This window comes from Lampetra planeri, chromosome 64, assembly GCF_965212315.1.
Source record: "Lampetra planeri chromosome 64, kcLamPlan1.2.h2, whole genome shotgun sequence".
NCBI classification, from domain to species: Eukaryota; Metazoa; Chordata; class Hyperoartia; order Petromyzontiformes; family Petromyzontidae; genus Lampetra; species Lampetra planeri.
This window is the reverse complement of record NC_136170.1, coordinates 2,678,597-2,732,303: the sequence shown is the minus strand read 5'-3', so window position 1 is coordinate 2,732,303 and position 53,707 is coordinate 2,678,597. Positions and strand designations below refer to the sequence as shown.

At 48.5% G+C, this 53,707-nt stretch overlaps 3 protein-coding genes across 3 annotated transcripts in view; 2 read left to right on the top strand and 1 right to left on the bottom strand.

Moving 5' to 3' along the window:
* Positions 1 to 2,416: 2,416 nt before the first annotated feature.
* Positions 2,417 to 14,004, top strand: MCAT (malonyl-CoA-acyl carrier protein transacylase). Its single transcript, XM_078619677.1, has 7 exons — positions 2,417 to 2,846; positions 4,960 to 5,252; positions 6,471 to 6,719; positions 7,410 to 7,497; positions 9,290 to 9,531; positions 11,591 to 11,775; positions 12,473 to 14,004. Exons 2-7 carry the CDS (start codon positions 4,977 to 4,979, stop codon positions 12,792 to 12,794), a joined length of 1,362 nt encoding a protein of 453 aa, XP_078475803.1. The 5' UTR covers positions 2,417 to 2,846; positions 4,960 to 4,976; the 3' UTR covers positions 12,795 to 14,004.
* Positions 14,005 to 20,528: 6,524 nt separating this feature from the next.
* BAK1 (BCL2 antagonist/killer 1) lies at positions 20,529 to 35,670 on the bottom strand. Its single transcript, XM_078619668.1, has 6 exons — positions 35,428 to 35,670; positions 30,957 to 31,093; positions 30,178 to 30,322; positions 27,832 to 27,975; positions 22,716 to 22,899; positions 20,529 to 20,800 (listed from the first exon to the last, which is right to left on the bottom strand). The coding sequence occupies exons 2-6, from the start codon at positions 31,057 to 31,059 to the stop codon at positions 20,696 to 20,698; spliced, it is 681 nt and encodes a 226-aa protein (XP_078475794.1). The 5' UTR covers positions 31,060 to 31,093; positions 35,428 to 35,670; the 3' UTR covers positions 20,529 to 20,695.
* Positions 35,671 to 40,666: 4,996 nt separating this feature from the next.
* Positions 40,667 to 53,707, top strand: part of LOC144737044 (uncharacterized) — a 17,061-nt gene continuing 4,020 nt past the window's right edge. The window contains exons 1-5 of the mRNA XM_078619694.1: positions 40,667 to 40,772; positions 44,641 to 44,746; positions 46,520 to 46,602; positions 49,108 to 49,157; positions 51,418 to 51,769. Of these exons, the coding sequence (XP_078475820.1) occupies positions 40,757 to 40,772; positions 44,641 to 44,746; positions 46,520 to 46,602; positions 49,108 to 49,157; positions 51,418 to 51,769 (607 nt within the window). The 5' untranslated portion in view covers positions 40,667 to 40,756. The remainder of the gene's footprint in view (positions 40,773 to 44,640; positions 44,747 to 46,519; positions 46,603 to 49,107; positions 49,158 to 51,417; positions 51,770 to 53,707) is intronic.

Sequence of the window (53,707 nt, the reverse complement as noted above, 5' to 3'; positions counted from 1 at the left end):
CCCGTACCCGGCCGCACCAGGGTCGCAAACGGCTACCCGTACCCGTACCCTACCCGTACCCGGCTGGGTACGGGTAGGGTACGGGTATCGGGTACCTGATTGCGACCTCTGGGATGAAGCCATGTTGCAGGCGCGGGTGGGTTGATTCTAGGAACTTGAATTGTGAGAAGAGACAAGACGTTGGGAAATGAGTGACAAACGGTGACTCACCAGTGACTCACGGCCTACCCGTACCCGTACCCGGCCGCACCAGGGTCGCAAACGGCTACCCGTACCCGGCCGGGTACGGGTAGCCGGGTATCGGGTAGGGTACGGGTATCGGGTACCCGGTTGCGACCTGGCACGTGGCAATGAGGCTCAAACCCGGTCTCTTTGGGCGGTCACCTGGTCTACACGACACTTTTCTTGAGAGGTCACAATCAGAATGTTTCGACTGGAAGAATCCGATGGGCTACGAAGCTCTTTAACTTGTTTTTTCCCCACGGATGTTCAGTCGGTGATATTGTGACAGGGTGGTGTAATTTCGATTGAAAGCTTTCGTGACTGCAGGGATTCATCTTCTTGGTTCTTTCGGTGAAGTCACGTAGAAGGGAAATAATAAAATAATAAAAATAAAACATAATAAAATTTCGATTTAAAGCTTTCGTGACTGCAGGGATTCATCTTCTTGGTTCTTTCCGTAAAGTCACGTAGAAGGGAAATAATAAAATAATAAAAATAAAACATAATAAAATTTCGATTTAAAGCTTTCGTGACTGCAGGGATTCATCTTCTTGGTTCTTTCGGTAAAGTCACGTAGAAGGGAAATAATAAAATAATAAAACATAATACAATTTCGATTTAAAGCTTTCGTGACTGCAGGGATTCATCTTCTTGGTTCTTTCGGTAAAGTCACGTAGAAGGGAAATAATAAAATAATAAAAATAAACATAATAAAATTTCGATTTAAAGCTTTCGTGACTGCAGGGATTCATCTTCTTGGTTCTTTCGGTAAAGTCACGTAGAAGGGAAATAATAAAATAATAAAAATAAAACATAATAAAATTTCGATTTAAAGCTTTCGTGACTGCAGGGATTCATCTTCTTGGTTCTTTCGGTGAAGTCACGTAGAATGGAAATAATAAAATAGGAAAAATAACCCATAAAAAATATAATAAAATAATATTATAATATAATATTTTACTATGTTTTATTTTCATTATTTTATTACTTCCATTCTACGTTACTTTACCGAATGAACCAAGAAGAAGGGCGGTGTAAATTTACGATGATTGATGTTGTGGTGGTTGTTGTGGCGGTGTCAGTTTCAATAAATTATGGAATAAAAAAATAAATGTTGTACGGCTCTTTGGCTATTTAATTTCACGTTCTTTTCAGTCGTCTGTCATTAGAGAGAGCGGTGCGGTTCTTCACCTTCGCTGCAGTCGTGTGTAGGGTGACACTGACAACACCACGGATGGGAGACCACGGCGGTATGGCTTGTGGACATTGCCAAGCTCAAGAGAAGAATAATAATTATCATTGCCTGGGCTAATTCATGATGCTGACTACCTCGCCTGGTATACAGGAGGTCGTGGGTTCGATCCCGACCCTGACGCCTGCTGCTGTATATTTGGAGTCTGTCATCATCATCACGGTGGCTAGGAGATGTTGACTATCTCGACTGGTATACAGGAGGTCGTGGGTTCGATCCCGACCCTGACACCTGCTGCTGCTGTATATGTGGAGTTTGCGTCTCTCATCATCATCATCATCAAGGTGGCTAGGAGATGTTAACTATCTCGCCTGGTGTACAGGAGGTCGTGGGTTCGATCCCGACCCTGACGCCTGCTGCTGTATATTTGGAGTTTGCGTCTCTCATCATCATCATCATCACGGTGGCTATGAGATGTTAACTACCTCGCTTGGTAAACCGTGTGGGTTGACACGGTATGCAAACCAGACAGTATATATGAGAGAGAGAAAAAAATAAACATAAGGGGCCGTCCATAAATGACGTCACGCGATTTTGGACGATTTTTGACCCCCCCCCCTCGTCACACGGCGTCACAAAAAGTCTGACCCCCCCCCCCTCAAATATGACGTCACAAAGCTTTGCCCCCCCCCCCTTCCCCCAAAAATCATATTTACATTTTGAAAATAAAACATGCTTCAAATCGCTTTAAACTATTGTCATTGTAGTGCGTGTTTAATGTGGCGCTGCGCTCTGATGTTGTGGGCGAAAACATTTATTAAAAAGTCTATTTAATTAAGTAGAACGTGTTGTCGATATTTATTTAAAGTTGCAGAATTTTGATGTGACGTCACATTTCTCAAACGCCCCGCCCCCCCTCGTCACACATCGTCACAAATGTCTGACCCGCCCCCCCCCCCCTAGGTGCGTGACGTCATTTATGGGCGTTCCCTAAGATTTTAAAAAAAAATCGCGTTTCTCTCGCCGTAGTCGCTACCCTTTGACCTTTCCACCTCTCCCAATGAACTCAACGTGAACGCACCACCAAACAACAACATAACAACAACACAACAACAACAACTGTTGTTGTTATTATTGCTAATAACTCGTAAACTCCGCGCGCGCGAACACACAAATACTACTAACAAACTCGTGAACAAACGATAGTGAGGTGAAAACAACAACCTACAATGAACTATCCTCCCGAGATTGAATAACTAATAACGACAATATTACATTAACATTTTAGTAAACACTTATTTGTGTTTTATATATTTATATAGAGAGAGAGAGGAAGGGTGGTGAAGTGAAGGAGTCGTGCCCGGCTCGCAAAGCCTGCCTCAGTAGGCCCACGGCCGCCCGAGGCGAGTTTCTTTAAAGACACAAAAAAAAGGTAATCGAAACAAACTTTTAACTCGTAAATATTCACCAACTCGCGGTTAATATGTTTTGTTTAAATGTCATTGAATGCGGGGGGTGGATGGGTTTATTTTCTTGAGGGGAATTTATTTCGTTGCGTCGGCTGCCTCAGTCCCGAAAATCCCCTCACGAATCTCGATTTTTTTTTGTTGTTAAGTCGCGAATTTTTCCCGCTTAAAATTCAACGTTTTCGTTTCGATAAAAAGTTATCGCCAAACCCCCTTCCCCTGTCAATTATCCCCCTTGCCTCCCCCTTTCTTATTCCTATATAACCCCTTACCACGGCAACTCTCGCATACTTCAGCATTTCCTTGCTATGGTTGTTCCAGCTGGTGTAGATTGCTTGTGTTGAGATCGAAACGTCGTGATTTGTTTTATTGTATTTCTACCTACGCGACTTTACCGAAAGAATCAAAGCGTAGAACCTGGCAGTGGTGATGGTGGTGGTGGCACCGTAGCCGGCTTCTCACCGCGTTCGGAAGGTTACGACTTTAAATCGTTGTTGTTGGTGCCCGGATTGAATCACTGGAGGTCTCTTACACGAGTCTACGGGTCTCTGTGCGAGTTTGTGGGTCTCTGTGATGGTCTCGTGAGTCTATGGGTCTCTGTGGTGGTCTCAGTGAGTCTGTGGGTCTCTGTGATGGTCTCAGTCTATGGGTCTCTATGTGAGTCTATGGGTCTCTGTGATGGTCTCAGTGAGTCTATGGGTCTCTATGTGAGTCTATTAGTCTCTATGTGAGTCTATGAGTCTCTGTGATGGTCTCAGTGAGTCATTGGATCTCAATGACTGGGTCTCTATATGACTATATTGGTTTCAATGTGGTGGTCTCAGTGAGTCTATGGGTCTCTGTGAGTCTATGTGTCTCTATGTGAGTCTATGGACCTCTATGGGTCTCTGTGATGGTCTCAGGGAGTCTGTGGGTCTCAGTGATGGTCTCAGTGAGTCTATGGGTCTCTGGTGGTCTCAGTGAGTCTGTGGGTCTCTGTGATGGTCTCAGTCTATGGGTCTCTATGTGAGTCTATGGGTCTCTGTGATGGTCTCAGTGAGTCTATGGGTCTCTATGTGAGTCTATTAGTCTCTATGTGAGTCTATGAGTCTCTGTGATGGTCTCAGTGAGTCATTGGATCTCAATGACTGGGTCTCTATATGAGTATATTGGTTTCAATGTGGTGGTCTCAGTGAGTCTATGGGTCTCTGTGAGTCTATGTGTCTCTATGTGAGTCTATGGACCTCTATGGGTCTCTGTGATGGTCTCAGGGAGTCTATGGGTCTCTGTGGTGGTCTCAGTGAGTATGGGTCTCTCTGTGATGGTCTCAATGAGTCTGTGGGTCTTTATATGAGTGTGGGTTTCTATGTAAGTCTGTGGGTCTCTGTGGTGGTCTCAGTGAGTCTGGAACTCAGTGAGTCTATTGTTCTCAGTGATGGTCTCAGTGAGTCTATGGGTCTCTGTGATGGTCTCAGTGAGTCATTGGATCTCAATGACTTTGGGTCTCGATATGAGTACTGTATATTGGTTTCAATGTGATGGTCTCAGTGAGTATAGGTCTATGTGATAGTCTCAGTGAGTCTATAGGTCTCTATGGAAGTCTGTCTGTCTTTGTGATGGGCTCAGTGAGTCTATGGGTCTCTATGTGATGGTCTCAGTGAGGCTATGGGTCTCAGTGAGTCTAAGGGTCTCTATGTGATGGTCTCAGTAAGTCTATGGGTCTCTATGTGATAGGCTCAGTGAGTCTATGGGTCTCTATGTGAGTATTTGGGGGCGCTACAGTGGCGAGATGTCAACTACCTCGCCTGGTATGCAGGGGGTCGTGGTTTAGATCCCGACCATGACGCCTGCTGCTGTATATTCGGAGTTTGCAGTGTCTCTTCCTCCCCGTGGTCACGTGGATTTTTCTCCGGGTCCTCCCGTATTTTCCCTCCACATTAATCAAAATCACGCGAGTATTTGACTGCTATACACTTCCACGCGACAAGCCACTACGTTGAGCTATCATTTGTGGCCGGGTCGCTTCAGGAAAAAATTAGCTACACAGCTCGGTAAGTAATTGTTATTCTACGCGATGGATTAATCTTGTGCAATCCGCAGATCCGCCGCAAATCACAATGACGACCGCTCGCCGGCTCCTGCTGATGTGCGGGAGAGTTCGCGCCATCGTGAGCAGATTGCCCTGGGGCATTGGACAAGGTCATATGGCACAGATGTCGTCATCGTCGTCGTCGTCGTCACCACCACCGTCATCGTTACCATCGTCATCGTTACCATCGTCACAGCCGCAGTCATATTCTAGTGGACTTGATGGATCACCCAGCGACGTTGACGTCAAAGCTTTGCTTCAGGAGGAGGACACGGCGGATGATGGCAGCGTCCGTGACGACAAGGTAACACGCGGGGTGCGGTCCATGGGCAATATGTTATGGTTTTGAAGAAAATATATATTTGTGTGTTTCGATTTAAAGCTTTCGTGACTGCAGGGATTCTTCTTTTTGGTTCTTTCGGTAAAGTCACGTAGAATGGAAGTAATCAAATAATAAAAATAAAACTTAATAATAAAATAATAAAAATAAACAATTTTTTATTATGTTTTCTTTTTATTATTTTATTATTTCCATTCGGCCACATTCATTCAGACTCTGTCCTCTCGACAGACCTGTTCATCACCTGAGGTCGGCTGCTTGCGTTGTGGCCGAAACGTCGTGAGAATGATTTTATTATGTTTTATTATTATTATTTTATTATTTCCATTCTACGTGACTTTACCGACAGAACCAAGAAGATATATATTTGTGCTTTGCAAAAAGCGTTTTATTGGAGTGATGAATTGCAGTTATTCTCCATAAGCACTTGCTCATCTTCTCACTGCCTCACCCCATTCTCTTCTCTGACCTCGTCACTTCTCTTGGCATTGCGACTTCCACCCTCTCTCATCCTCCCCCTCCTCTCCATTATCACGAGCGTCATCGCAATCTCCCTTTGCCTCCTCCACCTCCTCTCTCCTCGCATCACCTCCTCCTCCCTCCACCCCTCACCCTCCATACGTCCTCCTCCGTCCACCCTCCTTCACATCCACCACCATCACACTCGCTCCACCATCACCCTCCCTCCACTCTCCCACCTATCCAACTCCGTTCTAGATTTGAAGCTTTCGTGACTGCAACGATTCACACTGGGATGTTGGCTATCAACAACAAGGCAACTCCTATGACTAATTGGGCATGGGACGCAAGCGTAGGATTGATCACCCTGTCGCTGGCCGCCTTTGGGGAGGGTGTATAGTATGAAAGGCCGAAACACCCTAGGAACCAAAGGTTCACTACTGACGATGCGCTCCCCAAATTTCACTAGGCTCACTGTTCATGAACTCTTGGAAGTGCTTGCACAAAGGATAGCAACATCTCATCCTGTGTTCTTGGAATTCTATTTCGGTAAAGTCACCACGTAGGTAAAAAATTTAATTGAAATTAATAAAAACAATAAACTCACGACGTTTCTGAGGCAACGCGAGTCTCCGTCATCGGGGTGGGGACCGTCACAGCCAGATTTGCTGCATCAACTCCCGTCTCCTCTTCCACCTCCACCTCCGTGCGTCTCCGTGTCAGTGCGACAGCTCCGTGCTGCTCTTCCCGGGCCAGGGAAGCCAGTTCGTGGGCATGGCTGCGTCGCTGGTGGAGAGGCACGAGCGGGCGCGGGCGCTGTTCGACGCGGCGCGTCGCGTCCTGGGCTACGATCTGCTTGCGCTGTGCCTCGGCGGGCCGGCCGAGCAGCTCAACCGCACGCTGCACTGCCAGCCCGCCGTGTTCGTCACGTCGCTCGCCGCGCTCGAGACGCTGCACGAGGAGGAGCCGGAGGTGACCGTCCGTGCCGTCGTTGAGCGGGGGGCGCTGAAGGGGGCGCGGGAGAGGGGGGGAGAGAGGGACAGAGGGGTTAGGAGACGAGTCGGGGGAGTTGAGAGAGCGAGGAAAAGAGTAGAGAGCTACGTAGCTAGTGATAGGTTTTCACCCTTCTTCTTGGTTCTTTCGGTAAAGTCACGTAGAAGGGAAATAATAAAATAATAAAAATAAAACGTAATAAAATACAATTCTCACGACGTTTCGGCCACAACGCAAGCAGCCGTCCTCAGGTGAAGAACAGGTTTATCGGAAAGACAGCGTCTGAATGAACACCATCAAGCCTGGTGGTGTTCATTCAGACGCTGTCTTTCCACGACCTCCTGTATATCAGGCGAAGTAGTTAACAACTCCTAGCCACCGTGATGATGATGAGAAACGCAAACTCCAAATATACAGCAGCAGGCGTCAGGGTCGAGATCGAACCCACGACCTCCTGTATACCAGGCGAGGTAGTTAACATCTCCTAGCCACCGTGATGATGAAAGACGCAAACTCCAAATATACAGCAGCAGGCGTCAGGGTCGAGATCGAACCCACGACCTCCTGTACACCAGGCGAGGGTGTTAACAGCTCACCACCGCGACACCACGTGCACAACACTTGTTCCTAAAGGCCACATGGGGGATCTTTGTTGTCTGTGCTCTGCAGGCAATTGAGAACTGCAAGGCAGTTGCGGGCTTCAGTGTCGGAGAGTTCGCTGCGCTGGTCTTTGCCGGTGCCATGGACTTCAGCGAAGGTACGGGGTGTCAACGTTGAGCCGGAGTCAAGAATTACCCCAATGCTCTGCTTCTACGCTGGGAACGTTTGTCCAACGCTGTGAAATGAATGCTTCATGCACGCGGGGGCGGAAACCAAAGTAAACTCAAACCATATTAATAGGGTTTTTTCTCCTTTTTTCTGGCAACAAAACTGACACCTTTTGCAAGGAATCATGCTTACATTAACCACAATACTTGCAGTCAAATGCAAACAAAAAACAATACTCTGATAATGTATGCATTGTCTTTGAAACTGATTGGTCCACACCAGAGACAGCTTTCTTTGGAGGCTAGTCTCATACGGTGTTCGACCAGATGACGCCAAAAGGCGCACAGTTCAACGACAACGCACTACCAGAGTAATGAGAGCTCGGGGTGAGCAGCTACATTATGGGACCTCCTTTGCCAGTACCAACATATACCAATAGGGGTTTTCCCCTTTTGATTCCTTGCAAAAGGGGAAAAAACCCTATTAGTAAACTCAAACCATTTAGGTTTTTTTTTTACCGCGTAAAAGTCCACTGAGCAACCTGGCCACACACGGTAACGCAACGGGGAGTGGCTTATCGTGGGAGTTTATAGCAGCCAAATACTCTTTAAACGCATATTGACGAATCTTCAAATGTACGGGTGTCAGCATCGGGATGGAAGCCACGATCTCCTGAATACCAGGCGAGGGGGGTGACGTCTCGCCAGCACGCCGCGCGTGTTTTATACGCGCGGCGCAGGAACAACAGCGGCCGGAGAACACCATCTGAATCACGGAGCCTCACAGCGGATTTTGGTCTCGCAGTCAAACAAAGACGGTGGTCACCGCATCGCACGGCGTTTTCATGTACGCTTTTGCGGCCGTCTGGAACGTTCTTCCTTTCCGTTATTAGGAAGCCACTGGGCGCCGATGCACTTTTATTAAATCGTCGAGATTGACAAACTCATTTATTTACATCTTTGTCGTGTTTAGTTTGTTGTTCTTCCCCCCCCACCTCCCGATTAGTACGGTTGGCTACGTCAGAGGTCGCAATCGGGTACCCGATACCCGTACCCTACCCGATACCCGGCTACCCCTACCCAGCCGGGTACGGGTAGCCGTTTGCGACCCTGGTGCGGCCGGGTGCGGGTACGGGTAAGGAATCAAAGCCCGTTTGCGACCTCTGGGCTATGTACGATGCGAAAGAGGTTCAACATGCATACATCAATTAATTATCTTCTTGGTTCTTTCGGTAAAGTCACGTAGAAGGGAAGTAATATTTTATTACTTCCCTTCTACGTGATGACTTTATCGAAAGAACCAAGAAGATGAATCCCTGCAGTCACGAAAGCTTTAAATCGAAATTTAAACATAGGATTCAAGTGAAGTGAAACCTCTTCTTGGTTCTTTCGGTAAAGTCACGTAGAAGGGAAATAATAAAACTAAAACATAATAAAATAATTCTCAACCCTTTGGTGATAATTATTTTATTATGTTTTATTTTTATTATTTCCCTTCTACGTGACTTTACCGAAAGAACCAAGAAGATGAATCCCTGCGGTCACGAAACCTTTAAATCGAAATTTAATTATTTTATTATGCTTTATTTTTATTATTTCCCTTCTACGTGACTTTACCGAAAGAACCAAGAAGATGAATCCCTGCAGTCACGAAAGCTTTAAATCGAAATCAATTAATTAGTAAATGAATCCCCAGTGAACGTGCTCACGTCGGGCTAACGTCTGGTAAACGTCGTGTCGACGTCAGCCTAACGTTGCACTCTCCCCACCTCTCCCCCGTAGCCCTGTACTGCGTGCAGAAGCGTGCGGAGGCCATGGAGGCCGCGAGCTCGCAGGGTGGTGCCCCCCACAGCATGCTGTCGGTGTCGGCGCGCCACGCCTTCCGCCCGCCCGCCGTGTGCCAAGAGGCGCGCGAACACTGCCTCTCCGCCGCGGCCGGCTCGGCCGAGCGGGTCGCCGAACCCGTGTGCCTCGTCGCCTCCTACCTGTGCCCCGACGTGCGAGTCCTGGCCGGTCACGTGCAGGTCAGGGTTCGACTCCTGGCACGGGGGAGGTGGGAGCCGGGGGGTTGTGCTCAGCCCACGTGTCGTTCTCTCGCTCGCTCGCTCTGTCGCTCGCTCGCACGCTTGCTGTATGCGCGGTTACTGCTGCAGTCTTGTGAGACTGATATTCTTATTCTTGATACAGCGGTCGTGCTGTGACGGTTCCACCTGAAGACGGACGCTTGTGTTGCCTCCGAAACGTCGTGATTTTTATTTTATTTTTATTTGACTTTTAGTTTAAATTAAAAATTTTTACCTAAGTACTTGATACAGCAATCGTGCTGTGACGGTTCCACCTGAAGACGGAAGCTTGTGTTGCCTCCGAAACGTCGTGATTTTTAATTAATATTTTTTATTTTATTTTACTTTAATAAATTTTAATTTAAAAAAAAATTTTACCTACGTGACTTTTCCGAAAAAAAAACCTTAGAATATGAATCCTTGCAGTCACGAAAGCTTCAAATCTAGAATTGTGAGATTGATTCGCGCGCATGTGGTGACCTCGTATGCGTGATTGCAAGGTAGCGGCGGTGTAGCGGTTAACGCCACGCTGCGCTACGAACACGGCGACCTGATTTTGATTGCCGCTCTCACGGCCATCGCCGGTGACGATTATCTGAACCGGTCTTGGGCCTCCCCCAGGTAGCCTCGAATGAGTAGCTGGTGCGGTGCGTAAACATCGCAACTCGGGAGAGAAAAGCGGCTGGGCGTGGCGTTGGTCACCCACCGCCTCGTATACCGTGCCAGCCTTCATAGGCACCTACTCGCAAACAGCACTTGCCCCAACAATCTGTTAAGGCTATAGGGGGGATCTTCGTCTTTGTTTAGCCGTGGTGACGTCACCGCTACTTAGTGGCCAACCGCAGTTGTCGTTGTTGGGGTGATGATGTATTTGGCTGCTGTAAATTTGCAGGTGATGATGATACTTCGTTGAGCTTGTCGTTTGTGATTGCCAGGTCGCCTCTGAAAAATTGCGACAAAGCTCCGTGGGCTTTACCTGGTAAAATAAAAAATAGTTGTAGAGTTTTCAATTAGTTATCATAGTTCGTAGTGTGTGCTAATGGAGGGGGTTGGGTGTGCGCAGGCGTGTGTGTGATTGCATTGTAGTAGGGGGGCACAGGTGGTGCATCGGCCAGTCATCTCAGTCAGTCGACCCGTGGCACCTGCTGGGTCTGTCCCGTGACCTCCTGCCAGCGTGCGTTCGACACTTCACGTGGCCATAAAGTGCACCTAGCCTGGCACAAGCGTCGTGCCGATGTCACCGCCACTTAGTGGCGAACTGCGGTTGTTGCGCGTGCGTGTGTGTGCGTGTGTGTGCGTGTCTATGTGCGTGTGTACAAGTGTGTGTTCGTGTGTGTACAAGTGTGTGTACGTGTGTGTGTGTGTACAAGTGTTTGTACAAGTGTGTGTACAAGTGGGGAGCGGTGGTGCAGCGGTTAGCGCTACACTGCCCTATGAAACTGGCAAACCGGGTTCGATTCCCGCTCACGGCCAACACCAGTGACGATTATCTGAACCGGTCCCGGGCCTCCCCTAGGTCGACTCGGCCTGAAATGAGTACCTGGTGCGGTGTGTAAACATCGCCACCGGGAAGACAAAGGCGGTCGGGCGTGGTGCTGGCCACCCACCCCCTCGTGTGCCGTTCCGGCCTTCGTAGGTGCTCGCTAACAGCACTTGCCCCTACAGTCTGTTAAGGCTACACGGGGGGTCTTTGTGTGTGTGTGTGCGTGCGTGTGTGTGCGTGTGTGTGCGTGCGTGTGCGTGCGTGTGTGCGTGTGTGTGTGCGTGTGTGTGTGCGTGCGTGTGCGTTTGTGTGTGCGTGTGTACGTGTGTGTGCGTGTGTGCGTGTGTGTGTGTGCGTGTGTGCGTGTGTGTGTGTGTGCGTGCGTGTGCGTGTGTGCGTGTGTGCGTGCGTGTGTGTGTGTGTGCGTGTGTGTGTGCGTGCGTGTGCGTTTGTGTGTGCGTGTGTACGTGTGTGTGCGCGTGTGCGTGTGTGCGTGCGTGTGTGTGCGTGCGTGTGTGTGCACGCGCGATGCTGCAGGCGCTGGAGTTTGTGCAGCGGCACGCGCGGCGCCTGCACGTGGTGCGCACGCGCCGTCTCCCCGTGAGCGGCGCCTTCCACACGCCACTCATGGCGCCCGCCCAGGAGGCGCTGGCCCAGGCGCTGGGCCGCGTCACGGTGCGGAAGCCCAGCGTCCGCGTCTACTCCAACGTCACCGCACACCCGTGAGCCGCACGCACCGCACGCACCACACGCACCACACACACCACACACACCACACACACACACACACCGCACGCACCGCACGCACCACACGCACCACACGCACCGCACGCACCGCACGCACCGCACGCACCGCACGCACCACACGCACCACACGCACCACATGCACCACACACACTGCACACACCACACGCACCACACGCACCACACGCACCACACACACCGCACACACCGCACACACCGCACGCACCACACGCACCACACGCACCACACGCACCGCACACACCGCACACACCGCACGCACCGCACGCACCGCACGCACGCACCGCACGCACCGCACGCACCGCACGCACCACACGCACCGCACGCACCGCACGCACCACACGCACCACACGCACCGCACGCACCACACGCACCACACGCACCACACGCACCACACGCACCAGACGCACCACACGCACCACACGCACCACACACCACACGCACCACACGCACCGCACGCACCGCACACACCGCACGCACCGCACGCACCGCACGCACCACACGCACCACACGCACCGCACGCACCGCACCAGTGTTGTGTCGCGTGCACTTTGTGTGCCGTGCCGGCTTTCCCAGGCGCCACTCGCCAAACAGCGCTCGCCCCAGCAGTCCGCTGAGAGCTACACGGCGGTTGTGCACCTCGTGTCTTCGCTGCAGGTACAGCTCTGCTGGGCAGGTGCGCAACCTCCTCGTGCGTCAGCTGGTGGAGCCGGTCCTGTGGGAGCAGACGATGCACGCCGTGTTCGACCGGCACGACCGATTCGACGCGGGAGACGGGCGCAAGCGGGAGGGGAAGGATGACGAGCCGGAGCTTCGGCGAGGTTCCAAGGGCGGCGGCGGCGGCGGCCCTCCCCACCGCTTTCCGCGGGTGTACGAGGCCGGACCCGGGAAGCAGCTGGGATCGGCGCTGCGAGCCTGCAACGCCAAGGCGTGGTCGCGATACCGAGCCGTGGACGTGGGGCCGAGGAATGACGAGTGATCGTCGGCGGAGACGGGTGATGGCGCACGACGCGTGAGTTGCGATCCGACCGTCGCTTGTCCGCCCTGGGGAATCAACCTCTGCTCCAACCCCCACCCCGGTGCATTATGGACGTTGTTAAGGTCGCGCTCTTAATTTTGGAGCTTTCGTGACTGCAGGAGTTATTCTTTGGTTCTTTCACGTGACTTTACCGAAAGAACCAAAGAATAAGGTCGCAAATTTCGATTTAAAGCTTTCGTGACTGCGGGGATTCATCTTATTGGTTCTTTCGGTAAAGTCACGTAGAAGGGAAGTAATAAAATAATAAAAATAAAACATAATAAAATTATTCTCACGACGTTTCGGCCACAACGCAAGCAGCCGTCCTCAGGTGAAAACCAGGTCCGTCTCTGTCGCCTCGACGGACCTGGTTTTCACCTGAGGACGGCTGCTTGCGTTGTGGCCGAAACGTCGTGAGAATTATTTTATTGTTTTATTTTTATTATTGTATTACTTCCCTTCTACGTGACTTTACCGAAAGAACCAAGAGAATGAGGTCGCACTCGTTACACACAGAGCGCTGGCCACTAATGAACCGCCAATACCTCGCCGGTCTCGTCAAGGAACATAAACCATCATCACGCGAACTGCGGTTATCATCGCAGCGGCGGTGGCGGCGGCGGCGGCGGCTTTTGGCTGGCCACGGAACAAAGGCGGCGGTGGTGACCGCATCGTCGCGCGACGCTTTCAGATGTGCTTCTGCGGCCGTCTGGAACGCTCTTCCTTCCGATATTAGGAGCCACTGGAGCTGTGCACTTCAAACCGAGATCGATAATGTATATCTTTACAACTGCTTTTTGTGTTTAGTTTGGTGTCCTTCCCCCGCCCGCCCGCACCTCCGATTCGCACGGTTGGCTACGTACGAAAGAAGTTCAACATACATGCAAACATTTAATCGGGGATTAATTTATCGCGGAATAATTACATTTTCGAGACCTCCATCCCAACCACGTACCACAGCAACGCGCACGTGTACTCGCACAGTGCGTGTGATTATACGATATACCATGCCCCTGCACACGCGCAACTCACACAGCATTTTCCGCAACAGTTCAAGGCCATAAGGTTTTCAGATGTGCTCGCGCCGTAGACATGGGGGTGACTTGTACGAACTTCGCTACGAATTAAAAAGTTTTCAAAGTCCCGAGAATAAAATGTATATTTTATTTAAGATATTTTTGTCTGGATTTTATTTCACGAACCACGCGCCACAGTGATCGAGTGGCCCATTAGGGTCCCATTGCGGCCATGCTTTAGGGTTGCCACCTGTCCAGGTTTAACTGGGATAGTTTAGGAATTTGCATCTCGTTTGGGTGGCAGCAGTTATTGATTTGTAGCAAACTCGCATGTCCACTGTTCATTCTTGAGCCACGGTGAGCAAAGCGAGCCCTGGCTAGTCGGTACGTGCAGTGAACCTCCGATCAGTACGGTTGGGCGAAGGACGGTGTGACTGAATTTCAACGTACAAAGATCCCCCGTGTAGCCTTAACAGACTGTTGGGACAAGTCTTCTTGGTTCTTTCGGTAAAGTCATAATAAAATTGTATTTTATGATGTTTTCTTTTTATTATTTTATTATTTCCCTTCTACGTGACTTTACCGAAAGAACCAAGAAGATGAGTCCCAGGGTCTTGCTAGCCGGCCTTCAGTTCTTCTGGCTTCAGCTTGTCCCTACTGAACTCTCTCTCTCTCGGGCTCCCGCCTTTTATACAAACTCTCAACCGAGGGGCGGGGCTCTGTGGGATCACACACACCCCACAGCCCCCACCCTTTGGGAGGGGCGCGGGGGATCACAGCACACCCCACAGCCCCCACCCTTTGGGAGGGGCGCGGGGGATCACAGCACACCCCACAGCCCCCACCCTTTGGGAGGGGACCTAACCAGGGATATCACAACCGCCCCGCACAGGGAAGTAATGGGAGTTAACCGGAGCTGGTGTGTGCGCGTGTCTCAATACCACCACCACCACCAGCACACGTGCATACAGTGTACGAACGTACAGTAAAGGGGTCCTGTGAGCCAATGGAATCAAATGCAGTGACAATTTCAAAAGAGCACCGTTGCCAAACTTCCCAGTCACGGTTGAGCCGGCTGAAGTCGGTCAACTCTGGTACGCGTTGACGTCGTCGCCATCACGGTTTGGCTCCATGAGCCCCGCACGCTTCACTCGTCGTCGGTAATGACCGAGTTGGCATCACTTTAAGTCAGCGCTCCCCAACCTTTTTGGCACCAGGGACCGGTTTCGTGGAAGACAATTTTTTTTCACGGACTGGGTGGGGGGGGGGTAGGGGGGAGGTCATCATTGGGTCTTTCCCCCCTTTTCAAAGAAGCTCTCCAGTGACGTTTGTTTTTTTTTAAATCCTTTATATTAAGTTCACTTGCTTGCTTGCACGCTTAGGACCGTGCAAATCTTTCGGTCGTTTTTTAACCCACTTCCCGTGATCCAATCGAGCTGACATTTTGCACACAGACTCGTCGCGCGTGACAATTAATGTTCGTGAAAATTTTTTTCCAAAATTTTACACTTTTTAGGACAAAAATATTATATTTCATTACCAATAGCTTAATGGTGCAATGCAATCATCTGACCCATAGGTGGCAGCCATCTCAAGCCAGAGGACGAGAGGACTCTAGCCGCCACGCATATAAAGGATTTAGAGTGAAAAACTTTGTTTTTACGGGTTATACTTGTTACTCATTGTGGCTACTAGGGGGTGAGCAGCTTGTGGGCTTGCCAACACTGTGACTGAGAAAAGTGCGGAAAAGAGGCGCGGACGTAAATGATAAATAAAGTCATGGGGGCGGGTCACGCGCGTTCTCACCGCTCTCACCTCCTCCTGTGCGGCGCGGTTCCTAACAGGCCACGGACCGGTACCGGTCCGTAACCCGGGGGGTTGGAGACCTCCGCTTTAAGTGCTTCGGTCTTCGCGCGGCCAGTGAAACGGTGAATTGCGATAACGTAGAGTTGAATCACGAAAAAAATGCCAATTTTAAAACTGGTCAGAAAACTTGCTAAAGTTTGATTTCCACCAGGCCCCCGTGGAATATGTAAGGGGTACCAGGATGCTAAGATGTCATCTTCCTTGCGTGGTTTGTTGGTCAGAAAATTCGATCCCAACCTCTGTACATTTGGAGTTTGAATGTTTCTCTCCACCGTGGTTGCGTGGATTTTTTTTTCCTTCGAGTCCTCCGATTTCAGAAACATGCGTTGAGATAATTTTGCTGCTATATAAATGTCCAAATGATGAGCCACTTTGTTGAGCTATCATTTGTGATGGCCAGGTCACTTCCGAAAAAACACATTCCTGCAGAGGGAGCTGGTAGGAACGTTGGGTTGCTCGGTCAATGGCCTGCAGGGTCAACGGCCAGGGCGTGGTGTATTCCGCAAATATGCCCGACTGTGAGGGCGGGCACAAGCCGGCGTGTGTAGGTTAAACGTTGAGTTGTATAAGGGCACCACGGGGGGTGACCAGCCCTTCCCCATCCAGCCCCCACCCAGCCCCACCCTCCCCACCCAGCCCCACCCTCCCGACCCAGCCCCTCTCCACCCAGTCCCACCCTCCCCACCCAGCCCGTCCCACCCTCCCCTCCCCACCAAGCCCCACCCTCCCCCTCCCAGCCCCACCCTCCCCTCCTCACCCAGCCCTACCCATCCAGCCCCTCCCCTCCCCACCCACCCAGCCCCTCCCTGCACGACGGACACAATAATCCCCTGTGGGCTGGTGTAACCAGGTTTCTACCAGTATAAGTTAATACCTCGGTGGGCTGTCTGGTATTGTGGGGATGGTTTAGTTTTATGTGGATGGGTAATTTGTTAACCTCAATTGTACTTTGCACTCATATCGTGTTTTTGTACTGTTCTTACCCCGTGCCCCTACTGGACATCTGTGAAAAAGAGCTTGAAATAGCTCATCGGATTCCTTCAGTATAAATATTGTGATTATAATCCACTCTGGCCAATGGACTTTTGAATAAGGGCCGTTGCTGAAAACGTCACCCGTATGAGGGTATTTGTGCACCACTGCCAACGCAGCAGCAGCACCAGACGTAACATTTTGAATCATAAACTAAAATATATTAGGTTTTACCCTTTAAACTGGTACAAAACTGACACCTTTATACAAGGCATCGTGTTTGCAATAATCACAACACAAGCAGTCAAAATGCAAACTGAAAGAAACAACTCTGATAATGTATGCACTGTTCTTGAAGTTGATTGGTCCACACCCGAGACAGCTTTCCTTCGAGCCTGTCTCGGGTGTGGACCAATCAACTTCAAGGACAGTGCATATCATTATCAGAGTTGTTTATTTTTGTTTGTATTTTGACTGCTTGTGTTGTGGTTATTGCAAACATGATGCCTTGCATAAAGGTGTCAGTTTTGTACCAGTTTAAAGGGTAAAAACCTACTATATTTTGCCACTGGTAAAGGAGGTCTCATAGTATAAACTAAACTGTTTATTTCACCAGGTAAGGCCAATGGAGCTCTATAGCTCTTCTTCCATAAGGGACCTGGGCCACAAATGACATCTCAACGAAGTGCCTCATCATCACGTGGACATTTATACCAGCCAAATACTCCTGAAACGGTTGTTGATTCTAAAATGGAGACCACGAAAACTTGCAAACTCTAAATATTTAGGCGTCGGGATCGAACCCATGAGCTCCTGCATACCAGGTGAGGTAGTTAAACATCTCACCACCGCGGCAACAGAATCATGAGTAAGTTATCCAATAATTCGCAATGAGGCATATGCATAAATCGGTTCGACTAAAGTTGCTTCCATAACTGGTACCAATATCTACTGTGAACTAAATGAGTGCGAGTCCTGGATTCAAACCCAGGATCTCGGTGGCCGATGCTATTGTGAACCCCAAAAATGTTACGTCAGCGAATAACCAACATAAACCACGAGCAGGCCTCATTGATTGTCTTTATTTTTCTTCCCGCGTATAAATCCACCAGCCCAGAAAAAATAAAAATGTACGCGCGTGCCAATCGTCGCGATTCAAATACGACATCACCGTCACGAGCACCCGCTTGACTACTACGCGCTTTTAAAAACAAATGTACACGTTACATTTAATTTATAAAACGGAGCGCAAATTTTTAAAAAGGCATGCAGACATTCTGAAAAATTAAATATCTTACACACTCCCCTTTAACAGTTAGTGGAACTGCAATTGTAATAATTTACTTTCATATTTTGTTGGGGTTTTTTTTGGTCTTTTTTTTTGGGGAACCATTGAGGCTGCGTTCCCTTGGGTCAGTCACACTGCATTAGGGATACTCTCTAGAACTTTGTAGCCCCCCCCCAGAGTCAGTCGGTTATGGCCCAATTCAAGTTGCGTTACCACCAGGTTTAAAGATATGATTTTAAGAAGATCACCATTCCACCCAGGGGCTCCAACCCAAGACTCCGAGGGGGTTTAGCGGCTCTGACGTGACCATTACGAACCCATCAAAGAGATTCAACCCCAAAAGGCTTGAACCCAAATCTATTGCAAAGGTTTCTGGGCTCAGAAGTTTTTTTTTTCTCCGCGCAACGCCAATCATTCCACGTTATTGATACAAAGTAATTAAAGTGTAACGCTTGCATGCAATGCAACCGGTACTCGTAAAACACAAAGGGTTCTATAGAAACATTTAAGAGACAAGACATTCTCCCCCTCCACACACATCCGAACGGTAAAGTTTTTTTCGTATTGTTACACAAGATATCTTTAAGCCTCAACACCCTCTTGCATAATCTTCATGCGCGCGCGCGCGACTTGCTCCCACTAAAAACACGCCGTACGTTTACATCGGAACGCTTCCCACTGGAATTCCATACTGTCCGAAGAGACTTCATCAGAACACAATTTGAATGCCACCAGATCCCACTGAACCTCAGTCCCCGCAGGAATACCGATGCACATCCGTTATTAGTGTTGGCAACCTTGTCCTGGTTTTCCTAGAACTTTTCCTTTTATTCGTGGAAGCTTCTGTCCAGGGATAGTTTTCCCAAGACTATCCTGGTTCTTGTCAGTAACATCATGATGCACCACTCATTACAATAACGTCTCGTTTCCCCCCCCCCACCCCCCTGCTACTGTGAGATATTCTCCTGCGCATGATATGTCCCGGATTGTGTACCTAGAGGGGCGTCTCATCCCAAATAGGAAACACCATTGATCCGCGCGCGGGAAGTCCATGATATGCTTTCCCCCTTGGAGCGTTAAAACGGTTAACGTGGAATGTTCAGGCAAGACGGCATGATTTTGAATGGCTTTTGACGGCGCTTGTGCAATTTATTTAACGGGTCAGTCCATTGCACAAATTCATATTGCGTTGTGAATGGGTTTAGCACCGTGGTAGATTTCGACGCCCGTGTTTTCATCGGGCGAAAGGTTTGGCGGCAATTTCTGTCGTTTGATAGAAAAAAAACCGCCCTCGACGCTAATTTTTTTTTTAAAGATTTCCACCTCGGCATTTATACACATTTGCCTATGTATACAAGACCGCCACGGTCGGCTACGTTTCCCCCCACCCCCCCTCACCATTTCTTTCCTAACGCATTCACTTGCCATTAGGGCAAGGGGCCCCCTAAACCAAACTCGCAAACGCCTGAGTGGCAATTCCCTGCATCACCTCCCAGCAAACGGAGAGGCTCAATCGCCACGTCCCGCGCCGCCACGCCGCGTGAACAGCGCACTGTGTGCAGTCCGAATATTCACGCGCAAACGCCAACTCCGGTGAGCTGATGGCCGTCGCTTCAGGGAACAGCTGCAGGATTTCCTCGCTCTACGCGGGTTTGGGTTTTCGCGATTTTGCGTTCTGCACGCGCGGCCAAAACCCATTTCGACCCAAAATTGACTCTGCAATGCGGGTTGAATTCACTCGACATGCGGCTATGTGGTCGGACGTGGGACAGTATTATGTACCGTGTGTGTGTACTGCATGTAAGGTGCGTGTACTGTGCACGCTACTAGGCAGGTGGCTGTCTCGCACAGAGATACACACAGAGATACACACAGAGATACACACAGAAATCTACAGAGATACACACACAGACATATACACAGAGATACACACACACAGAGATACACACACACAGAGATACACACACACAGAGATACACACACACAGAGATACACACACGCAGAGATACACACACGCAGAGATACACACAGAGATACACACACACAGAGATACCCACAGAGATACACACACACAGAGATACACACAGAGAGATACACACAGAGAGATACACACACACACAGAGATACACACACACAGAAATATACAGAGACACACACACAGAGATACACACAGAAATCTACAGAGATAAACACACACACAGATACACACACAGAAATATACACAGAGATACACACACACACACAGGTACACACAGAAATATACAGAGATACACACACACAGAAATATACACAGAGATACACACAGAAATATACACAGAGATACACACACACACACAGATACACACAGAAATCTACAGAGATATACACACAGAGATACACACACACACAGAAATATACACAGAGATACACACAGAAATCTACAGAGATATACACACAGAGATACACACAGAAATATACAGAGAGATACACACACACAGATACACCATTGTGTGTGTGTGGACCGAGTGCGCTACTCGGCAGGCAGCTGTCTCCTCGTGCGGTTTCGCTTTGTGCCCCCCCCCCCCCTTTTTTTTGGAACGCATCTACTACTACCGCGTAGAGCGAGGGGAAACCTGCGTTTGACCAACCTGTCCGATTAAGGTAGACGTTTGTTAGGTAAACAAAAATAAAAAAACAGGGAGAGGGTAGGAGGAGGTGGTGGTGGCAAAGCCCAGGTCTTCTCAGGATGAAGAATACTTGTTTTTCAGCACCACAAAGAGGACGGTCAAGGTGATGATTGCTCCAAACATCCAAATGTTTGAATTTCCGACCCGCATGACAGCCATCTGAGTCGGGAATTTTGCACACATACGCACGCACGCACGCACACACGAGAGTACAACATCAACAACGGGCTTTGAAAGCTACGGAAAAATGTGAAACAGTGTCTGGCATTGGACAGATCCAGTTTTAATAATGTGTGGTATGCTGTTGTAGAGCGCTGGATGCTGGAAGGTTTGTGCTGTATGCTGTACTGCTTGCTGTATGGTGCATGTATGCTGAACTTATTTTCACTGTACGTAGTCAACCGTGCGCTAATCGGAGGTGCGGTGGAAGGACAACAAGCTAAACACGTTACGCGCTGTGTCCCACGCTGTAAACTATGGTATTTTTAAATCCTTTATATTAAGTTCACTTGCTTGCTTGCTTAGGACCGTGCAAATCTTTCGGTCGTTTTTTAACCCACTTCCCGTGATCCAATCGAGCTGACATTTTCCACACAGACTCGTTGTGCGTGACAATTAATGTTCGTGAAATTTTTTTTCCAAAATTGTACACTTTTTAGGACAAAAATATTATATTTAATTACCAATTGCTTAATGCTGCCATGCAATCATCTGACCCATAGGTGGCAGCCATCTCAAGCCAGAGGACGAGAGGACTCTAGCCGCCACGCATATAAAGGATTTATAGTGAAAAACTTTGTTTTTACGGGTTATACTTGTTAGTGTATGTTGTATGCTCCGCGCTGGCTGCCGTTGTGTGTGCTGACTGCCACTTCCATCGGGTGTATGTGCGTTGCGTGTGCTGCGTGTACTGCTGTGTTTGTGCACTGCATGCATCCACCCCCCTCCCCTTGGTGATTGATGTACCGTATCATGGTGTGTGCTGCACACTCAGTGCTGTGCGTGCTGTGTACTTGCGGGGAGCGGTAGTGTCGCAGTTAGCGTGCTGCGTTTCGAACCCGCTCATGGCCAACACCGATGATGATTAAAAACACTGGTCACCACACTTTTTCTGGCATAAGGTATTCCAACGGGTTTAAGGTAATTTTGGGGGGGTGCTGATTCCAAATCTGGCATCAGTTTTTGTCCATCACATCAGGTTTTTGAAATATCAAATATTGCATTTTCAATAAAAATTGCAGAAGAAAAATATTAAATAAATGTGGATATCTACATAAAATGATATTATAAACACACTATCCTAAAAATACAGCAACATATTTTAACACTAAAGCAGTCACTGACTCGCAACAACTTGCAATCATAAGTGACGGAGTTAATTTCGGGTAAAATCAATGAAAATGGGGTATGCCGATAGCATAAAAATGATGTGATAGAGCAAATCTAATATCAGATTTGGAATCGGCACCCTGAAATTAGTCTAGAACAGCTGCAAAAGTGCAGGCCAGAATTTTTTTTTTTTGTTGACCAGTGTAATCTTGGACCGGTCCTGGACCTCCCCTAAGTCGACTCGGCTTCAAATGGTTACCTGGTACGGTGTGTGAACATCGCCACTCGGGAAATAAAGTCAGCTGGGCATGGTGCTGGCCACCCACCCCCTCGTGTGCGCCTTTCCAGCCTTCACTAACAGCACTTGCCCCTTTTCGATTTAAAGCTTTCGTGACTGCAGGGATTCATCTTCTTGGTTCTTTCGGTAAAGTCACATAGAAGGGAAGTAATAAAATAATAAAAACAAAACATAATAAAAATAATTCTCACGACGTTTCGGCCACAACGCAAGCAGCCGTCCTCATTTCTTCACCTGAGGACGGCTGCTTGCGTTGTGGCCGAAACGTCGTGAGAATTATTTTATTATGTTTTGTTTTTATTATTTTATTATTTCCCTTCTACGTGACTTTACCGAAAGAACTAAGAAGATGAGCACTTGCCCCATCAGTCCATTCAGGCGACATGGGGGGGATCTTGTTGTCTTTGTACCGTGTACCACCGCGCCTGCCGCGGCAATCTCACTCACCCATCCTCCCTGGCTCACGATCCACAGTGCGATTGTGTGGCTGGAGCGCAGGAATCCGGTGACGAAGCTGACGACGCGGCCAAAGAAGCCACGCATTCCGCGTTCAAACACCGTCACTGCCAAGCGGTAGCCGAAGCACATGAGGGCGATGATACGGCCCCAGTTCACTCCGTCCGCAAACAGCCTGGGGGGGAGGGGGGGGGCGATGATGACAGACATGGGGAGATGGTTAGACTCTACATGGGATAGATCAGAATCTTTATGTATGCCGGAGGAATCCGTTGAACTATAAAGCTCTTCTTTTTACACATGTCCAGTTAGGAGTTGGTCAGACACGGGGGGACGTGGGGAGACGAGTGACACATGGGGAGACGGGGGAGATGGTTTGACACGGGGGGGCGTGGGGAGACACAGGGAGACGGGAGATGGTTAGACACGGGGGGGCGTGGGGAGACACAGGGAGACGGGAGATGGTTAGACACGGGGGGGCGTGGGGAGACACAGGGAGACGGGGGAGATGGTTAGACACGGGGGGGCGTGGGGAGACAGGCAGACGGGGGAGATGGTTAGACACGGGGGGGCGTGGGGAGACACAGGGAGACGGGGTAGATGGTTAGACACGGGGGGGCGTGGGGAGACAGGCAGACGGGGTAGATGGTTAGACACGGGGGGACGTGGGGAGACACAGGGAGACGGGGGAGATGGTTAGACACGGGGGGGCGTGGGGAGACACAGGGAGACGGGGTAGATGGTTAGACACGGGGGGGCGTGGGGAGACAGGCAGACGGGGTAGATGGTTAGACACGGGGGGACGTGGGGAGACACAGGGAGACGGGGGAGATGGTTAGACACGGGGGGGCGTGGGGAGACACAGGGAGACGGGGGAGATGGTTTGACACGGGGGGGCGTGGGGAGACACAGGGAGACGGGAGATGGTTAGACACGGGGGGGCGTGGGGAGACAGGGAGACGGGAGATGGTTAGACACGGGGGGGCGTGGGGAGACACAGGGAGACGGGGGAGATGGTTAGACACGGGGGGGCGTGGGGAGACACAGGGAGACGGGAGATGGTTAGACACGGGGGGGCGTGGGGAGACACAGGGAGACGGGGTAGATGGTTAGACACGGGGGGGGCGTGGGGAGACAGGCAGACGGGGTAGATGGTTAGACACGGGGGGACGTGGGGAGACACAGGGAGACGGGGGAGATGGTTAGACACGGGGGGGCGTGGGGAGACACAGGGAGACGGGGTAGATGGTTAGACACGGGGGGGCGTGGGGAGACACAGGGAGACGGGAGATGGTTAGACACGGGGGGGGCGTGGGGAGACACAGGGAGACGGGGGAGATGGTTAGACACGGGGGGGCGTGGGGAGACACAGGGAGACGGGGGAGATGGTTAGACACGGGGGGGCGTGGGGAGACACAGGGAGACGGGAGATGGTTAGACACGGGGGGGCGTGGGGAGACACAGGGAGACGGGGGAGATGGTTAGACACGGGGGGGCGTGGGGAGACACAGGGAGACGGGAGATGGTTAGACACGGGGGGGCGTGGGGAGACACAGGGAGACGGGGGAGATGGTTAGACACGGGGGGGGCGTGGGGAGACACAGGGAGACGGGGGAGATGGTTAGACACGGGGGGGCGTGGGGAGACACAGGGAGACGGGGTAGATGGTTAGACACGGGGGGGCGTGGGGAGACAGGCAGACGGGGTAGATGGTTAGACACGGGGGGACGTGGGGAGACACAGGGAGACGGGGGAGATGGTTAGACACGGGGGGGCGTGGGGAGACACAGGGAGACGGGGTAGATGGTTAGACACGGGGGGGCGTGGGGAGACACAGGGAGACGGGGGAGATGGTTAGACACGGGGGGACATGGGGAGACACAGGCAGACGGGGTAGATGGTTAGACACGGGGGAGCGTGGGGAGACACAGGGAGACGGGGTAGATGGTGAGACACGGGGGGGCGTGGGGAGACAGGGAGACAGGGGAGATGGTTAGACACGGGGGGGCGTGGGGAGACACAGGCAGACGGGGTAGATGGTTAGACACGGGGGGACGTGGGGAGACACAGGGAGATGGGGGAGATGGTTAGACACGGGGGGGCGTGGGGAGACACAGGGAGACGGGGTAGATGGTTAGACACGGGGGGACATGGGGAGACACAGGGAGACGGGGGAGATGGTTAGACACGGGGGGGCGTGGGGAGACACAGGGAGACGGGGGAGATGGTTAGACACGGGGGGGCGTGGGGAGACACAGGCAGACGGGGTAGATGGTTAGACACGGGGGGACGTGGGGAGACACAGGGAGACAGGGGAGATGGTTAGACACTGGGGGGCGTGGGGAGACAGGGGAAACACAGGGAGACAGGGGAGATGGTTAGACACAGGGGGGCGTGGGGAGACACAGGGAGACAGGGGAGATGGTTAGACACGGGGGGGCGTGGGGAGACACAGGGAGACGGGGGAGATAGTTAGACACGGGGGGACGTGGGGAGACGGGAGATGGTTAGACACGGGGGGGCGTGGGGAGACACAGGCAGACGGGGTAGATGGTTAGACACGGGGGGACATGGGGAGACACAGGGAGACGGGGGAGATGGTTAGACACGGGGGGACATGGGGAGACAGGGGAAACACAGGGAGACAGGGGAGATGGTTAGACATGGAGTAGATTGTTAGAGACGGGGGGGGGGGGGGGGGCGTGGGGAGAAAGGGGACACATGGAGATGGGGGAGATGGTTAGACAATGGGAGACGGGGGACGCAGGGGAGACGGTAAGATACATGGGGCATGACGACACGTGTACATGGGGACAAGGAGCCGGTCAGACACGGGGAGTAGTGACACGGGTACCTGAGAACGTGGTCAGACACGGTGGGACATGGGGAGACCAGAGACATGTTCAGAAACGGGGACACGGAGGGATAAGGGAGACACGTGGTCACAATGACGATGATGCCGTCAGCGATTTTATTGACGACACAATTGAGGAGGACGCTGAAGCTGCTGTTGATGTTAAAGATAACAGTGACGCTATTCATCCGCACGGTAACACGGACATATGCACGCACAGAGAGGGTGATGAAATCTTGGGTGTGCAGGGTACAAGGGTGGAAGTCAAAGATGAAAGTGCAGAGGGTTGAGAGGGAGCATCAATACTTACCCTAAGAGAAGTTGCCAACCGCCAGGATACAGCAGAGCGAGAGAGAAAGAAGTAAAGGCAGAAGACACAACGGGAGATTGAATTGTAGACAGAGTGAGCAGGTGGGAGATTCTTATTCTTAAGTTTTTTCGGTAAAGTCACGTAGGTAAAACATCAAAATTAATAAAAATAAAATAAAATAAAAATCACGACGTTTCGGAGGCAACACAAGTCTCCGTCATCAGGTGGGACCGTCGTGATTTTTATTTTTATTAATTTTGATGTTTTACCTACGTGACTTTACCGAAAAAACCTAAGAATATGAATCCTTGCAGTCACGAAAGCTTCAAATCTAGAATTAAGAAATTCTATTTCATTATCGTTGAACCAATTTATCGTTGCGCTATTGTTAACTAGCTGGGTTGAGGTGACCGCATCGGCAGAATGGTTTGCGCGTTGCACAATTAACCCGGTGACCCGAGTTCGATTCCCGGCCGTGACTAACAAGGGAACACGGGTAAATGTGTTTGTGTGTGTGTACGTGTGCTTGTGTGCATCTGTATACACATGCATGCACGTCTGTTTGTATGTGCAGATGGATTTCAGTGCTAGGGTGTCTCGTGGTCAACTTAGCATTTTGTAAACATGAACACGATAAAGCCAAAACGCGCCCGGGTCTGGTTCTGGAAATACCAACCCTTCGCACATTGGGTGCTCGTTAGCAACACCTGCCCCAACAGCCTGCGGAGGCTGTACGGGGAATCTTCATATTTGATGTGCACGTGTGTGCGCACTCCAACGGTAGAATAGTGGTTCGCGCACGACGTTACGAACAAGGTGTCCCAAGTTTAATTCCCGAACACGGCTAACGCCACCCCGCCCCCCTTCCGCGCCGTACAGGGATTAATATATGCTCACCTGCAGAACTTTCCCCAAAAGCCGATATAAGGCTATATGTTTGTATGGATGCGTCTTCGTGTGTGTATCTGTGAGCGACCCAAGTTTAATTCCCACTTACGACCAAAAATAATGGCGAATATTTCAACCGGTCCTCAGCCTCCGCTAGGCCTCAAATGAGTACCTGGTGCAGTGTGTAAAACATCGCCACTGGGGAGACAAAGGCGGCCGGACGTAGGGCTGGCCACCCACCCCCTCGTGTGCCGTGCCAGCCTTCATATGTGCTCGCTCACAGCACTTGCCCCGACAGTCTATTAAGGCTATGTATGTATGTAGAACTTATTTCGCACTGTAAGTAGCCAACCGAGCTAATCGGAGGTGCGGGGGAAGGACAGCAAACTAAACACACAAAGCAGTTGGAAAGAAATTCGTTTTAAAATCTATATTTAAAAGTGCACAGCTCCAGTGGATTCCTATTATAAGGAGAAAGAGCGTTCCAGACGGCCGCAGAAGCGCATGTGAAAGCGCACAAAACGGGGGATCTTTGTCTTCGTCATCTACGAGTATGAAACAGCACCCCCCCTTCGTACGCCGTGCCGGTCATCGTAGATGCTCCTCCAAACAGTAAGCTACACGGGCATTTTCTTGGTTCTTTCGGTAAAGTCACGTAGAATGGAAATAATAAAATAATTAAAATAAAACATAACAAAATAATGCTCACGACGTTTCGGCCGCAACGCAAGCAGCTGTCCTCAGGTGGAGAACAGGTCTGTCTTCTCGACAGCAGCCGTCCTCAGGTGGAGAACAGATCTGTCTTCTCGACAGACCTGTTCTCCACCTGAGGACGGCTGCTTGCGTTGTGGCCGAAACGTCGTGAGAATTATTTTGTTATGTTTTATTTTTATTATTTTATTATTTCCATTCTACGTGACTTTACCGAAAGAACCAAGAAGATGAATCCCTGCAGTCACGAAAGCTTTAAATCGAAATTTACACGGGCATTCTTCGTCTTTGTGCGCGCGCGCGCATGTGCGTGTATGTATGTGCGTCCCTTTTCACACGCTCACCCCTCGGCCACTTTGTTGAAACATTGGTGCGCGGTTTCAGGCGTGAGTTGCAGCTGAGAGAGGATGCGCTGGAAATCTGGCTCGTAGCGTCGGTTAATGTCGTCTCCCAGGATGGCCAGCTGCCTTCCGACGTGCATGGACGGGCTGCGGACACACAGTATCATTATCATACAAATCAACAATAGGATCATCAGCATCAATAGCAGCAGCAGCATCTTCGATTACACCCTCACTATCATCATCAATCGTGTTATCATAAATCATATTACTGGGATTAATGGCACCGCCGTTAACAGCATCGTTGATAGGATAGTCAACAGTACTATCTTAAGCATGAGCAGCAACAGCATCATCATCATCAGCAGCATAATCTTCGTTTCAACATTAGTAGCATCATTATTAGCAATATCTTCAGCATTATTCTATCAACAGCATCACTGTCATTACCACTATGATCAAAAAGGGTCAATAATTTAACACAACAAAGGCTCATTCCTAACAGCGTGCTTCAGCCGCACCGAACCTCACAATAATAATATCCAGGGCCTACCTTGGCTCCTCCCACCCTCAACCAGTATATGTACAAGGACTGTTTTCTTGGAATTTCTCTCACTTGATACAGCTATCGTGCTGTGACGGTTCCACCTGAAGACGGAAGCTTATGTTGCCTCCGAAACGTCGTGATTTTTATTTTATTTTTCACCTACGTGACTTTACCGAAAAAACCTAAGAAGAATAATTTAACACTCAGGTAACAGATATAACTTAGAAAGCAAAACAAGAAACGTAACTAGAGTTTGGCAGGACATCAAGCTAGCACCTCCGATTAACACGGTTGGTCACATACTGTGCGAAAGAAGTTCAACATGCATACATACATACAGATGGGCAAAATTAACAAGGCAATGAAGGCCGATGGAGGGAATGAGGAAGAAAAGTAGACAGAAGATGAGATGTAGGAACAAGAACTTAAACTAGATTTGAACCTTTCGTGACTGCAAGGCAGAGGTGGCAACTGGGTACCCGATACCCGTACCCTACCCGATACCCGGCTACCCGTACCCGGCCGGGTACGGGTACCCGTTTGCGACCCTGGTGCGGCCGGGTACGGGTAGGCCGTGAGTCACTGGTGAGTCACCGTTTGTCACTCATTTCCCAACGTCTTGTCTCTTCTCACAATTCAAGTTCCTAGAATCAACCCACCCGCACCTGCAACATGGCTTCATCCCAGAGGTCGCAATCGGGTACCCGTACCCTACCCGATACCCGGCCGGGTACAGGTAGCCGGGTATCGGGTAGGGTACGGGTACCCGATTGCGACCCTGGTGCAAGGATTCATACTCTTAGGTTTCTTTCCGGTAAAGTCACGTAGGTAAAAATAAATAACAGTAAATTTAGCTGTGACGGTCCCACCTGATGACGGAGACTTGTGTTGCCTCCGAAACGTCGTGATTTATTATTTTATTTCTAATATTTATATTTTTATTTTTTTTATTTTTACCTACGTGACTTTACCGAAAAAAACCTAAGAGTAAGAACTGAAACTTTTTTATTTTATTTTACCAGGTCAGGCCCACTGAGCTGTACAGTTCTTTTTCACATGCGATCTGGCCACAAATGATAAAAAATGAAATTAAAATTAATAAAAAAAATCACGACGTTTCGGAGGCAACACAAGCCTCCGTCATCAGGTGGGACCGTCACAGCCAGATTTGCTGTATCAAGTGATACTCCGAAACCGTCGTGATTTTTTATTATTTTATTTTTATTAATTTTAATTTCATTTTTTACCTACGTGACTTTACCGAAAAAACTAAAAGTATGAATCCTTGCAGTCACGAAAGCTTCAAATCTAGAATTAACACAAATGATAGCTCAACTAAAGTGGCTTATCGCGTGGAAAATTATAACAGCAGCTAGATTGACCCAGAGAAAAATCCACACGACCACGGGGAGAGACATGCAAACTCAAAATATACAGGAGTCAAGGTCAGGATTCAACCCACGACCTCCTGTATACTAGGCGAGGTATTAAACTTCTTCTTCTTAGGTTTTTTCTGTGACGGTCCCACCTGATGACGGAGACTTGTGTTGCCTCCGAAATGTCGTGATTTTTGTTTTTTATTTTATTTTACTTTCTACGTGACTTTACCGAAAAAACCTAAGAAGATGATTCCTTGCAGTCACGAAAGCTTCAAATCTAGAGGTATTAAACTTTCGCACCTCCAATTGGCATGGTTGGTTACGTACAAGGCGAAAGAAGTTCAACACACACACACATATAGAATATCACACCACCACAGAGTATGAATCATAAGAAGGCACGTGACGGATCGGCGAGTGTACCTGAGTGGATTCTGCTGACACTCCATGATCTCGGGCATGGCCGGTGTGAAGAGGCCGTTCTCGGCATCGTGCTGAGCTTCCGTCTGGAAGCGGTGGTACGCGTAGCTACGGAACACATCCTCCGCTTGCTGGGTCACACTCTCCTCTGGCACGGGGCGGGGATCAGACGCGGGGAAATATTTATTATGAGCAGAAGCGTCGCTGTCATCGCGATCATCAAATACGTTAAACGTAGCATCACTATCGTCACCTTCTTGGTTCTTTCGGTAAAGTCACGTAGAAGGGAAGTAATAAAATAATAAAAATAAAACATAATAAAATAATTCTCACTATTATTTTGAGAATTATTTTTTTTATGTTTTATTTTTATTATTTTATTACTTCCCTTCTACGTGACTTTACCGAAAGAACCAAGAAGATTAATCCCTGCAGTCACGAAAGCTTTAAATCGAAAACTATCGTCACCGTCGTCAAGTGTTAAACGGAGCATTACTGTCATCATTATCGTCATCAATACCATCGCTATCATTCATTTAATGCGCTTTTTACTTTGGAGGTCAGTAGCTGCGTTTTATGGGAAGTCAACATCGCATGTAGCACGTGTCTCATGTCCAACGAGATGGAATGCTTTGATGTTGCTTTGATGTTGCCTGCCGGCCGATGCGCCCTTGAAAAGCAGCTTCTTAGCGCAATGGACTTTACTCTTACAATAAGCTTGTGTTTATGATCAAGGGATTTATCACTGCTGCTGCTGTTGTTGTTGCTGGTGGGGTCATTACCGGTGTCCGGCAACAGGGTGGACGGACGGCGTGTTTTCTGGAACGGCGGCGTCGGTGGCGGGAAAAACCCATCGTCCCCATCTCCGTCGCCTCCACTCGCCATTTCACGTCTTGAGACCGGGACACACCAGGGCACACTGGGGACAAGGGAGGTGGGGGGTGGACACGGGTGATACGGTGAGACGTGCAGAAGTGCGAGACGCACATGCATACAAAGTCAGACAAAACAGAGGTTGACATGGCAACAAGGAAGAAAGAGTCTTGGGGCAAATGTGGACAGAGACAAAGGGGACAGGAGGATGACACCCACACACGGGAACACGGGGAAATGGGACACCAGAGGTCGCAAACGGGTTTTGATTCCTTACCCGTACCCGGCCGCACCAGGGTCGCAAACGGGTACCCGTACCCGGCCGGGTACGGGTAGCCGTTCCCTACCCATACCCTACCCGAAATGAGTGACAAACGGCTACTCACCAGTGACTCACGGCCTACCCGTACCCGGCCGCACCAGGGTCGCAAACGGCTACCCGTACGGCCGGGTACGGGTAGCCGGGTATCGGGTAGGGTACGGGTATCGGGTACCCGGTTGCGACCTCTGTGGGACACGCACCAATAAACAGTCGCCACTAGGCGGCGGTGAAGTCACCATGGTGCTTGTGCAAGGCTCTGGGAACTTTGAAGCGCACACACACAGGGACTGAGGCACGCGATGGGGGGGGGATACGCATAGGGTAAAAAAAAACAGGAACTTGAGGACACAAAAGGCATAGGGAACGTGAGAATGTGTAACTTGATAATGCAAAGCAACTTTCCTCAGGAAGAACATTTTCAATCAGCGCGTACTGTCGGCTACGCCGTACAGATCGCGGATCACGAGGATCGATGAACGAAGAAGTTGCAAGGAAGCGTAGAGGTCGGTTGGGGTTAGAGGCGTGCTCGGAATTAGTGCGAAAGCGGCAGAAAGAGGAACACGCACCGAAAGAGAACCACGTGGACCGGGGGACATTTAATTAGGGACCACAAGAACCGCGAGGAAAGGAAGTTGCCCAGGGCAGGAAACATCATAATGAAACTTAAAAAATTAACCCGTAAAACAAAGTTTTTCACTATAAATCCTTTATATGCGTGGCGGCTAGAGTCCTCTCGTCCTCTGGCTTGAGATGGCTCCTACCTATGGGTCAGATGAATGGCTGCCACCATTAAGCAATTGGTAATTAAATACGCGACCACGGGGAAAGAGAGACACCGCAAACTCCAAATATACAGCAGGCGTCAGGACAGGGCCCGAACCCAATGACCTCCTGTATACCAGGCGACGTGGTTAACATCTCCTAGCCACCGTGGTGATGATGATGAAATACGCAAACTCCAAATATACAGCAGGCGTCATGGTCGGGATCGAACCAATGACCTCCTGTCTACCAGGCGAAGTGGTTAACATCTCCTAGTCACCGTGATGATGATGAGAAACGCAAACTCCAAATATACAGCAGGCGTCATGGTCGGGATCGAACCCATGACCTCCTGTCTACCAGGCGAGGTGGTTAACATCTCCTAGTCACCGTGATGATGATGATGAGAAACGCAAAGTCCAAATATACAGCAGCAGGCGTCATGGTCGGGATCGAACCCACGACCTCCTGTATCCCAGGCGAGATAGTTAACATCTCCTAATCACCGTGATGATGATGAGAAACGTAAAGTCCAAATATACAGCAGCAGGCGTCAGGGTCGGGATCGAACCCACGACCTCCTGTGTACCAGGCGAGGTGGTTAACATCTCCTAGTCACCGTGATGATGATGAGAAACGCAAAGTCCAAATATACAGCAGCAGGCGTCAGGGTCGGGATCGAACCCACGACCTCCTGTATCCCAGGCGAGGTAGTTAACATCTCCTAGTCACCGTGATGATGATGAGAAACGCAAAGTCCAAATATACAGCAGCAGGTGTCAGGGTCGGGATCGAACCCACGACCTCCTGTGTACCAGGCGAGGTGGTTAACATCTCCTAGTCACCCGGTTAGGGGGGGGGAGAAGAGGAAGAAGATGAAGCGACGAAATCAGGATGGTGGTAACGTTTGTCACGTAAACAGAAAATTCCAATTCGTTGCGAATACAGCACACCGATACAGCAGGTTTAACGACACGTTTATACACTATGGGAACCTCATTTGCCAGTAAAAATATGATAACTGTTTTTTTACCCTTCTATCTGGCAACAAAACTGACACCTTTTTACAAGGAGTCATGTTTGCATAGACCGCAATACCTGCAGTCATAATACAAACAAAAGACATAACTCTGATAATGTGCACTGTCCTTGGTCCAACACCATGTGAGACTAGGCTCTAAGGAAAGCTGTCTCGGGTGTGGACCAATCAACTTCAAGGACAGTGCATAGATTATCAGAGTTATGTTCTTTTGTTTGTATTATGACTGCAGATATTGTGATCTATGCAAACATGACTCCTTGTAAAAAGGTGTCAGTTTTGTTGCCAGATAGAAGTGTAAAAAAACAATTATGACACGTTGATATTCATGCGATCTAACCAAAAAACAACCTGTATTATGGATAATATTGATCGCGAAAGCCTTCGTGTTAAACTCATATCGTTCTTAAATTTGGAGCTTGCTTGTGTTGCAATCGAAACGTCGTATGCTATTATTTAATTTATTATTTTTTCTTTATACGTGACTTTACCGAAAGAACCAAAGAGTAACTCACTCATATCGTTGTTTGTATTGATTGTCGCTGCCCCCTACTGGACATATGTGGGGAAAAATAGCTTTGTAACTCATCGGATTTCCCCCAATTCTGACATTGTATCTATATAAGCAGGACTTACACCCGCTACAATTTTTTCTCTCGGATGCAATGGGGCGATGATTGGCCTGCTTGACACTCTTGCCTTTCCTCCGAGACATTCCACATGTCCAACAAGGCAACCGCAATAGTCACTTTGACCTTCAAAACAATGCCTCGGTAAGGTGGGCATTGGTAGTAAAGCATCGTAGTCAATCGATTGAATGTGTGTTTTCTTACTTCAAGTGCCTGCATGGCCTCCTAAACAAAGTAGGCATCGGCGTGCATTACAGCCAATCGATACAACTTCATTTTATGTGCCAATATCGTCCCTTAATAACGTAGGCATTGGTAGTAATCATTAGACAATCGATACTTTATTTAACTTCACGTGCCAATATCGTCCCTTAATGAAATAGGCATTAGTAGTAATCATTAGACAATCGATACAACTTTATTTTACTTTGCGTGCCTACATCGTCCCTTAATAACGTAAGGCGTTGGTAGTAATCATTACAGCCAATCGATACAACTTTATTTTATGTGTCAATATCGTCCCTTAATAACGTAAGGCATTAGTATTAATCATTAGACAATCGATACAACTTTATTTTACGTGCCAATATCGTCCTTTAATGAAGTAGACATTAGTAGTAATCATTGGACAATCGATACAACTTTATTTTATGTGCCAATATCGTCCCTTAATAACGTAAGGCATTAGTAGTAATCATTACAGACGATCGATACAACTTTATTTTACTTTACTTGCCAATATCGTCCCTCAATAAAGTAGCCGTTGGTAGTAATCATTACAGCCAATCGATACAACTTTATTTTACTTTACGTGCCTATATTGTCCCCTAATAAAGTAAGGCGTTGGTAGTAAATAATTGTAGCAGACCGGGTACGGTAAACAGAGAGTTTGGAGCGACATTTCGCGTACAAATTGCAACAATAACAATTATTATAACACAACACATTAATGAGTTTTAAGGTGGAAAAAATTATATACTATAACGTCCGATGGGTAAGGGCGTTGTTATAGGACCTTTATACACCGTGTAGACATGTAAACTTGTGTAGTAACAGTTGCTAATAGTAACAATTGTGTAATACTCTGCGTATATGATTGTGTTTAACACGTAGGCTTTGTGTATTTGCTCTCCAACACAACCGGCGTTAGTAACGAATTGGCACGTTTCGTTTACGCGACACACCTTTGACTAATCGTCTGTCGGGTTTAACAAACACATTTATATTTACGCGATCGAACCCCCCCAAAAAACTGTATTATGGATTAGTTTGTGTTGTTTAGCGCTTTTGTTAATGTACTTCTGCGGGCAAAAGCCTTCGCAAGGCCGCGTCGTTCACGGGGTTTGTTTGACCATAGTTTACCACGGTGGTATGGTAATACATCCGTACAACGCACTTTAACTTGGTTTATCACACCGGTAAATATACACAAGCATAGCATTATGGCTACGTTAAGAAATACACACAAGTATACACATCTCACAGCGATCCAAACCGCTTTGAAATGTACTTAAAAGTTTAAAAACATCTTCAGAGACGCGAACATTCGCTCGAAAGATACACACGAAAGACTTTTATGCCCCCCCCCCCAAAAAAAAAACTAAAATGTAACAAGTTTCATTATTTACCTCAGTTTCTCTTCAAGTTCCAACGGCGTCTTCTTCTCAAATCGACCACCAAAAACCAAAAATCGCCGTTAAAAACACGGAATGTCACACAAGGAGATGTATCTATAAGACACAATCAATAAACTGAGGTAAGTTAGGTAGGGGATTTGTTAAAAGTTAAAACTTTTAACCCTCTTACAAATTAGCCGCAACGCCTCACGAGACAAGATGTGGACAATCTAGGCCGGACACTCTCAACGAAAACCGTAAAATGGATAAGCCGGGACACACCCCTCGCCCCGCCCCTCGCTACCATAGTATCCCGCACGTGACCGCGCGGGCAGCCAATGAGCGCGCGTGCCCCGCCCTATGCTTATCCAGACTATGCAATAAAAACGAACGGTGGGAGGGGGTTGGCGGTTAACTTGGCCATTTTTTTTGGCGGGACGTTTCCTTGAGTGACGTCACCGCCGTAGCCGCCCCCCCCCCCCGCGATGATCTCATGGGGTGACGTCACCGCCGTAGCCGCCCCCCCCCCCCGCGATGATCTCATGGGGTGACGTCACCCTAGCGTCGCCGCTGCCCCTCCCCCCCCGCGCCAGGCGATGATCTCATGGGGTGACGTCACCGCACGTATAGCGGGCGTTGGGCTATTTATAGACGGGTGTTACGTCATCGCTGATGACGTAACTATGACTGTGGTGGTCTCTATCCACGGCTTCAAGTTCATTTACTGTATTAGTATTCTTAGGTTTTTTCGGTAAAGTCACGTGATTTTACCGAAAAAACCCCCCCAAAACAACATAAGAATATGAATACTTGCAGTCACGAAAGCTTCAAATCTAGAATTCATGTATTAGGTGTAGCCCTGTGAGCCATTCGGCTCTTGAATCGGGTGCAACCGCAACAAACAAAAAAACAAAAACATGAACAAGAAAACATCTTAAAGTGACTATGTGACTCTGTGCAAACAGAAAATCCAAGAAAAGACAGCAAAATATTGCAGAAAAAAACACCGTACACCAACGCTGTGTGCAAAAATCCCAGTGGGATGCAAGTCAAACAACAACAACAACCACAAGACAACTTAGATTAAGGCCATCAGTCTAACTATGTACAACAACAAACAAACATGGCCAAACCGAAAAACTTTTCGAAAATCACCAAAATAAAGCCACAAAAGCAATGAAACAGTGATCACTGCTGGAAAAACAACAACGGCCAATCAGTTTCAAAGACAACGCATTTATTATCAGAGTGTGTTTTTTGTTTGCATTCTGACCACAAGTACTGTAGTTAATGCAGACATGAGTCCTCGTCAAAAGGTTTCAGTTTGGTGTTTTAACAACTTAACACAGCTGTTTTGGTGCCATAAAAAAGGGGAAAACCCTATTCTCACATGAAGCTGTTTTTGTCAGAGATGTCCAGGAGGGGCACGGGGTAAGAGAGTGCTTTGAGAAGCATTTAGATCGAGTCGCATGCTTTCACACCGTACTTAGTCCAATCGAATTAGCCACGGTTGGACTATGTACGGTGCGAAAGAAGTTCAACGTGGATACATAGACTCACATAGAGACCCATAGACTCACAGAGACTCATATACTCACACATAAACTCGTAAACTCACACAGAAACTCATAAACTCACACAGAGACCCGTAAACTCACACAGAGACCCATAGACTCACACAGAGACCCATAGACTCACACAGAGACCCATAGACTCACACGAAGACCCATAGACTTAAAGAGAACCATAGACTCACACAGAGACCCATAGACTCAAACAGAGACCCATAGACTCACACAGAGACTCGTAGACTCACGCAGAGACCCATAAACTCACACAGATCCCCATAGACTCACAGAGACTCATAGACTCACACAGAGACTCGTAAACTCACACAGAGACCCATAGACTCACAGAGACTCGTAAACTCACACAGAGAATCGTAAACTTACACAGAGACTCATAGACTCACACGAAGACCCATAGACTCACACAGAGACCCATAGACTCACATAGAGACCCATATAGACTCACACAGAGACCCATAGACTCACACAGAGACCCATAGACTCACACAGAGACCCGTAGACTCACACAGAGACCCATAGACTCACACAGAGACCCATAGACTCACACAGAGACCCATAGACTCACACAGAGACCCATAGACTCACACAGAGACCCATAGACTCACACAGAGACCCGTAGACTCACACAGAGACCCGTAGACTCACACAGAGACCCATAGACTCACACAGAGACCCATAGACTCACACAGAGACCCATAGACTCACACAGAGACTCGTAAACTCACACAGAGACCCATAGACTCACACAGAGACCCATAGACTCACACAGAGACCCATAGACTCACACAGAGACCCATAGACTCACACAGAGACCCATAGACTCACACAGAGACCCATAGACTCACACAGAGACCCATAGACTCACACAGAGACTCGTAAACTCGCACAGAGACCCATAAACTCACACAGAGACCCATAGACTCACAGAGACTCATAGACTCACACGAAGACCCGTAGACTCACACAGAGACCCGTAGACTCACACAGAGACCCATAGACTCACACAGAGACCCATAGACTTACACAGAAACCCGTAAACTCACACAGAGACTCGTAAACTCACACAGAGACATAGACTTACACAGAGACTTATATACTCACAGACATACCCATAGACTTACACTGAAACCCGTAAGCTCACACAGAGACCCGTAAACTCACACAGAGACCCGTAAACTCACACAGAGACCCGTAAACTCTCACAGAGACTCATACTCACACAGAGACCCATAGACTCACACAGAGACTCGTAAACTCACACAGAGACCCATAGACTCACACAGAGACCCATAGACTCACACAGAAACTCGTAAACTCACACAGAGACCCGTAATCTCACACAGAGACATGTAAACTCACACAGAGTCTCGTAAACCCTCACAGAGACTCATAGACTCACACAGAGATCCGTAGACTCACACAGAGACTGGTAAACTCACACAGAGACCCATAGACTCACACAGAGACTGGTAAACTCACACAGAGACACAGAGACTCACACAGATACCAATAGACTCACACAGAGACCCATAGACTCACACAGAGACACTTCATAAGACCCTAGAGTCGTGTACATGAATCCTGTAATAATCTGTAAAATTAAGCATAAGCTTAAAAGTGAGCCCAAATTTCATCAGGCTGAGATGTTAGCAGAAGGTAAGACTGCGAACACGTTAATTACAGGAGAGGGTGCATTTTTCGAATGTTGATGCAACGTTGGGATGTGGTGAGAATGGTTGGCCCAACGTTGAGGCAACGTTGGGCTGTGGTGAGAATGGTTGGACCAACGTTGAGGGAACGTTGGGTTGTGGTTTGAATGGTTGGACCAACGTTGAGGCAACGTTGGGTTGTGGTTAGAATGGTTGGACCAACGTTGAGGCAACGTTGGGTTGTGGTGAGAATGGTTGGACCAACGTTGAGGCAACGTTGGGTTGTGGTTAGAATGGTTGACCCAACGTTGATGCAACGTTGAGATGTGGTGAGAATGGTTGGACCAACGATGAGGGAACGTTGAGCTGTGGTGAGAATGGTTGGACCAACGTTGAGGGAACGTTGGGATGTGGTAAGAATGGTTGGACCAACGTTGAGGCAACGTTGGGTTGTGGTGAGAATGGTTGGACCAACGTTGAGGCAACGTTGGGATGTGGTGAGAATGGTTGTACCAACGTTGAGGCAACGTTGGGCTGTGGTTAGAATGGTTGGACCAACGTTGAGGCAACGTTGGGTTGTGGTGAGAATGGTTGGACCAACGTTGAGGCAACGTTGGGTTGTGGTTAGAATGGTTGACCCAACGTTGATGCAACGTTGAGATGTGGTGAGAATGGTTGGACCAACGATGAGGGAACGTTGGGCTGTGGTGAGAATGGTTGGACCAACGTTGAGGGAACGTTGGGATGTGGTAAGAATGGTTGGACCAACGTTGAGGCAACGTTGGGTTGTGGTGAGAATGGTTGGACCAACGTTGAGGCAACGTTGGGATGTGGTGAGAATGGTTGTACCAACGTTGAGGCAACGTTGGGCTGTGGTTAGAATGGTTGGACCAACGTTGAGGCAACGTTGGAATGTGGTGAGAATGGTTGGACCATCGTTGAGGCAACGTTGGGTTGTGGTTAGAATGGTTGACCCAACGTTGATGCAACGTTGAGATGTGGTGAGAATGGTTGACCCAACGTTGATGCAACGTTGGGTTGTAGTTAGAATGGTTGGTTCAACGTTCCACCTTTAATGATTGTTGAGTTCTGCCAACAATAACTGGGCCAAACAATTTTTTTCTTGAGTTTGTAAAGAACGCATGAAGTTATAGGATTGCGAAATACTGTTTGCGTGTGACTAATGTGTTAAAAATAAACGTGAGTGATGACACTTTTTTTAATATCTCACAAACACAAACACATGAGCTCATTCGCTTGAGAGTGGTGAGTCATCGTTTCTAAATATAGATGCCATCTTCCGCCACCGGAATCGGAAGATCACGCAACCGAACGACCGGAAGACATCTTCCAAAGTCGGAAGATTCAAACCCCGCCCACTTTCTCCGTCTAATTCCGGCAGCATCTTCCGATATCAGAAGAGTCTATAAATGACGTCACACACTACTATACACTACACTATACACTACTATACACTACACTATACACTACTATACACTACACTATACACTACTATACACTACACTATACACTACACTATACACTACTATACACTACACTATACACTATACTATACACTACTATACACTACACTATACACTACACTATACACTACTATACACTACACTATACACTATACTATACACTACTATACACTACACTATACACTACACTATACTATACACTACTATACACTACACTATACACTACACTATACTATACACTACTATACACTACACTATACACTACACTATACACACTACACTATACACTGCACTACACTATACACTACACTATATTCTGCACTATACACTACACTATACACTACTATACAGTATACACTATACATTACACTACACTATACACTAAACTATACACTACTATACACTACACTAACATTTATACAGTTACGCGATCCAACCCCCCTAAAACTTCTATTATGCGTACACACCAAACACGAATGAAATTCATAACCGCCTGACGTCATGTTCTGTCGTGGGGCGTGACGTCATGTTCTTCGTGCGGCGTGACGTCATATCTCTCTATCCTCTCCGGTGACGTCACGGAGGCGCCCAGCGGCATCTCGGCGGCTTTCGGGGCATCATGGCGGCGCCCAGTGGTGGGTTCCTCCACGTGGTTTTGGGGAGAGAGAGAGAGAGGGGGGAAGAGGTGTTCATGCGAACGTGTTAAGGCGAACAACACGTGCACACAGCTCGTTAGCCGGCCAGTTGATTGGTCGGTTGCTTCGTGTTTTTATTAATTAGCGCTGTTAACGAGATTCGCATCATCGGCAGCGCGAATCGGCGGATTGAGTGCCGCCGATTCGCGCTCACGATCAGCAACAACAAAAAGTGGCGAATGTTTTGAACCGGTCCTGGGTCTCCCCGTAGATGTGCAGTGTGTGTTGTACTGTGCGTGTTGTGTGTGTACTGTGTGTTGTGTGTGCTGTGTGTTGTACTGTGTGTGTGTTGTGTGTATACTGTGTGTGTTGTGTGCTGTGTGTTGTACTGTGTGTGTGTTGTGTGTATACTGTGTGTGTTGTGTGCTGTGTGTTGTACTGTGTGTGTGTTGTGTGTATACTGTGTGTGTGTTGTGTGTATACTGTGTATACTGTGTTGTGTGTATACTGTGTGTATACTGTGTTGTGTATACCGTGTGTGCTGTGTGTTGTACTTGCCCCTACAGTCTGTTAAGGCTATACAGGGGATCTTTATCTTTGTGGTGTGTATACTGTGTGTGTTGTGTGTATACTGTGTGTTGTGTGTATACTATGTGTTGTGTGTATACTGTGTGTGGTGTGTATACCGTGTGTGCTGTGTGTTGTACTGTGTGCTGTGTGTATACCGTGTGTTGTGTACTGTGTTGTGTGTATACTGTGTGTGTTGTGTGTGTTATATGTGTGTACTGTGTGTATAGGGAGTAGTGGTGCAGCGGTTAGCGCGCTGCGCTTCGTACCTGGCGAACCGGGTTCGATTTCCGATCGCGACCAACATCAGTGACGTCTAAACCGGTCCTAGACTTCTCCTATGTCGACTGAGCCGACCTAGGGGTTTTCCCAAACGTCAGCACTTTTTTCAAATTTTCTTGCTGTGGATTTCACACCTGATGACGATGATTGCTTGTGTTGCAGTCGAAACATCGTGATAATTGTATTATGTTATATTTTTATAATTTTATTATTTCCCTTCTACGTGACTTTACCGAAAGAACCAAGAATATGAATCCCTGCAGTCACGAAAGCTTTAAATCGAAATTTAAAGTTAACCTGATACGATTTTTTTGACAATTTTCCATCTACGATCAGACCACTAACATTTTACTCCCAAATTTTTTTAATTTTCAGCCAAAAAAAAGCACAAAAATTGTTGACGGCTTCCTGATTCGACTTCTTATATTTAAAGACGTAACCATCGGAAACGGCTCCATTTATATTCCGTCATTTGTTTAGTAAAATTAATGAAATTAATTATCGATAAGGAGAAGTGCTATATTACCGTTTTCAATTTTTTTTAGATGTGAACATCATTAAATGCTGGTTTTTTTCGTTCAAAACTGCTTAAATCCGAAATATCTCAAAAAAAATTAAAGATACAACAATGGTTCTCACTTTTATTTAATTTGGCGTCTATCGCTTTATGAAACAAAAAACCCCGCACTCTTATATTTTAAACGGTTTCTGAATGACACCACGTACAAACATGTCCAATGTGCATAACACTCCCATTCCTGGATATTTTGAAAAAAGTAGCGTTTTTTTTAAACTGCCACTTTTTTTTCTAATTTTCTTGCTGTGGTTTTCACACCTGATGACGATTGCTTGTGTTGCAATCGAAACGTCGTGAGAATTTTATTGTTTTACGTGACTTTACCGAAAGAACCAAGAATATATTATATTGTACTAAAGATGAATTGCCTAAATAACACTGGTCAACACACTTTTTCTGGCATCAGGTATTCCAACGGTTTTAAGGTAATTTTGGGGTGCTGATTCCAAATCTGGCATCAGTTTTTGCCTATCACATCAGGTTTTTGAGATATCAAATATTGCATTTTCAATAAAAACTGCAGAAGAAAAATATTAAATAAATGTGGATATCTACTTAAAATGATATTATAAACACACCATCCTAAAAATACAGCACCATATTTTAACACTAAAGCAGTCACTGACTCGCAACAACTTGCAATCATAAGTGACGGAGTTAATTTTGGGTAAAATCAATGAAAATGGGGTATGCCGATAGCATAAAAATGAGATGTGATAGAGCAAATCTGAGATCAGATTTGGAATCAGCACCCTGAAATTAGTCTAAAACAGCTGCAAAAGTCCAGGCCAGAAAAAATGTTTTTTTTTTTGGACCAGTGTTATCAACAGAAGGTGTGTATCGGATTCATTGCTTCTGTGGCAGATGCTTTCATTTGACAGACGGGACGTAACAGCATAACGCTAAAAGAATACCAAAGAAATATTAAATTCTCTCAAACTCAACTGTTGGCAGTTGCACAACATGATTGCCAACAAGGACACTCGATTTTGATCATGTTGAAGTGTTGTGTAAAACTAATTATTACTGTTTAAAGCTTTCGTGACTGCAGGGATTCATCTTCTTGGTTCTTTCGGTAAAGTCACGTAGAAGGGAAATAATAAAATAATAAAAATTTAACATAATCAAATACAATTCTCACGACGTTTCGGCCACAACGCAAGCAGCCATCCTCAGGTGAAGAACAGGTTTGTCGAGAAGACAGCGTCTTTGCTTGCGTTGTGGCCGAAACGTGAGAATGATTTTATTATGTTTTATTTGTATTATTTTATTATTTCCCTTCTACGTGACTTTACCGAAAGAACCAAGAAGATGATTATTACTGGCCAAGACTAATTGGAGAATCCATTGAAATTGACAAAATACAAATCATTTTCACCGCTCTTGACAGCTACAGACTAGTGCGGCCTGGATGTGTATTATGAAGTAATACATCTTACAATTACAATTCCTTATAGAGGAAACACATGCTAATTAACTGATTACTAATCGATTATATAATTACAAAAACCTCCCCTCCTCCGCCTCTGATCTCTGCACTTGATGGGTTCAGTGATGACATTGTCCCGCTCTATTTAAGACTGCAAGAAGGTGAATTTATTCACTTTTCTGGCAAATCGCCCGTTGATGTTGGTTGATGTCATTACCAGCGAAACGTCCTGCTACTCAAATTGCAAATGTTGTGGATTTACTTTCCAACACTTTAAGATGTTTTCTTGTTCATGTTTTTGTTTGTTGCGGTTACACCCGACTCAAGAGCAGAATGGCTCACAGGGCTCTAACTAATAAATGAAACTGAACTCAATTGGCGTGTTGTTTACGTGACAGACCTTACTGGCTGTGTCGGGTGGTGGAGGGTTATGACACAATTTCACTCACGCGATCTAACCCAAACACATTCCTCCTGCGGAGGGAGCTGGTAGGAACGTTGGGTTGCTCGGTCAATGGCCTGCAGGGTCAACGGCGGCGTGGTGTATTACGCAAATATGCCCGACTGTGAGGGCGGGCACAAGCCGGCGTGAGTAGGTTAAACGTTGAGTTTTATAAGGGCACCACGGGGTGACCAGCCCCTCCCCACCCAGCCCCAACCCTCCCACCCAGCCCCTCCCCACCCTCCCCTCACCCAGCCCCACCCTCCCCACCCAGCCCCTCCCTACCCAGCCCCTCCTCACCCAGCCCCTCCCTGCACGACGGACACAATAATCCCCTGTGGGCTGGTGTAACCAGGAGGTTCCTACCAGTAAAACCTTGATTATGAACCTCCTGTTTTATTGCGAGAAAGGCTTAACGCCTCCTCTTAATTCCCATGCTTTGATACTGGCACATAGAAAGGTATCCCATGGTTAAGCTGCGTCTAACAAACAAAAACAACCAAAAAGGAAATTTTTTTTGTTCCTCGTTAAATCGGTGAACCCCCCTCCTCCTCCCCCTCCCTCGTTACAGATGACTGGGTCGAGTCTTCGGACTCTTCCGACGGGGAAGAACCAGCGATGGACTCTGGGACTGATGTGGACCAAGCCCCCAAGGTCACGTGTCTCTTCTGTGATCAGTAAGAACAAAAAAACGATTCTAATGGCGATCATACTTTAGATTTTTTTTTTAGCACTTTTGCAAATGGGCCCTATCGTCACGTAGAAGGGAAACAATAAAATAAAAAAAATATAAAACAATAACATTGTCACGACGTTTCGATTGCAACACAAGCAATCATCATCATCAGGTGTGAAAACCACAGCAAGAAAATTTGAAAAAATAAAAAAAAAGTGGCATAAAAAAAGCTACTTTTTTCTAATGTTCTTGCTGTGGTTTTCACACCTGATGATTGCTTGTGTTGCAATCGAAACGTCGTGAGAATGTTATTGTTTTAGTTTTATTATTTTATTTTTTCCCTCCTACGTGACTTTACCGAAAGAACCAAGAAGATGAATCCCTGCAGTCACGAAAGCTTTAAACAGATGAGTCTTGTAAAAAGGTTTCAGTTTTGTCGCCAGAAAAAAGGGGACAAACCCTATTGTTATAAGGTGAAGTCTAAAGCGACGAGTCTACACTCACGCTCGCCACGCGTGCTGCCACCAGACCGAGTCGTTGTTTTGGTCGTGGCGAGCCGCATCGCTCCACGTTCTCTGCCGAAATTGGACCACTCGGCACGGCAATTCGTCCCGTGGCGAGTTGCTAATGCACCGTACGTATGCCGAAAGCGCACCCGTGCCGAACTGTCCCCGATTACGAATGATCAAATACCGAATTGACGAGGTTTTTCCGTCGCTTAGCTCCGATCGTTACGCTACAAACCGTGGCTGCGTCGCCGGCGCGATGAGTTCGGTCCCAATTCCGAGTGCGTGACTCGTTCGTAAAGTAGAACTTTTCACAATATTCCACTTGGGGTCAGTGTTGCCCAAGGCTTGCCGCTCTCCCACGGTGCGACGCGTCTTCCCTGGACGTCAAACGAGCGTGCAGCGGTTACATTCACCCGGCGTTTAATATCTCGCCGATCCCTCGTCATTTTGGTTGGCGAGCGTTTCGAACTCAACGTCTCGGTTTGCGAGTTACTCGCGTCGATGTAATTCGGATGAATTTATTCAATCGTCAAATTTTTTTCGCGGTATTTTACGGAGTTACTTAAGGGGGGTACGCGGTCAGCTGATAGGGCTGCTGTGGGGGAAGCAGAGGTCGCAACCGGGTACCTGATACCCGTACCCTACCCGATACCCGGCTACCCGTACCCGGCCGGGTACAGGTACCCGTTTGCGACCTTGGTGCGGCCGGGTACGGGTACGGGTAAGGAATCAAAACCCGTTTGCGAACCTCTGGCGGGAGGTGGGGGGGTCACATGACGAGGTGGGGGTACCGCTGAAATACCGATGGCTGCTGTGTAGATGCGTGATGTATCAGTGATACGGGCGTGTTGATACGTACCGATACGCCTGTGCCGATAGGCCTGTGCCGATAGGCCTGTACCGATACACCTGTACTGATACGCCTGTACAGACAGGCCTCTACCGATACGCCTGTACCAATACGCCTGTACCGATACGCCTGTACAGACAGGCCTCTACCGATGCGTCTGTACCGATACACCTGTACCGATACACCTGTACAGACAGGCCTCTACCGACAGCTCTCTACCGATAGGCCTCTACCGATAGGCCCGGGCCGATAGGCCTCTACCGATAGACCCGTGCCGATAGGCCCGTACTGCCGGCTACGTACGGCGCCAAAGAAGTCCGACAATCATACAAGCGTGATGATGATGAAGAGTCGACATGAACGACAATGACGACGACGATGATGATGGTGATGATGGTGGTGGTGGTTTGCGCAGGACCTTTGGCTCGTCAGACGAGACGCTGCTCCACTGCAGCACGGCCCACGACTTCCATCTCCTGCACAGCCTCAAGGCCAACGGTAAACCTCCGCTTGGCACAGTGGGCTACGTACGGTGCGAAAGAAGTTCAATGTACATGCATATATAGACTCACACAGAGACACATAGACTCACACAGAGACCCATACACTCACGTAGAGACCCATAAACTCACACAGAGACCTATAGACTCACACAGAGACCCATAGACTCACGTAGAGACCCATAGACTCACACAGAGACCCATAGACTCACACAGAGACCCATAGACTCACACAGAGACCCATAGCCTCACACAGAGATTCATAGACTCACACAGAGACCCATAGACTCACACAGAGATTCATAGACTCACACAGAGATTCATAGACTCACACACAGACCCATAGACTCACACAGAGACCCATAGACTCACACAGAGACCCATAGACTCACACAGAGACCCATAGACTCACACAGAGACTCAAGACTCACACAGAGACCCATAGACTCACACAGAGATTCATAGACTCACGCAGAGACCCATAGACTCACACAGAGACACATAGACTCACACAGAGACCCATAGACTCACACACAGACCCATAGACTCACACAGAGACACATAGACTCACACAGAGACCCATAGACTCACACAGAGATTCATAGACTCACACAGAGACCCATAGACTCACACAGAGACCCATAGCCTCACACGGAGATTCATAGACTCACACAGAGATTCATAGACTCACACAGAGACCCACAGACTCACACAGACCCACAGACTCACACAGAGACCCACAGACTCACACGGAGACCCATAGACTCACACAGAGATTCATAGACTCACACAGAGATTCATAGACTCACACAGAGACCCATAGACTCACACAGAGATTCATAGACTCACACAGAGATTCATAGACTCACACACAGACCCATAGACTCACACGCAGACCCATAGACTCACACGCAGACCCATAGACTCGCACAGAGACCCATAGACTCACACAGAGATTCATAGACTCACGCAGACCCATAGACTCACACAGAGACCCATAGACTCACACAGAGACCCATAGACTCACACAGAGACCCATAGACTCACACAGAGACCCATAGACTCACACAGAGACCCATAGACTCACACAGAGATTCATAGACTCACGCAGAGACCCATAGACTCACACAGAGACACATAGACTCACACAGAGACCCATAGACTCACACAGAGACCCATAGACTCACACAGACACCCATAGACTCGCACAGAGACCCATAGACTCACACAGAGATCCATAGACTCACACAGAGACCCATAGACTCACACAGAGACCCATATACTCACACAGAGACCCATAGACTCACACAGAGACCAATAGACTCACACAGAGACCCATAGACTCACACAGAGATTCATAGACTCACACAGAGACCCATAGACTCAAGTAGAGACCCATAGACTCACACAGAGACCCACAGACTCACACAGAAACCCACAGACTCACACAGAGACCCACAGACTAACACAGAGACCCATAGACTCACACAGAGACCCATAGACTCGCACAGAGACCCATAGACTCACACAGAGACTCATAGACTCACACAGAGACCCATAGACTCACACACAGACCCGTAGACTCACGTAGAGACCCATAGTTTGTTGTCCTTCCCCCCGCACCTCCGATTAGCTACGGTTGGCTACGTACGGCGCGAAAGAAGTTCAACGTACATACAGGGGTCGGGTTGGAGGCCTCGATCACAGCGGAGATGGAGCAATGAAATGATTTCACATGGCGTAGCGGAATGGATTGTGGAACAGTGTGAACGCGAAGGGTGGAGAGGGACCCGGCTTTGCGTTGCGTTATGTTGGAACTTCTGTTGCGCCATACGTAGCCGACCGTGCTGAATCGGAGGTGCGGCCGATGATGATGATGATTTTCACACTTAACTTCTAACTTAGCAATCTTTGAAATACGTAATCGACCAGGCTATGCGTTAATTGTGTGTTGACCGACTCTCTGTGTTGTATTACATAACATTTCGATATTTTGCTAGGTTATTTAATTCAGTGTGTTCTTTCTCCCTCTCTCCTAATGTTCAAGCCTGCGTACTTTAGCACGCGCTCTTCGTACTCATTGACATGTAATTTTTTTCTCTAACCCCTCCCTCTCTCTGCCTCCGCCCCCTCTCTGTCTATTTAAGGCCTCGCCACAGAGACGATCCCCCTCTCTGTGCCTGTGTTACTCTCTCCTATGTATCTTGGTGATATCTGTCTGCTTATATGTCCTGTCTATAGTTTTTCTGGTTAGAATTTTTTGTTGCTATTTCATGTACACCTGACGACGATTGCTTGTGTTGCAATCGAAACGTCGTCGTGTGCCATTATTTAATTTATTATTTTATCTTTACACGTCACTTTACCGAAAGAACCAAAGAATAATTCCTGCAGTCACGAAAGCTACAAAATTAAGATTGATGATGATGCCGCTGATTCTGATGATGATGATGCTGCTGCTTGGGTGTGACTCCGTAAATGATGCACACATTCTATTTTCCAGGCTTGGACTTTTACGACTACATCAGGATTGTCAACTTCATCAGAAACACCGTAAGTCTCCTTCCGCTCGCGTGATTATGTAACGCACGTGTGTCTGTGTACGCACGCAGCTCACACACGCGTGTGTGTCTGTGTGTGTACGCACGCAGCTCACACACGCGTGTGTCTTTGGACGCGCGCAGCTCACACACGCGTGTGTCTGTGTGTGTACGCACGCAGCTCACACACGCGTGTGTCTTTGGACGCGCGCAGCTCACACGCGCGTGTGTCTGTGGACGCGCGCAGCTCACACACGCGTGTGTTCGTGTGTACGCACGCAGCTCACACGCGTGTGTGTCTGTGTGTGTACGCACGCAGCTCACACACGCGTGTGTCTTTGGACGCGCGCAGCTCACACACGCGTGTGTCTGTGTGTGTACGCACGCAGCTCACACACGCGTGTGTCTTTGGACGCGCGCAGCTCACACGCGCGTGTGTCTGTGGACGCGCGCAGCTCACACACGCGTGTGTTCGTGTGTACGCACGCAGCTCACACACGTGTGTGTCCGTGTGTACACACGCAGCTCAGACACGTGTGTGTCTGTGTGTGCGCTTCTGTTTCTGTCTGTGTGGGGAGCGGTGGCGCAGCGGTTTAGCGCGCTGTGTTACGTACCAAGTCAACTGGTGATGACGACGGCGATGTTGATGCTGCTGCTGATCGTGACGACGACGAAGATGACGATGATGGTGGTGATGACGACGGCGATGTTGATGCTGCTGCTGATCGTGACGACGACGAAGATGACGATGATGGTGGTGGTGATGACGACGGTGATGTTGATGCTGCTGATCGTGACGACGACGAAGATGACGATGATGGTGGTGGTGATGACGACGGTGATGTTGATGCTGCTGATCGTGACGACGACGAAGATGACGATGATGGTGGTGGTGATGACGACGGTGATGTTGATGCTGCTGATCGTGACGACGACGAAGATGACGATGATGGTGGTGGTGATGACGACGATGATGTTGATGCTGCTGCTGATCGTGACGACGACGAAGATGACGACGATGGTGGTGGTGATGACGACGATGATGTTGATGCTGCTGCTGATCGTGACGACGACGAAGATGACGATGATGGTGGTGGTGATGACGACGGTGATGTTGATGCTGCTGATCGTGACGACGACGAAGATGACGATGATGGTGGTGGTGATGACGACGATGATGTTGATGCTGCTGCTGATCGTGACGACGAAGATGACGATGATGGTGGTGGTGATGACGACGACGATGTTGATGCTGCTGCTGATCGTGACGACGAAGATGACGATGACGATGATTTTGATGCTGCTGCTCGTGACGACGATGACGACGACGATGATGGTGGTGACGATGATGCTGCTGCTGCATGTGATGACAATCATCTTACCGATGATGATGATGATGGTGGTGGTGCTCTTGCTGATGATGTTAATGCTTATTCTAAGGTTTTCGGTAAAGTTACTCAAGTTACGTGATACAGCTAGCGTGCTGTGACGGCTCCACCTGAAGACGGAAGCTTGTGTTGCCTCTGAAACATCGTGATTTTTATTTTATTTTATTTTCATTAATTTTGATGTTTTACCTACGTGACTTTACCGAAAAACCCTAAGAATATGATTCCTTGCAGTCACGAAAGCTTCAAATCTAGAATTAGATTTTTAAGCTTTCGTGACTGCAAGGATTCATATTTCTCTCACTTGATACAGCAAGCGTGCTGTGACGGCTCCACCTGAAGACGGAAGCTTGTGTTGCCTCCGAAACGTCGTGATTTTTATTTTATTTTTATTTTACTTTTATTAATTTGATGTTTTACCTACGTGACTTTACCGAAACAACCTAAGAATACGAATCCTTGCAGTCACGAAAGCTTCAAATCTAGAATGTTAATGCTGTTGCTCATCTTGCTGATGATATTGCTGATGATGTTGCTGATGATGTCGCTGTTGATTTTGCTGATGATGTTGCTGATGATGTTGCTGATGATGTTGCTGATGATTCTAGATTTGAAGCTTTCGTGACTGCAAGGATTCATATTCTTAGGTTTTTTCGGTAAAGTCACCAGGTAGGTAAAACATCAAATTAATAAAAATAAAAAAATAAAAAAATATATAAAATAAAATAAAAAAATAATGAGTTGCTGATGATGTTGCTGATGATGTTGCTGATGATGTTGCTGATGATGTTGCTGATGATGTTGCTGATGATGTTGCTGATGATGTTGCTGCTGATGATGATGACGACGCTGATCTTGCTGACGGTGACGTGGCCGTATTCCCAGGGCCCGTCACCCCGTGACCTCCTCTTCTCTCCCCGCGAGTCTCAACCCTGGGTGAGCGACCGGTTCCTGACGTCCACCCTGGAGGACGACCTTCTGCTCACCCACGGTGAGTGGACGAGCCGCTCCACACTCGACCGCTCCACCCACTCCCTCAAACGACTCCGCAAGGCAGGAGCCCCACGGTGGCTAGGAGATGTTAACTACCTCGCCTGGTGCGCAGGAGGTCGTGGGTTTGATCCCAACCCTGACGTCTGCTGTTGTATATTTGGAGTTTGCGTGTCTTACCCGATTCCGTACCCGGCCGCACCAGGGTCGCAAACGGGTACCCGATACCCGTACCCTACCCGTACCCGTACCCGGCCGGGTACGGGTAGGGTACGGGTATCGGGTACCTGATTGCGACCTCTGGGATGAAGCCATGTTGCAGGCGCGGGTGGGTTGATTCTAGGAACTTGAATCGTGAGAAGAGACAAGACGTTGGGAAATGAGTGACAAACGGTGACTCACCAGTGACTCACGGCCTACCCGTACCCGTACCTGGCCGCACCAGGGTCGCAAACGGGTACCCGTACCCGGTCGGGTACGGGTAGCCGGGTATCGGGTAGGGTACGGGTATCGGGTACCCGGTTGCGACCTCTGCTTTGTCGAGCAATCATTTGTGATTGCCAGGTAGCTTCTGGTAAAATAAAAAAATGAAATAAAAATAGCGGACCTGCTGCGCCCTCCGGCCGACCCCGCGCCATGCCCCTCAACTTGACACTTGACGCTCGCTCCCTTGTAGGCCCCGTGCCCTGTGACTCTCAGAGTTTGCGATCCTCTCACAAGCGAGGGTTTGAAGCGCCTGTAAATTAGCTCTGTCCCTCTCTTTCACCGTCCTCCTCTCTCCGTATGTCCGCCGTGTGTCCAGCTGTCTGTCTCTGTCTGTCTCTGTCTGTCTGTGTGTCTGTCCGTGTGTCTGTCTGTGTATCTGTCTGTGTGTCTGTCTGTGTGTCTGTCTGTCTGTGTGTCTGTCCGTGTGTCTGTCTAACTGTGTGACTGTCTGTCTGTGTGTCTGTCCGTGTGTCTGTGTGTCTGTCTGTGTGTCTGTCTGTCTGTCCGTGTGGTCTGTCTGTCTCTGTCTGTCCGTGTGTCTGTGTGTCTGTCTGTGTGTCTGTCTGTCTGTGTGTCTGTCTGTGTGTCTGTCTGTCTGTGTGTCTGTCTGTCTGTATGTCTGTCTGTGTGTCTGTCTGTCCGTGTGTCTGTCTGTGTGTCTGTCTGTCCATGTGTCTGTCTGTCTCTGTCTGTCCGTGTGTCTGTCTTTGTGTCTGTGTGTCTGTCTGTGTGTCTGTCTGTCTGTGTGTCTGTCTGTCTGTGTGTCTGTCTGTCTGTCCGTGTGTCTGTCTGTGTGTCTGTGTGTCTGTCTGTCCGTGTGCCTGTCAGTGTGTCTGTCAATCTGTCCACCTGTCCGTCCGGGGGGTGTTGAATCGGCCCATCATCCCTCTAGGGTCGATACAACGAGTACAACTTTGCCGTGGGGGTGATGCGGGGTGGGCGGAATACACCAATGGTCGTTTTATCGATAGACTCGCCTCCCTGCCATAGTAATGTGGAATTTCCACCACCGCCAACGCGCGACCCGCTCATGGACGACGCGGCTCGTTTGGTGCGGGAGGGCTCGCGTTGGCTCGACGATGGGCAGTCCCAACTCCCGGGTGACGCGTGTGTGCTGCGTGTGTGCTGCGTGTGTGCTGCGTGTGTGCTGCGTGTGTGACGCGTGTGCTGCGTGTGATGCGTGTGCTGCGTGTGATGAGTGTGATGCGTGTGATGCGTGTGATGCGTGTGTGATGCGTGTGATGCGTGTGATGAGTGTGATGCGTGTGATGCGTGTGATGAGTGTGATGCGTGTGATGAGTGTGATGCGTGTGTGATGCGTGTGATGCGTGTGTGATGCGTGTGATGCGTGTGATGAGTGTGATGCGTGTGCTGCGTGTGATGAGTGTGATGCGTGTGATGCGTGTGATGCGTGTGATGCGTGTGTGATGCGTGTGATGAGTGTGATGCGTGTGATGAGTGTGATGAGTGTGATGCGTGTGATGAGTGTGATGCGTGTGATGCGTGTGATGAGTGTGATGCGTGTGTGATGCGTGTGATGCGTGTGATGCGTGTGTGATGCGTGTGATGAGTGTGATGCGTGTGATGCGTGTGATGAGTGTGATGCGTGTGATGAGTGTGATGCGTGTGTGCTGCGTGTGTGCTGCGTGTGTGCTGCGTGTACTGCGTGTGATGCCTGTGATGCGTGTGCTGCGTGTGA

Bases quoted from the DNA above. Each gene is read 5' to 3' on its own strand.
- MCAT (XM_078619677.1), top strand. From the start codon at position 4,977: ATGACGACCGCTCGCCGGCTCCTGCTGATGTGCGGGAGAGTTCGCGCC. The intron at 5,253-6,470 runs GTAACACGCGGG...TCTCCGTGTCAG, and splicing joins GCAGCGTCCGTGACGACAAG to TGCGACAGCTCCGTGCTGCT. The intron at 11,776-12,472 runs GTGAGCCGCACG...TCTTCGCTGCAG, and splicing joins TCCAACGTCACCGCACACCC to GTACAGCTCTGCTGGGCAGG.
- BAK1 (XM_078619668.1), bottom strand. From the start codon at position 31,059: ATGGCGAGTGGAGGCGACGGAGATGGGGACGATGGGTTTTTCCCGCCA. The intron at 27,976-30,177 runs GTACACTCGCCG...GTGTGTCCGCAG, and splicing joins TGTCAGCAGAATCCACTCAG to CCCGTCCATGCACGTCGGAA. The intron at 20,801-22,715 runs GTGAGTGAGATT...TTCCCGACTCAG, and splicing joins TCGTGAGCCAGGGAGGATGG to ATGGCTGTCATGCGGGTCGG.